A 72,089-nucleotide genomic window follows, 5' to 3' on the forward strand; every position below is an offset into this window, starting at 1 on the left:
AAAACCCCCACATCTACTGGCTTCTCTTGCTCAACTAGATGAGTGACCTTGTTATAAAAGGAAATTAAGTTGGTTAAGAGGGACTTTCCCCTTGCAAACCCATGCTGGCTATGACCAATGACTGTGTTGTCTCTCAAGTGTTTTTCAATAACTCCCAGAACAACATTCTCCATCATTTTATCAGGCACTGAAGTGAGACTGACAGGCCTGTAATTACCAGGGTTTTCCTTCTTACCCTTCTTGAAAATTGGGACAACATTTGCTAGCTTCCAGTTGACTGTGACTTCTCTGGACTCCCAAGACCATTGAAAAATAATGGAGAGAGGTCCCATGATAACATCGGCCAGCTCTTTCACTACCCTGGGATGAATTCCATCAGGCCCCATAGACTTATGTGCAACCAGCTGGAACAGCAATCTTGAATAAGTTCAGAGTTGGCTGGGAGTTTATCATTCCCTGAGTCACAGTCTTCCAACACAGTGCTCCAGGGGTCCCAGGGCCCATCATCAGTGTTGAAGACAGAGGCAAAGAAAGCATTAAACATCTCTGCATTGTCTACATCCCTATTTCTGAGTGAGGTGACCGACCTCATCAAGTAATGGAGCAGTGTTATCTCTGATCCTCCTTTTGCTGTTAACATATTTGAAAAATCCCTTTTTGTTGTCCTTCACAGTACTGACCAGCTTGAACTCTAATCGAGCTTGGGCTGCACAAATTTTCTCCCTACAGTGGCAAACAGCATCTCTGTAGTCCTCCCATGCAGTCTGTCCTTGCTTCCAATGTCCATACACTTTCCTTTCCTGCCTAAATTCTAGAAAAAGATCCCTGCTCAGGCAAACTGGCCTTCTGATCCACTTGCTTGACTTCTGACACTTTGGAATTACACTCTTTCCTTTGTAACCTAGCTTAGATTTTTAGGATGAAGATTGTCATGTCCTACAGTATCACATAGTCCAATGTCTAAAGAGCTGTTGGAAAAAAAAGAGGAATGGGTTCATGGTTCATGCCCCCTCTGGAAGAGGTGAACCTTTAATCCAAATTTCCTACATCTGGGAACTGCTTTGGTCAGCAGGGAAAAAAAAAAAAACAAACCAAAAAGAACAAATTAAACCTTATTTGCAAATGTTCTGAGTTCTAAATCCCTAGCTGACCGTATAATCAGATGTGACTCCTAGAATCATACACTCAGTCAGATATTCCCCCAGGCCATTTCTATTTGGTTTCTCACTAAATGTGTACAAGCATTTAAACTTTCCACAGAAATGTCTAGTTTTCTTATTTAATGAATGGAAAAATCCTCACAAAGGCATTCTAAATTGTCCTCAGGAGGCCATCAGGAGTCCCTAGCACTTTCCACTGCCTGTGCAATCAATGCACCTATTTTCTAGGCACAGGAACACCTAAATTAAGTGATTAATTTAGTAATCTAGATATAAATTATACAGTGAAACTAAAGAGTTTTGATTTCAGTGTAATGCACAAAAGGATATAAAAATGGTTAAAATAAGATAGATCTTCACTTTAATCCTTTAATTAAAAGACACTCTAAAAGGAAGTATCTGAGTGATGTAACTTCCTTTTCTGTATTTTTTGACACAAAAATTCTCCCAATAGTATGTATTACAACTTTTGCTGAAAGGTACAGAATAGTTGGTGTCCAGAAGCATTTTATATGTTTATTAGCTGCCAGTGAATCATGAAACCGCTCGCCAGATTCTCCTAGAAATCAAGATGCATGCTCTTGTAACTCTGTTTCATAAAACCATCTAATCTTAAACTGCAGGTTGCCCAGAGACAATTAAATTAATGAGAAATGAAAGTACACACCATCCCCTAAGAGATGCTTGTAATGTCATAGAATTGAGTTCTCATTTACATTGTTATTAAGTTGTTGGTTCACAGCATAAATGTGTATGAAACATTACAAGGAATCTGTTCTCAGGACATTACACTCTAAATTAAATATAACCTGATTTGTTATGTTCTGTAAGTCAGACAGGATGTTCATATGAAGTTAAATTAATGAAGCTTCTAGGATCAAAAATCCCCTTCAATTAATACAATATTGATCATTTGTTAAGTGGGTAGGTTAACATAGATTAACAGTAAAGCCTTTTAAAAATGTGAATGTAAAGGCATTTAAAATGCATGCGAAATATTCAGCAGAGTAGTTGGACTGCCCTAAGGATTAAGTCTGGTGCTTCAGGATTGTCTTCTGAATCAATTAAGAATTTTTTCTTTTCAGATTCATGATATTATCTTTGTTTCCCTGTAATCTAAAACAGATATAGTTTCAAGATAATAAAAAATGTCCCTAGTAGCTTTAGAGAGCAAAAGAATAGTCACAAGCATTTGCTCATTTCTGATGTTTCCTAGGACAACTTTAAATATTCGAAATCTCTTAGACACAGACACTCTACCCCTTAAATAAAACTGACAGTGTAATAAACAGTGAAACTAAGATGCAGAAGATAGATAAATAAATTCCATATAAGAAGGTAGGCTATTTGTGTTTAGTCTACATATATTCAGCCCTTTATATAGGAACAAATATGTAACTACCTGGAAAAAAGAACTAATTGGAATGAAACTGGCTAGAGATTCTTAAAAAAGCCCTCAAAACCCCATATTTGTGTGATGCTACATCAAAACCAGAAATCTATTCACTATATTGTAACCATACTGTGATTATACTGCTAATACTCATAATTTCTCATGCTATAGAATCATAGAATCATTTAGGTTGGAAAAGATGCTTAAGATCATTGGCTCCAACCATTAACCTAACACTGCCAAATCCACCACTAAACCACATCCCTAAATGCCACATCTACACATTTTTTAAATACCTCCAGGGATGGTGACTCCACCACTTCCCTGAGCAGCCTGTTCCAATGCTTGACAACCATTTCAGTGAAGAAATCTTTCCTAATATCCAATCTAAACCTTCCCTGGTGCAACCTGAGGCCATTTCCTTTTGTCCTATCGCTCGTTACCTAGAAGAAGAGACCAACACTCACCTCACTACAACCTCCTTTCAGGTAGTTGTAGGGAGCGATTAGTTCTCCCCTCAGCCTCCTTTTCTCCAGGCTAAACAACCCCAGTTCCCTCAGCCGCTCCTCATAAGACTTGTGCTCTAGACCCTTCACCACCTTTGTTGCCCTTCTTCGGATGTGCTCCAGCACCTCAATGTCTTTCCTGTATTGAGGGGCCCAAAACTGAACACAGGACTCGAGGTGCGGCCTCACCAGTGCTGAGTACGGGGGGACGATCACTTCCTGCTCCTGCTGGCCACACTATTTCTGATACAGGCCAGGATGCTATTGACCTTCTTGGCCACCTGGGCACACTGCCAGCTCATATTCAGCCGGCTGTCAACCAACACCCCTAGGTCCTTTTCCACCAGACAGCTTTCCGGTCACTCTTCCCCAAGCCTGTAGCATTGCACGGGGTTGTTGTGAGCCAAGTGCAGGACCTGACTCTTAGCCTTGTTGAATCTCATACAATTGGCCTTGGCCTATCAATCCAGCCTGTCCAGATCCCTCTGTGGAGCCTTCCTACCCTCAACCAGACCAACACTCCCACCCAACTTGGTGTCATCTCAAACTTGCTGAGGGTGCACTCAATCCCCTCGTCCAGATCATCTTGATAAAAGTATTAAACAGAACTGGCCCCAATACTGAGCCCTGGGGAACACCACTTGTGACCAGCCACCAACTGGATTTAACTCCATCCACCACAACAATTTGGGCTCGGCCATCCAGCAGGTTTTCACTCAGCAAAGAGTACACCTGTCCAAGCCATGAGCAGCCAGTTCTCCAGGAGAATATTATGGGAAATGGTGGCAAAGGCTTTACTAAAGTCCAGGTAGGCAACATCCACAGCCTTTTCCTCATCCACTAAGCTGGCCACCTTATCATGGAAGGAGATCAGGTTGGTCAAGCAGGACCTGCCTTTCATAAGCCCGTGCTGACTGGGCCTGATCACCTGGTTGTCCTGTAGATGGCCATGTGATACCATGTGATGGTGCTCCAGATGATCTGTTCCACAACCTTCCCCTGCACCAAGGCCAGACTGACAGGCCTGTAGTTCCCCAGATCCTCCTTCCAGCCCTTCTTGTAGATGGGTGTCACACTTGCTATCCTCCAATAAGCTGGGACCTCCCTGGTTAGCCAGGACTGCTGATTGATGGAAAGTGGTTTGGTGAGCACTTCCGTCAGCTCCCTCAGTACTCTTGGATGTATCCCATCCGGCCCCATAGACTTGTGTGTGTCTAAGTGGCGTAGCAGGTTGCTCACCATTTCCCCTTGGATTAGGGGGGCTCTTCATTCTGCTCCCTGTCTTCCAGCTCAGAGGGCTGGGCACCCAGAGAACAACTGGTCTTACTATTAAAGGCTGAGGCAAAGAAGGCATTAAGTACCTCAGCCTTTTCCTCATCCTTTGTTTTATCTTAAGTATTTGGCAAGTTTGGACTGCTGGCTAAAAAAGAATGTTCAAGGAAACAAGGTTATAGACTGAATTTAAGCAAATTGCCCAAATTGCCTTCACCATTCTACAGCCTAAGTCCTTCACTGAAGAGAACCCACACTCTGCAACTGTTTGCTGATGAAGGTCAGATGAGAAAATACCTCCAGAAAGGTAGTAAATACATTGATTCAAAAAGCGAGTGGACAGGGTACTTCAGGACATGGTTTAGTGGGCATGGTTGATGGTTGGACTCAATGATCTTGAAGGTCTTTTCCAACCTAAATGATGCTATGATTCTATGATTGTTACAAAAGGCATCTGTCCTGGTTTCAGCTGGGATAGAGTTGTCTTCCTAGTAGCTGGTACAGTGCTATGTTTTGAGTTCAGCATGAGAAGAATGTTGATAACACTGATGTTTTCAGTTGTTGCTCAGTAGTGTTTAGACCAAAGTCAAGGATTTTACAGCTTCTCATGCCCAGCCAGTGAGAAGGCTGGAGGGGCACAAGAAGTTGGCACAGGACACAGCCAGGGCACCTGACCCAAACTGGCCAACGGGGTATTCCATACCATGGGACGTCACATCTAATATATAAACTGGGGGGAGTGGGGGCGGGGGATCGTCGCTCAGGGACTAGCTGGGTGTCGATCGGTGGGTGGTGAGCAATTGCACTGCGCGTCATTTGTACATTCCAATCCTTTCATTATTGCTGTTGTCATTTTATTAGTGTTATCATTATCATTATTAGCTTCGTCTTTTCTGTTAAACCATTCTTATCTCAACCCACAAGTTTTACTTCTTTTCACCCCCCATCCCATTGGGTGGGTGGGTGGGGAGTGAGCGGCTGTGTGGTGCTTAGTTGCTGGCTGGGGTTAAACCACAACATTTCAGCAGACATCTGTTAAGTTGAAGTCCCCCATGAGAACAAGGGCTAGTGATTGTGAGACTTCTCCCAGCTGCTTATAGAATGCTCATATCTGACCAGGTTATTGGTCAGAATAAGGAATATTAACATAATTTACTGCATCATAAAACCCATTAATAAACTGCTGGTATTAAGTGTTTAAGTCAGTCAGTCATCACACAATTTATCTCTAAGGCTAAAAACAGCTTATGAAGTGGGACATGAGCCCAGGATTCCTTATTGTGCATGCTTCTTCATTCTTAAGTCATTCTCTGGCCCTGGTTTTGACTACTCCAACTAGCTCTGTCTAAAACAGACCTGCAAATCTGCTCTCCAATTCCTTGGCTGCGTCCTGTTTATCAGTACAAACTTATCTACAGCGTCCTACAGCTACAGACCTTCAGTGTTTCCTCATATCAGGTACCAAATAGCAAAGTTTACCGCCTCATGCTCTACATCATACTTGGTTACTTTGGACTGCAGATAGAGCAAAGACTGTCAGCTTTAACAAGTCTGTGTGGACACACTTTTTCTTTTTCATTCATTATTGCAGAAAGTGTACATAAAATGTCAATGGATCACAAAACAATTATGGTCATGTTCATAGAATGGAAGAAGAATGCTGTAACTGGGTATCCAGGTGTTATGAATTGGTTCATATCCATACAGTTTAGGATTACCTCACCTCTGAAACACTGAAGCTCGTGACTCTGCTCTGAAGTCTTGTGATTCTAAATCATAATTATAATTTAATTCAATGACTTTATGATGTACTTTTGCAGATGGGATATTCTATGATACTGTGAGTGTTTGAGGGTACCTAGCGTACCAGGGTATTTGACCACTCTCAAGTTGTTTTTTTTTTCTCCTAGTAACTAACTATAATTTCCCTTGCTGCAACTTGTATCCATTCCAGCTTGTGCTTGTCAACGTGCTCCTCCAAGATGAGTTGAGCTCCATCCTCTCTACAATATTGCATCACGTAACTGAAAACAGCAAAAACCCTCCCCTGTTCTTCCATAGCCATCTTCCCCATAGTCACCTCTTCTGAACAAGCCCAGCTCTCTCTGTCTCTCCTCATACTTCAAGAGCTCTGACTCCCAACCATCTATGTGACCTCCACTGAACTTGCTCTGGAACATCTGTATTTTTCAGGTACTAGAGAACCCAAAATAAGACACAGTTCTCCTGATGCTGTGTCCCAAAATGGCAGCCTTCAAGCTTCTGGTTACAGTTTTGTTGATATAACACTGTGCTGTTAACCTTCTTTACAGTAATGACATACTGTTGACTCATGGTCAATCTTTTCTTAAGAGCACAGGTTCTTTTCTGCATAGCTGCTTTCTACTCAGTCAGAACCCAGGTCTATCAAATTTGATAACTGCAAGCAGTGTGTTGAAATACAAATCCATAATTTCACCTATTCTTGTGATATCTTTGAACAACTTCAACTCTCGCTAGTTTACAAATGAAGGTCTACAGTGCCTAGCACCTCACTCCTAAGCAATTTAAGTGACTTATAATTTTTAGCTTTGTATTCAAGAATTTATAACATTTTTTCAAAGTAAATGCTTTGAATAATAAGTAAACTTGGTGAAAAATACCTTGTATTTTGACACCTAGTAAGAGATAATCATAGTAAATAATTTTATAATTTCAGTTATAAACTAAATAAATTTTCAAATGTAGAATGGAAGTAAGAAGTAGTTGCTGTGTTGGTTGTTTTTTTTTTAAATGTCGTTCCATGTTGTACTGGGTGGATCTGACTGCGATGCAGCTAATTTTCTTGAGAGCAACCTGTACAGTGCTGTATTTTGGATTTGTGGCTAAAAGAGTGTTGATAACACTCCAGTGTTTTGATTATTGCTGAACAGTGTTTGCACAGCATCAAGGCATTCTTTTTCCAACTCTTCCCCCTCAACAAGTAGGCTAGAGGTAAGCAAGAAGTTGGGAGGATTCACAAACAGGACACCTGACCCAAACTGGCCAAAGGGATATTTGCCATATAACATCATGCTCAGCAATAAAAGCTGGGGCAGAGGCAGAAGATGAGGGTTTTTTGGCTTCCAAGGTGGCCAATGTTTAGACACTGGCTGGGTATAAGTCTGCTTGTGAGAGATGGAGTGATTTCCCTTGCTTCAGTTGTGTTTTTTCTTTTTGGTGGGGTTTTGGGGGGGGGTTGTTTTGGCTTGGTTTGGTTTGGTTTGCCTTTCCTTCACCTATTAAATTGTCTTTGTCTAGACCCACAATTTTTCTCACTTTTGTTCTTCCAGCTCTCTCCCCTTGTCCCACTGAGGTGAGGGGACAGAGAGCAAGTGGTTGTGTGTGTGCTTGGCTGCTGGCTGAGGTGAACTCACCACACAGGTGTAACCAGACTCATAGTTTGGGGCTTGGTAGCGTGTGTTAATGATTGGACTTGATCTTAAGGGTCTTTTTCAACCTAAATGATTCTATGATTCAAAGAGAATGTGAGAAAGAAACAGAAAAGAACTTACTGATAAATTAATTTTTCACATATTTGAATAGCAGATTAACACTGCAAATAGAGAGATTACCTTAATGTTTCTGAAAATCTACATATCTTCCAGTTATTGGAAGTTCTGGATATGATAATAATCCATAATACTTTTATCTTTTTGTGCTTTCTATTATCTTTTTTCTACTAACGTCTAATGGTTAGACAATTTCTTGTTCATTGCAAGGTTAGAAATACCTGAATCAGCTTGCTTCTCAAGCTTTAATCTATCTTCTCTGAAGCCTGTCACTACAGTCAGATCATGTTGCATGGAAATGATCATGGAAACCTAGTAATGACTCTTGACATTACCACACACGACTGCCTAACATTACATGGTGAATGATGTTTTTATAGTTTGACAGACATCAGTAACTGCCAGCAAGTCTTGAGAAATTAACTTTTTGGAGGCTTGCAGATGCTTTATAAAGGAAACGCTGGCCACCACAAAAGAATTCTGTCATGAATTTACAGAATAGGAAGAATACAGTAGGAGATTACTTTCTATGCAGTTTACAATTGAAGCTGCCAGGGAGGCATCAAGAGTAGAGCTGCTCTGCAAAGGAAATTGAACCAGCAACCAAGGGTGAAAGCAGAACAGGAATGGGCAGTGTCCTCACCAGGAAGCGCACAGTCCCTCCATACCAGAACAAGGAAAAAAGAGCAGGTCCTGTGATGGTAACCATGCTGAGAAAAGAGTCCAGTGACTGCCAGACAAAAGTGAATTGACATGGCAGGCCCGATGTCAATCTAGGAAGTACAGCCAGTCAGTTAGCATCAGCAAAGGGCAGGACTGAGCATAAATCTCCCACAGAAACTGATGGATGGAACGTTTGCTAAAAAAAAAAACCCAAAACAACAACCCCAAAACCACCCAAAAAACTAAATTATTGTGATTTTGGCATAGGACAGTGCTCATGTGGTGAACCACATCCCTCAGTCAGGCAGTTGGTCCCTGTCTAGTGATGTCTTCAATTGGATCAGGTGAGTCTCTAAACTCCTATTCTGCTCAGTTCTTATAATCCAGCTGGGCCATGGTCGTAGGTGACCACTGCAACATACACAGTATCCATCCATATTGATTACCTTAACTACATAAAAAACATTTCTTAAATATCTTAACTGCATAAGAAAGACAGTTCTACATAACCTTTTTTGCATCTGCAGGAACAGTTTCTGTTGACTGTTTACAAGCATCTTATTTATGTAACAATGTATTGGGTCTGGCTGAGATGGAGTTAATGCTCCCCATAGCAGCCCTCATAGCACTGTGCTCTGCATCAGTAGCTAGAAAGGTGTTGATAACACACCAGTGTTTTGGCTACTGCTGAGCAGTGCTGGCACAGCATCAAGGCTGTCTCTCCAACATTTTTTGCCCCCCCCCAACGGCAGGCTGGGGCAGGGCGAGATCTCGGGAGGGGACATAACCAGGACAGCTGACCTAAACTAACCAAACAGATATTCCATACCATATGACGTCAGCTCAGATATAAAGCTAAGTAAAGGGAGACAGAAGGGGAGGCATTTTTGTCTTCTGGAGCAACAACTACGCGTTCTGAAGCCCTGCTTCCCAGGAAGTGGCTAGACATCGCCTGCTGATGGGAAGTAGAGAATAATATCATTTGTTTTTCTTTGCTTTCGCGCGCGACCTTGGCTTTCACTTTATTAAACTGTCCTTATCTTGACGCACGAGCCTTTTGTTATATTTTCTCCCCCCTGTCCAGCTGAGAAGGGGGAGTGATAGAGCGGCTTTGGTGGGCACCTGGCATCCAGCCAGGGTCAACCCACTACAAACAACTTAATCAGTTCAGCAGAAACAGCCATGGTCATTCTCTGAAAGGGACAAATCCTCCCCCCAGGAAGTTAATTAGCTATTGTAAGTATCCAATGTGATCTATGCACAACAAGAGTTCCCTGAAGGGAGCCTTCAGGACAGTTCAAAATTCCCACCTGGAAAGCTCCTGTAACAATACATCAATTACTTATTTGTGAACCTCACTAGGAGTTCAGGCAAGGACCTATATTCAGGTCCATCCATTGCCTCATACCAGTCCTTTATCTTATTATGCAGAGGAGTAGCGGAGGAGTTCCTGGATCCCCCCGAAGGGATCAATGACTGAAGTGCCCTGGGTGTGCAGCTGGAAGATATATTTTAGATGATACCAAACATGATACCCTTTTTTGCTCTCCATTGTAGCAATATCAATGTTGTATGAACAAAAAGTCAGTGAAGAATATGGACTCATATACTGCAAATAAAGTGTATGTATATGTACCTGATTAAGAAGTGTTAGGGATGCAAACAAATCTTGCAATTAATGTGTGGAGATAGTTTTCTAATTCAGTTACTGGGATCCTATGAAGTCAACTAAAGAGACAGCTCTAAAAAAAGGAAGGACGACTAATACTGATCTCTGCAGTGCTGCACAAAATTCTGAATTATTTTTTATGTATAAAGGCTACAATGGTAAAAGGTTTAATACATTTTTAACTGAAACTTACGGGTGTTATTCACAGAAAATTATTTTTGGTTGACAGAAACTTAAACCTTTTGAAGCACTATATTAGTGAAGACAGTGGCAGAGTAACTTTGTCAAGGAAAGAGGAAAAAGTAGAAGAGAACTTCATCTTCATCAGTAGCTTGTCTATGAAATGAATTAACTCTCTATAATCAACAGTTATTAACCTGTGCTGTCAGAGAAAACCTAAGCAATATAGAAATACTGGGGTTTTATCAGTATCTATAGTCATGTGCTGTTACATTTTGATTCACATCTGTCACAGTTTAAAAACTGCATTAAAGTAACATATTTTCATCTCACATTTGATTATCTGTAAATATAGCACACCTATATTTGATAACCTGTTCATGTAAAATCGAGCCACAGGCCTTGCTGGGATACATTTGACACTCTTTTTCAGCTGTTTTCCTTTGGTTTACAGCTCCATTTGCCTGTAACCCTTTGTATAAGAGGCTTTATGAACAAATCCATTGCACACTTAAAAGCACATCTAAAAGCATAATGTTAAATTCTGATCAGTTTGTAAAATGTCTTTCATAATATGCCTTTTTGATGCCCTTTTAGTAATGCAACAATGCAGAATTAGGTTTGAAATAATGTAACATTTATTATTTATGCATAATAAACATTAATAATACATTAATAACACACTCTTTATAACATGCTATAAACTATATGAAATGGAAACATATGCTTTTGGAAAATGCTTATTCCAGTTCATGTAAAGACTTACAGAGCCCTCGAAGACTGAAAACGTCAGTGTCTAAAAAGATCAAAAACATCTTTTCTACATAGGTGACTGAATTCTGGCCAAAAACAACCCCTGAATTGATAGGATAAGGCTTTCCCAAATGCTCTGTCCTTTTGGAGTCATGATTTGAATGTTTAAACATGTGCTTACTGTCATTTTAGACACAATCATATCCTGCCCAGACACCAACTGCTGCATGAGAATGACATGGATTTCCTTAAGGTCCTATGTCCTGTCTGCCAGGACAGTGGAGCTATCTCAGATACTTGATGGTTCAAATAGAAGTAGACTTCTAAGCTTAAGCACTTAAATTGCTCCCTTAAAACCGTAACTTGAGAATGGTTCGGCTTGAACAGAAATCCCATTAAATAATTTCCTTGCTTTTGTCACTACATCTGTCCATCATGTAACCCAAACTCTAGCTGATTGGCTACACTTTCTGCAGGGAAAATGTGGTTTTCCATTGCTTAAGCCTAAGGGCATTTATTAAATAGAATTCTTATTTCTTGGGGTAAGTGGTTTTAGTAGTACCACTGTATAAACTGTTGCTTTTTTTGTTATTATTTTTAAAAAAGGAAACAACTGTAATTACATTTTGTGCAGTTGTAGTGTTTGTATGTGTCCTGTGTGTTTTGATAACAGTTTAAGCTCCTGGGAGTATTCAGATGGCTTTCAGATTAAATAACTTATGTCTAGGCAGCTACTGGGGTGTGATGTGTGTATTGCCATATTTTAATTATATAGCTCAGAACTAGCCTGTTTCAGTTTTAGCTGCCAAACATTTTTTTCTAAATCTGGCCCAAGTTCTCTAGTTAGGAAAAAATGAAGGCCTTTCATTCAGTAGATGGAAATAATATTTTTTTTGTTGTTTTGGTTTTTAACTGGACAGATGTTACAAAGTTAAAATACTTACACTCTTAAAGACATTCTGACATCAGTATATGAAAAAAGCTCAGTTTACTATAAAAACAGTCCCAAGAAGCAAGATGTTTTGATCTCTACAGAACCAGCACTTCCTCTTCAGTAATTATATGTTGCAGGTTGATGTTAGAATGTCCATAACAAAATTAACATAATACCCTTTGATGGATGCATCAAATCACATTGTTACCAGAAGGTTTAAAATAAGGGCACAGATAGCACTAAGTCCTCTGTTAAATTATAGTGACTTACTTAACGGCCAGGAAAGAATACTTTTTTCTTTTCTTCTTTTCTCTTTTCTTATTTTTTCACCCCCCCCCCCCTTTTTTCCCCCCCTTGTATTACCTTGAAGCTTGAGGTCTTCATGTTTATAAATAATGGACAAAGATGTTACAGATTTCTTCTTTTTTTACTCACTTTCTATATGGAATGGACTTAAAATGACTCTGATAGCAGAGACAAAAACTCCAAATTATAACCACACAGGACTCTTCTAGTATTAACGTCCAGCAAAATTGGCAAAATTAGGGCTACTTGCCCCCATACTGTACAAGCTGGAGTCAGTACTTGCTGGTGGGCATGAGCTTTGACTTGTCCTGAGAGAATGAAGATGACTTGGAAAGTGGGGTGACTCAGAACTACTCGTGTGTTCTTTTTCTCACAGATGCACTAATACAGTTGCAGATTTAGCAATCTACCACTGATCATTGACCACTGTTATTAAATTGTACGTTGCACTGGTTTTGGCTGCAATCAAGTTAATTTTATTCATAGTAGCTCAGGCATCGTGCTCTGTTTTGGATTTGTGCTGAAAACAGTGTTGATAACACAGGGATGTTTTTGTTACTGCTGAGCAGGGCTTACACAGAGCCAAGGCCTTTTCTGCTTCTCACCCCACCCCACCAGCGAGTAGGCTGGGGGGGCACAAGGAGTTGGGAGGGGACACGGCTGGGACAGCTGACCCCAGCTGACCAAAGGGATATTCCAGATCATATGACGTTGTGCTCAGCATATAAATCTGGGGGAAGCAGAAGGAAGGGGGGACATTTGAAGTTACGGCATTTGTCTTCCCAAGTCACCATTAGGCGTGATGGAGCCCTCCTTTCCTGGAGATGGCTGAAAACCCTCCTGCCGATGGGAAGTGGTGAATGAATTCCTTGTTTTGCTTTGCTTGCACATGCAGCTTTTGCTTTACCTTTTAAACTGTCCGTATCTCCACCCAGGAGTTTTCTCACTTTTACCCTTCCAATTCTCTCCCCCATCCCATCAGAGGGGAAATAAGCAAACAGCTATGTGGGTTTTAGCTGCCTACCAGGGTATAAACAACAACAATTGTTAAAACAAGTAAAGTGTAAAAGACAGGCTTTATTGTACTCATGCAAATGTGCTTCTGGCACTGATATTGATAGCGATACTGGTGTGTAAACTGCTATAGCTAAATGAAGATTTTCCCTCAGTAACTCCACAAACTAATTCATGTGCATGTGTATGTGTGCATAATGCTTTCTTTTACAGCCAACATGAATTTATTCTAAAATTTTAAATTGCTCTGTAAATATACATGCATTTGTGTACAACAAACACTATCGTAAGTAGTCTTAATTTTTAAACAATTATTTGAGAATAACCAACCCAATGTGAAATTATTTGCCAAGTCATTTTTTACTAAGGGTATACCACATACTTTGGGTATGCAATTTTTATAATTTGAATTTAAAATGTTCAAATGCACATGCCTGCTACCTGTCTTCAGTGACTACAGAAACCATCCACAATATTCATGAACCTGTAGTGTCCCAGTGGCTCAGAAAAAAAAAAAATCTGAAGTCCTCTAAGACTTTGCCTGAATTAATTAGCAGCCATTAGATCAGACCACTTAATCTACAGTCAGAAGCTATTTTTTTTTCCCACTTGATTTAACTGAAAATGACATCATCATCAATCCATTTGATGGTTGCTAAGACTAAGGGTATTAAAAATGCAGAAAAGAAAGGGTTAAATTTGATGGGTAATCTAGACCACTGTCTTGGAAAATATTAGTGCTTAATATCACCTGAACTATTGTATTGGCATTCAGTAATTAGCCTAACATCATGTGTAAAAGTCAAGTTAAGAGGTACAGGTCTGACAAATCTCTAGACATTTGTTATTTAATTTATGTAAGAGTTTAAAAAATGAATCTCACATTTAGCTAATTGATTTTCAGGAAATATACATTGACTTTGATATGAAGAGGGGATTTTGGTATCCTACAATACTAAGGATTTTGAGCACAGCTTGGTTTTGTTTGGTCTCAGTATGTTCCTTGAGGATAATGAAATACTGTGTATAGCAGATTTTGAAATTAATAGCCACAAGATTCCTATGGATCTTTACTAAAATATGTAAGATTTTTTGCCCTGCTTTTGCAAAGTGTTAAAACAGGAGAAAATTTAAAAATTTACACCTTACCTTACCTTACACCCTAAAAAAGGAAAAAAGATTCAGCTGCAACCTCACGACTGATTAGAGCTGTACTATCCAGGGCATTCATTGGGAAGCAGGAAAAGCTGAATAACTGACTAGACATATTAAATAAGCAGGTTATTTATTTTGACTTTATGGGGGTCTCCCACCCACCCCTCATAGCTCTGTGTAGCAATGCAGCTCTCTGCACTACCTATCTTGTAAAAATCATTCTCTACTATGACAGGTAAGTAAGGCGATAGTTTCAAGTTTCAATTACTAAATTAAATGTTATTATGTTCAAATCCTCTGGGAGCTTTTAGTCTTATTAATATTTCAGCTGCCCTAATATAATTGCCAAAAACTTAATAGCAAGGTAGAATAAATCTAATAAAATATTTTACAGTACAAAAAAAAAGTGGAAAAAGAGAAGAAAAGGTACTAATATTAAAAACAGTGGGGCCCATGACAGATTAAAAACCTCAGCCCTGTAAAGATATAAGTCAATAAAACTATCCACTTCTGAAAATATGCCATTAATTTTTTATTATATTTTCTGAATACAGAACTTCCTTCTAATAAGACCAACTTTAGTCTAGACCGCTCAACCATGATTTTTTTTTGATACCATCATTTTGTAAGTGATTTAAAAATAATAAAGAAAACCCTTTCACACTAAGTTTGATTTCTGCCATAGCTCAAATAACTTTGAAATGCACAACCTGAAGCTTTCCTAGGTACTTTTGTAAACTTGTTTGATTTTCTTTTTATTATAGACAAGCATTTACAGTGAGAGATCAGCTAAATCCCCAAATGTAAATGCTCTTGGCTTTTGGCTTGCCAGTAAAAAATTCAGCATTGAAAATTACAGTTTAAAGTAGATATTCACCCTTGTGGGTTTTTTTTGACATGAAGAGCTCATTTTCTCTCCTTCAAATACCTTGCTTTATTCAAAAGCAAAAATCCTCCTATCTTAATATAACATCTGCTGACATACTAAATATATTTTACCTGCTTATATACAGTGTGGAAATATTTAGAAGAATGTTGATATTTAGTGTGGTGTTGGAAGTAATGATAAACAGTGTTTAAAACTCATGAAGCTCAAAGACACTACTTCAAGGATATAACTTCTTTAGTCATAAATTGTGTGAAAATGGATTACATTTCTATTCCACTTTATTAATGGATACTATTTACATCAGAAATAAAGAATTATTACATTTCAATTAAAAAATGCTATGGGTTATGTTTGCTGGATTCTTTATATTTTCATGAAATCTATTTTAGATCTTTGATATGTATTCTGGGTTTTATTCCTGAGCATGGCAGCTTAAGAATCTTTCTTTCTTTCTTTCTTTTTTCTTTCTTTCTTTTTTCTTTTTCTTCTTTCTTTTTTCCTTCTTTCTTTCTTTTTTCCTTTTTTCCTTCTTCCTTTCTTTTTCTTTTCTTCTTTCTTTCTTCCTTTCTTCCTTCTTCCTTTCTTCTTCTTTCTTTCTTCTTTCTTTCTTCTTCTTTCTTCCTTCTTTCTTTCTTTCTTTCTTCCTCCTCTTCTTCTGACTAGAAAGACTGATATTCATCCATATTCAGAGAAATCTTTAAATTTTCATTTACTTATAATGAAGAGTATACATTCATTCCAGTGAATTTTCCATTTTGGAATATGTATAGTGATTGCAAGAATAAAAGTATATCATTGTTCGTGAGAAATAATTGAGTTCTACTAAATACACCATACCAGATACTGGCTAACATTTACTAGAAAACTTACAAATTCTGCCTTAAAAATCTTGTTTACCCTTTCATTTTTATTGACTGCAAATGACTTTTTATTCTTTTTGTATTATTTTTTTCTTTTTGTTTTCCCACTTCACAACTAGTTTACTGGTCATATAAAGTATAGCTAATCTTGAAAGAAAGAGGAATTTTAAACAGTGAAATTGAATGTGTAAAAGCACTGTGTTCTAATTAAAGATTTGCAATTATGATTTATGTGCTTAGATCAAAACAAACATGCATCTTAAGCTTAGCTTTCACTGAAGCTGTATACTATGCAGATTTCAATAGGTGGCAGTCTACCACATTTTGGATGCATGAGTCCCAAAATTATTTAGAGTAATAGAAGCAAATATTCTATTTGATACTGGATTTTAGGCAGGATATTTTTTATCTTAAGTATTTGGCAAGTTTGGACTGCTGGTTAAAAAAGAATGTTCAAGGAAACAAGGTTATAGACTGAATTTAAGCAAATTGCCCAAATTGCCTTCACCATTCTACAGCCTAAGTCCTTCACTGAAGAGAACCCACACTCTGCAACTGTTTGCTGATGAAGGTCAGATGAGAAAATACCTCCAGAAAGGTAGTAAATACATTGATTTTTACAAAAGGCATCTGTCCTGGTTTCAGCTGGGATAGAGTTAATTGTCTTCCTAGTAGCTGGTACAGTGCTATGTTTTGAGTTCAGCATGAGAAGAATGTTGATAACACTGATGTTTTCAGTTGTTGCTAAGTAGTGTTTAGACCAAAGTCAAGGATTTTACAGCTTCTCATGCCCAGCCAGCGAGAAGGCTGGAGGGGCACAAGAAGTTGGCACAGGACACAGCCAGGGCACCTGACCCAAACTGGCCAACGGGGTATTCCATACCATGGGACGTCACGTCTAATATATAAACTGGGGGGAGTGGGGGCGGGGGATCGCCGCTCAGGGACTAGCTGGGTGTCGATCGGTGGGTGGTGAGCAATTGCACTGCGCGTCATTTGTACATTCCAATCCTTTCATTATTGCTGTTGTCATTTTATTAGTGTTATCATTATCATTATTAGCTTCGTCTTTTCTGTTCTATTAAACCATTCTTATCTCAACCCACAAGTTTTACTTCTTTTCCTGATTTTCTCCTCCATCCCACTGGGTGGGTGGGTGGGGAGTGAGCGGCTGCGTGGTGTTTAGTTGCTGGCTGGGGTTAAACCACGACAGCATCACATTTCTGCTTTGCAACTACAGAAGACAAACCACCCCCAAATCCTGTAGTTAGTTTTGTCACCAATGCCCTTTTTACAAATACTGTAATGTTAGGTATTTGGTTTTTTTGTCAAGCTTGCTAGTCAGATGTAGAGCAGGAAATGATGTAAGTGACCAATCCATATGTATGAGACAGACTTTTCTAATAATAAGTTTATGTTTTCATTTCAACCTTGAACAAATACTTAGATCAACCTCATCATTGTTATCTCTCCATAAATGATAGTTTCCTCTGCAATCAGCTCTTGAGTTAAGGGCAGGGGATCATATCGATTACTTCCTAGTAATAGTCCTTCAGAAAGAAATCAAACACCCTTCTGGAGTAGGATATTCTCTGTAATACAATAGATAGTCTTCAGCCTACTAGGGATTTATGTTCAACATGTAATAACAAACCCCTGAGTTAACAATTTCTCATTCTCTCACATTAGTTCTATTCATAGAAGGTTCTTCAGAAAAATGACCATAAGAACTCCATTTTACCATGAAGAATTAACCTACAGATTTTCTTATTTCAACAGTGTCACAATTTAAGATCAAATGAACACATGGAGATTAAATGGATTTGGACACTAAAATACTTTAATCACAGATACACAATTTTACAGATTTCATTACTTCGTTATTCAATGAGATAGATGGCACAATTCAGGAGAAAAGTTGGGTGGGTCAGCATAGCAGTTCCTGACATTAATTCCCTGTGCTATAGGAGAGATGAGGTAGTCCGGGAGAGACAGAGTGCTAGCGTGTCAGATCCAGCTGTGTGGGGTCCCTGGGCTTCTCTCTGGCTCCCTCAGGTTTGCTGCATGTTGAAGAGATGGTTCCACATGCTGGTGCAGGATCATGAGTCCCCAAGGGTCTCTCCGGTTCCCTGTGTTCCCCCAAATTCTTTACTTTTCTCAGCCCCAGGTCTGGGTAAAGAATATTTCCTAGGTGAGAGATCTGTTTAAATAGCAATGCTGCTTTCTGATTTGCTGTCAGTGTTGCTGGCACTCACAATCTGCTTGTTCAGGACAGTTCTAGATGTTTTTACACTCCTTGATGACCAATAAGCTGTTTGCATAGTTTGGCCATCCATTTCCCCAAGCAAATAAAAACTGTTCAAAGTTCATTCTCTTGTTTTGGTCAAGGGGGTGAGGGGTCATACTTTGCCTATTATCTACTGAAACAAAAAATTGGTTTAAAGTTCATGGGTGTATGCTAGCAGCTATGCTGAGTAGGCCTAACTCATACTAACTGCTACACAGAGAGCTGTAGACTGTTCTAGATCACTGGTAAAAAAGATGAGAAAAAGAACTTCATCCAATTACAGAAACAGGAAATAGGTCCTAATGGATTTCAGTCATGGTCCTGCTAACTGCTCACCAGTCACAATAACTGCAATAAACTATTATATTTCAATATATTAAATAGTTTTAGCAGTCTCTTCTCCATTCAGCTTTTATGAGACAACATGGAGTGCTGAGGCCAATTTTGGGCTTTCCAGTACAATAAGGATTTTGACATACTGAAGGAAGTCCAGCAAAGTGCCACCAAAGTGATCAGGGAGCTGAAGCACAGGAAAGGGTAAAGGACCTGGCTCTGCTCAGCCCGGAGAAGAGAAGGCCACAGGGAGACTTTACAGCTGTCTGCAACTACCTGATCAGAGAACATAGAGAAGACAGAGCTGAATTCTTCTTGGGGAAGCACAGTGACAGGACAAGAGACAACAGACACTGGTTGGAATTTGGGAAGTTCTGATTAGATATACATATCTATCTACCATGAAGGTGGTCAAATACTGGACAAGGTTGCTCAGAGAGGTTGTGGAATCTTCATCCCTGGAGGTGTTCAAGACTAGACTGGACGTGGCCTTGAGCAACCTGACCTAATTACACATGCTGTGAGCAGGGGTTTGGACTAGATCTGTGGAGGCCCCTTTCAACCTAAATTATTCTATAATTCAGCAGTGTAAACACAACTGCATATATGTATATTTATATATATTTATGAAATAGACATCAAATTTACCTGGAGATGTACATATAAACTCCACATAAATCATCTGTCACATACATATTTGCACGTTTATCCTTAAACTGAATTTCTCATGTTCACAAATGTTGGAAACACAGTTACCTGAATAACTTCTGCTTAGTTTTGTTGTGCATGGGGATTGTGATACACTCTTTTCATTTACATACTCTTATTGTTTTATGACTCATATTGTCAGATATGGACATACCAGAGCAAGTCCAAAGAAAGACCATGAGATTATTAAGGATTTGGAACATCTGACATATAAGGAGTGATTGAGAGAGCTGGGGCTGTTCAGCCAGGAGAAAAAGCTCAGAGGGAGATCTTATCAATGTGTATAAATACCTAAGGGGGGCAATAGAGAAGATAGACACAGAATCTTCTCAGTGGTATCCAGTGACAGGATGTATTGGGTTTACATGGCAAGGTTTTGGTAGTGGGGGGGCGGGGGCTGCAGGAGTGGCTTCTCTGAGAAGACACCAGAAGCTGCCCACATGTGGACAGAGCTGGTTTCAGTTGACTCCAAAATGAACCTGTTACTGGCCAAAGCTGAGCCAATCAGTAATGTTGGTAGCACTTCTATGATAACATAGTTAAGAAAGGGTAAAAAAAACTGTGCAGCAGCTGAGAGAGAGGAGTGAGAAAATGTGAGTGAAACAGTCCTGCAGACACCAAAGTCACTGAAGAAAGAGGGGGAGGAGGTGCTCCAGGCACCAGAGCAGAGATTCCCCTGAAACCTGTGGAAACCACAGTAGAGCAGATAACCACACTGCAGCCTGTGGAGGACCCCATGCTGGAGCAGGTGGATATGTCCTGAAGGAAGCTGCAGCCCACGGAGACCCCACACTGGAACAGGCTCCTAGCAGGAACTGTGGCTTGTGGAGAGGAGCACACGCTGGAGCAGGTTTTCTGGAAGGACCTGTGACGTGGGGAGGACCCATGCTGGAGCAGTCTGTTCCTGAAGGACTGCAGCCCAGGGAAAGGATCCATGCTCAAGCACTTTGTGAAGAACTGCAGTCTGTAGGAAGGACCCATGTTGGAGAAGTTAATGAAGGACGGTATCCCATGGGAGGGACCCCATACTGGATTAGGGGAAGAGTGTGAGGACGAAGGAGCAGCGGAGACTACACGTTATGAACTGACCACAAACCCCATTCCCCATCACCCTGTGCCACTCGGGGTGGAGGAGGTAGAAGAGTCAGGAGTAAAGTTGAGCCTGGGAAGAAGGGAGAGGTGGGGGGAAGGTGTTTTTAGTTTGTTTTGTTTATTATCCTACTCCGTTACAAGTAATTGGCAATAAGTTAAATTAATTTCCTGAAGTCAGGTCTGTTTTGCCAGTGATGGTAGCTGGTGAGTGATCTCCCTGTTCTTATCTTGACCCACAATCCTTTCATCATAGTTCCTCCTCCTGTCCTGTTGATGGAGGGGGAGTGATAGAGCAGTTTGGTGGGCACCTGGTGGTCAGCCAAGGACACACAGGACAAGAGTCAATGGGCAGAAAATTTCATGCTAGCATAAGAAAAATTTTTTTTACTGTGAAGGTGGTCAAACTGTGGAGCAGGTTTCCCAGAGAGGTTGCAGAGTCTCCATCCCTGGAAATATTAAAAACTCAGATGGACACTTCCCAGAGCAATCTGCTGTGGCTGACCCTGCTGCATGGACTAGATGATCTCAGGAGTTCCCTTCTGACTTCAGCTATCCTATGATTCTGTGAAAAACTTTCAAGTTGGCTTTTTTTTTATTGCTGATTTATAGCTATTTAAGGTTTTGTAATATAGGTGAAAAAATATTTTCAGTCACAGCAATATTTTTTCTGGTGTGAAGTGTAATTTTCTTTCAAAATATCTGTGCAGAGAAGAGTTTTCATGTTGATTTCCTACATTAGAAAAAAACGGATGTTCTAGGGGAATTTTTTTATTCTCTAAAAAACCCAAACGAATATTCTGATGGGAATGGCCATCATGTCAGAAATGTAACCCATTAATTGGGAAAATAAAGAAGCAAATATGTATTCAGGACTAAGAAACCTAATTCTTTTTCTTAACCTATATTTCTGCTAAGGTGGAAATGCATTTCTTCAGAGAAACGATATTTATATATTCATGTATTTCTTTATATAAACATATATACTAATTGTAATTTTACAATTATATAAACTTCTCTGTCAGAGAAAAGTATGAAAAATTCATAAATGTATTCAATCACATGGTTGGTAAAGGTTCAGTGTGACTATCCTCACGCCTAACAGTAAACACTACTGAGCTAACATCTATATTCCCATATTTAGTGCTTTTAATGACTTAACAGAAAAGAGTATTTGAGAAATCTCAGGATACAGTTATTTGTGACCTGTGAAAGAAAATAATTGTCACTATTTCAAAAGTGAAATAACAGTCATTTTTATGAACTTATTCTTCAGAGACTTTGAGAATCCAACAGCACTAACTTAAGACTTTGAATAAACATTGACATTTTCTGTGTATCTAAATCAACCCTAAAGTAAAGAGAAAAATTCAGTTCCACCTGTGGAGTTATATTTTCATTCCAGAAAGTAAGTCTGATTTTATTTATTAATTTATTATTTTAGACAGTGCTTTTCTTCTTTCCTTATTGCTATATAAACAACAAAATCTTCCATGCTCTTCAGAGAAACTCATATTGCTGACATTTTTGATTGAAATTTAAATACTAAATTAAACTGCTGCTTTTTATACTTTTGTGTGCATGTGTGTGTACGCGTGTGCTATTTTGTGCAAGGATTACCAACAATATTTTACATCTGTTTTATGTGCATTGCCTATGCCATAGAAAGTGCACTAAGAAAATTTCCTTGCAGACACTAGTCAGTCTTTAAATTTATCTCATGGCCATAAGAATGCTATTACATATTTTACAATGGACAATTGAGAAAGTGACAGATGATTCAGAAACATGTTCAAGAAACATAATAATTGACAAGTACCGAGTAACTTCTTTGAATTTTCAGCATATCCTTAAATACAAATAATAATTGCCACATAAGGCTCTATATTATCTCATTTAACTGTATATTATGCTATTTATGATTTCCTGCCTAATTTAGCTGAGTAACCGGCTTTTATAAATTGTGACAATGTGTTCCAAAAGTAAACATCCTGTAGTGAAAAAGTTTTTCAGGCTAAATAATCTTTATGTGTATTATGTAATAGTTTCATTTTAATTTCATTCTTTTGTTTCCCTGTTAGTAGCTCCTGAATAACTTCTCAATCATACAGAGTCCTAGGGTATATTTCCAAATAAGGGATTATTAAAGAGAAGTGGATAGCTGTTGTTATCTCCTGTTGTGCTTCATAGAATTAAATAATATAGATTGATTGAGCATCTTGAATCTTGGATTTGTAGCTACACTTTTTAGAAAAGTTAATGCAAACCTGTGTTCCATTTGTTTTGTCAGCTGACATAATGCTGTCATTTTCCCATCTACGCCCGGGTTTATTCAATTTTTCTAAAACAGGGTCTGGGTTTCTTTACTCGATATTAAACTACATGCTGATTAGGGCTCAGGACTGTTTTCCAGTCATTCAGATGTTTATCTGTGAAACAGAATTTATACTAGCAGTACTTGCTCTTTTTGATGAACTTACTTAGATAAAATCTTTAAGTGTGGGGGCAATTGACTATTTTGTGTTTCTACACTAGCAGAATGGAGAGTATCTTAATTGGGGGGGGCATTTGTCTAAAATCTCTCAAAGCAAACCTACCTGTCAATGCACTGAAATTGAGCCTATAAACACAAATATCAACCTTCAGCAACTGTGTCTTCATTTCATAGGGTACTGTCTCATAAAGAAGCCAAGTTAGCACTGCAAACAGCTTTCTTCAAGAAAAAAACCAACCTTCCAGATGATTCACTTGAAAGACCTCTACCAACAGGCAATATGAATGACTGTACCATGACTGTACCAGGTTTGGCTTCATTGCAGTCCTTCTAAATTATCCCAGGGAACTTTACTCTGCTCAAGTACTCCTCAAGTATTCCCAGATACCATCATCATGTGCCCCAATACATTCAATGCATATTAGTTTTTTCCGTACACATGCAATAAAGTGTTTTCCATGAAAACAACATGATGGTGGGATGCAGCGCAATCATTGTATTATTTCATAACTTTGAAATAAAAGAAATGCACACAAAAATGTCTGAAGGTCAGAGAAGCACCACATGTAGTCCAGAAAAGGACTAGCATCAAGTGTTATGGAGGGTGGATGTGGCCTGTCTGCCAAAAGAGAAACAGTTTTAGCAGTGTGGATATTAGTCACTGCATTGCTTTGCCTAGAGTTAAAGGATCAGTAAATACTAAGCCCACACTACTGTAAATAGCCTACTTCCAGTGACAAAATAAATGTGTGCCAGCTAGGCATATCCATAGATGTATATGTGTAACTATATCCATACACCGTCAAATTGTCTCATATACTTAAGATGGACTCTGAAAAACACCATACAAAAAACTGTGTAAACCAGGCTTCTTTCATCCAGGTAAATAATCTGCATAATTATATCCAAGCATCACTATAACATCAAGACAGAAATGGGTAACAGGAAAGGGAATCCACAAATACAAGATTTTCAGAAAAAGCAAACAGAAAAGGCAGGTGCTTGAGAACTATGCACAGCAGGAACAATGGTTATCTCTATCAGGAAACAATATGTCCAAGTCAGCAGATTTGAAGAAATCTATAGACTAAATAGTAAATATCTGTATCTAAGAGATGCACTGAAGACAGACGTCAGATAAGAAACTAAGCCATTTTGTCAGATACTGATTCATGTGATATCTATATATTCATGAATGCAAGCAGCCAGTGAATCCAGTATAAAGAATAGATCCAGAAAATTTAAACACAACAGGAGGTTCAAAATAAATTTGGAAGACTGAATTGAAGCAGCAGGAGGCAATAAGTATACCTACTAAGCACAGCAGAAAACAGTACCGAACAACAAAACTTAAATAAAGCTTATAAAAATTGTAATAAAACATCTTTAAACAGATGTTCAGAAAACCTATGGAGAGTTAAAAAGGAAAAAAAAAAAACAACAGCAGCCTCTGAAAGACACAAATGTAAATGTTAGTGTATAAAAATCCTGGCCATCAGGAAAAATGATAATATAGCTTGAATGTTTCACAGAGGAATTGCTAATAGAAACTGCATCTCATAGAACCCCAGCTTAAAAGAAAACTGTTTCACAAATAAGAATTTTAAAAACACTGTAGATTTGTCATAATTATTGAAGTAAGAATAACTACTTAAAAACAGAATCTTTAAAGATTTTTTTGCTAATTTCAAAATGGCTTTTCAAATATTATTAATGTTTATAATCTTTCATCAAAATAATGAAAATAAGTTGATAAAACTTCACACAGGTAACAATTCTCTATATTACCGTGATTTATATTTACATGTCTAAATATCTAAATCTAGATGAAAAAATTGCCCTCCCTATCATCTTGTTGATTGTGTAGTGAGTACATTCAGCAACTCATTCCTGAAAATTCAATTAAGAAAAAAGATAAATAGCATAACAGAACCATAAAAGATGTGCTTGGGATACAATCTATATCCTCCCTTCTTCCACACAATTCAACATACACTCCATATAACGAACACTGATAAAAATGGTATAATTGGTTTCTACAGACTCCCTAAAATTGTATATTGAAGCATGTGGGGGTTTTTATAAATCTTTGTCATGGATGGAGTGACACACTTCACTCGTAAGAGAGAAGCAGCAATGTGTTTATTGATATAAAACAGCAATTTGACAAAGTTTGATAGTAAACACGACAGTGGTTTAACAAGACTCGATGGCAGGGTACACTGGATTATTTACTCCATAGAGGACAGGGTCAGCCAAAACTGTCAGGGAGATCTTCCAGTTGAGTCATGAGGTTCAGAAAGGACCCCCTTGCATTCTAAACTCCTTCTCAGAGGGGAGTTTAGGTGTGGCTGGATCCAGACGTAGTCCCAGACTTGGTCAACGGTTTATGTCTAAAGGATTATATATGCACAATCAAGCCTTTATATCACTTAGCTGAGATTTCAAGGTTTCAGCGTTTTTATTCCCAATTCACTTCCTGAGCATCTGATGCAATAAGGACTCTCCCAACCTTGAGGAGTAACCTTGAGATGTGTCCCTACTTAAGGGGAGATCCTGGTGTGCAGCCTGCTGTCATGCAGGAGAGCTCAGTGGGCCCTGGGCTGTCCACTATTTATGGAGTAAGATGATTGACTCATAGTCATATTTGCATATCAGCCATACTTTGACTGGCGCATGCTCAACTAGCCTTGGCTATTGTGTTGTTATCTGTCTCCCCCCAAATCCACCTTGAGGGGGATGCAGCCATCACAACCAGACTCATCCATTAAAACTGCCACTGGTGGTTGTTACTTGAGCAGGGTTACAGGAACTAAAGGTCAGGTTGGGGGGGCGGTGCAGAGCACACAGTCACAATCTTGAACTGGTGTTTAGACAGTATAGACTATCTACTTAGATATGGTACATTATCCTAATTCTAATTTAATTACTTTCTAGTTTAGTGATGGATATATCACTAAAATGAAATTTTTTGGGGGGTGCCTTTATCAATAATAATTAGTGCTCTTTTCCTCCCCAGAAAGGCTTTACATTGTTTTTTTCCCATCGTATTGGGTTTAGATGGCAAGGTTTTGGTAGCAGGTGGGCTACAGGGGTGACTTCTGTGAGAAGCTGCTAGAAGCTTCTCTATGTCCAATAGAGCCTATGCCAGCCAGCACCAAGACAAACCTGCTGCCAGCCAGGGCTGAGACAATCAGCAACAGTGGTAGTGCCTCTGGGAGAACAGATTTAAGAAGGGGGGAAAAAAACCTGCTGCAACACAGCAGCTGGAGAGAGGAGTGAGAACATGTGAGAGAAACAGCCCTGAAGACCCCTAGGTCAGTGAAGAAGGAGGGGGAGGAGGTGCTCCAGGTGCCAGAGCAGAGATTCCCCTGCAGCCCGTGGGGAAGACCATGGTGAGGCAGGCTGTCCCCCTGCAGCCCAGGGAGGTCCACGGTGGAGCAGATATCCACCTGCAGCTCAGGGAGGACCCCACACTGGAGCAGATGGATGCCCAAAGGAGGCTATGACCCTGTGGGAAGCCCACGCTGGAGCAGGCTCCTGGCAGGACCTGTGGCCCTGTGGAGAGAGGAGCCCACAGTGGAGCAGGCTTGCTGGCAGGACTTGTGACCCTGCGGGGGACCCACGCTGGAGCAGTCTGTGCCTGAAGGACTGCAGCCCGTGGAAAGACCCACACTGGAGCAGTTCACAAAGAACTGCAGCCTGTGGGAAGGATGCACGTTGGAGAAGTTTGTGGAAAACTGTCTCCTGTGGGAGGGACCCCACGTTGGAGCAGGGGAAGAGAGTGAGGAGGAAGGAGTGGCAGAGAAAAGGTGTGACAAGTGACCCCAACCCCCCTTCTCCATCACCCTGTGCCACTCAGGGGGAGGACGTAGAGAATTTGGGAGTGAAGTTGAGCCCAGGAAGAAGGGAGGGGTGGGGGAAAGGTGTTTAAGATTTGGTTTTATTTCTCATTCTCTGACTCTGACTTTTTTGATTGGCAATAGATTAAATTAATTTCCCCAAGACAGGTCTGTTTTGCCTGTGATGGTAACTGGTGAGTGATCTCTCCCTGTCCTTATCTCAACCCATGAGCCTTTCATTATATTTTCTCTCCCCTGTCCAGCTGAGGATGGGGAGTGATAAAGCATCTTTGGTGGGCACCTGGCATCCAGCCAGGGTCAACCCACGACACCCATCGTCATGGCAAAACTGAGAAAATACGTGATGGGTTGTAAAGTTGAGAAATTAATAAATAGGAAAGTTTAGATTCAAATTGTATTCACTTTAAAATTCCTTCAAAATCTAAGAAGCCATCTCAGTGGTGTTTCAACTTGTCTGAGTTTCTGTATTACTATCCTGAGAGAGGATAATAGAAGCAATTGAATAAGGAATAGATATTTTCACTGTGACTCTAGAGTACAAAATACCTACATGATATTTAATCCTCTCTCTCCCACATACTTTTTCATCCACTTTCTCCTTGTATGCCTGTATTGGCAACCATCAAAAATGTCTACTGTCTTGTAAATGACTGGCTGCTGAAGGGAAGGTTTACTTCATGATTTTCAGTGCCTTTAAAATTCTAGTGATGCCCTGAAATTTCAGAAACTAGAATTCTGCTTTCAAATGAGTAGCCAGCATGGATGGGTTATGCTGCTCACTAACTAGCCTCCTGAAAGCAAAGAAAGCTAGTGCTAGTAGGTTATACTATTCAGACGGGAGGTGATTGTTTCATCCAAAAAATACAAAGGCAGGCCCTGGGAAAAAGAGCATGGCCCATGAGTTTAGAATTCCATAGTAAGTGGACAATATCAGGACATCTCTAAAAGGACCTCATGGCCAGTTTCTGTACTAAACAAGACTTACATGTTAATAGGATACATAGGGATGCTTGAAGTTTAAGAAATTTCAGCAGATAAATCTCAACATCTTTCTAAAATCATTTAGGCATAAAGACTTTAGATATGATTAAAAAGTCAGAGAAATGAGACATGTTTAAGTCTTTAGAAGTGTTCAAAACACTGGAATACAGCAAGAGAATCTGAAGAAAAGTCATTAACAAAATAACATCTGACTTGAAAGCTGAACAAAAAGTAAAAGACAAAATAGTCGCAAAGACATTGCTTACAGTTCTTGCTATTTGCTGTGTCCAGAGAGAACTGAATGAACATGGACATTTTTGGCAACGATAGGTTTGTCATCATTTGGAAAAAAATACAGAGAAGACTTGAAATACACAGCATACTTTTATAAGATCTTTACACAGCTAGTCTTTTGCCAAACATCGAGACTCTAAAACTACTAGAAAACCATTACTTTGCTTCATTGCAGCCATATACATAGCATAAAACAAACAAAAAAACCCACGTTAACAGTAATGTTCTTAGTTTTATAATTCCAGAAAAGCCCCTATTCAATCCTACCAGATTTACAATGTTGCTTTCACTTGTGTCAAATGTAATGACACTTTGGGGGCCAAAATATCTTTTGGAATGTACCTAACCTCAGCCGATATAAACATTTCCATTCCTGTGTGGTCTTTTACTATCTTAGTTGTTATTTTCCACTTGTCTTGCTCAACATAAATATGTTTCAAATACAATTGAACATAGTACTTTTACCTTTTTATTGGCTTGTGACAAGTACCCAAAACAGAACTCAAAAGTAAAGAATATCTTCCTGAAAATTATGTCAGCTATTGCCATGCTGCCAGAAAATTGCAGGAAACTAAAAATATAAAAGAAATTATGATGATGATCTTAAGCATTTACCAATTATTCATCTTCTTCCAGTTCTTCCAGACCAAGAGATTTGGTTGTTTGGGGTTTTTTTAGACCATCTGACTAGTGATCAGGTGTTCACTATAAAGGTCTAAGGCTAGAGAAACAAAGCCAGACTCCTATTACTGACACCAGTCAGGTTATTGAAGGGATTGAATCTTTAGACGTTTTTGGAAGGTGTTTCATATTTTGTTTAATCCTTATGTTCATAAAATAAAGCTCTAGAGAGCTGGCAATGCAATTTCTTCTGAAATGTGGAAGCAGGTGTTTTTTTTCTTGGCAACTTCTTTTTAAAAGTGGTATAAAAAGTGAGCCAGAGACCATCTTCTGAAATAGAGATTAGTTTAAAAGCCTTGACTTGGAAATCAAAGTAGAGAAAGCAACTGAGATGTTATAGCCCCTTTTCCTTCCACTATGTTTTTTTGAAGGGATGGGAGGAAATTATTGCTGTTCATATTCTATGATATGGTCTACTTATTCTCTATTCAAACCATGTGATGCACTTTTGCCCCCGCTTTGAGAATCTATAGATGCAGATATACAGCTTCAATTACTGTATCTGTGTTGGTTTTGGCTGGGATAGAGTTAATTTTATTCATAGTAGCTCAGGCATCGTGCTCTGTTTTGGATTTGTGCTGAAAACAGTGTTGATAACACAAGGATGTTTTTGTTACTGCTGAGCAGGGCTTACACAGAGTCAAGGTCTTTTCTGCTCCTCACCCCACCCCACCAGCGAGGAGGCTGGGGGGGCACGAGGAGTTGGGAGGGGACACAGCTGGGACAGCTGACCCCAACTGACCCAAGGGATATTCCAGACCATATGATGTCATGCTCATTATATAAAGCTGGGGGAAGGAGAAAGAAGAGGGGACATTGGTGGTTATGGTGCTTGTCTCCCCAGGTAATGGTTACACGTGATGGAGCCCTGCTTTCCTGGAGATGGCTGAACACCTGCCTGCTGATGGGAAGTAGTGAATGAATTCCTTGTTTTGCTTTGCTTGCATGTGGCTTTTGCTTTACCTATTAAACTGTCTTTATCTCAATCTATGAGTTTTCTCACTTTTACCCTTCTGATTCTCTCCCCCATCCCACTGTGGGGGAGTGAGCGAGCGGCTGTGTGGGGCTGAGCTGCCGGCTTGGGTTAGTATTAGATACCACCAGAGCCACCTTCTTGAGTATGTCTGCAGAGCCTCAGAATGCAAGATCTAGACTAATGAACTCTAACTAACTAACACTAACTCAAACTCGAACTAACTCACACTCTTTGATGTGTTCCTGTACATTTGACAATGCATCTGATAAGCTCAATTTATTTAATAAGATCACTTAAAAAATAAACTATTATAAAGACACATTGCAATAAAGTACAGTATGACGTAAAGTTCCATACAAAAGTTACCTCTTAACTGAACAGGTATTTTATTCTCTTGATTAGCAGTAGATTACCTTCAATACAGCAAAATATGAATAGAATATCTGCTTGCAGTGGACTTTGAAAGAGGCAAAAATAAAAATAAGGAGGTGTGGGAGAGTTGCCTACCTTCCAGAGTTTACATTCACATAAACCCAAAATTATGAGCACAGCTAAGTGTAATTTAGCTTTAGGAATGGAAATAAACCAAGGGTTCCGTTGACTACAGTGTCTCATCCAAGATGCCTGACTACAAGTACAGCAACCTATCATATTACAATCTTGACAAACAGTCTGAATTCAAGGAATTTAAAAGTCTTAGTCAGTCATGGATGTTATCTTCAGAAAGCTGTCCTCCCAGAAAACTTTTTTTTTTCTCAGTATAAACATGTACTTTTATCTGGAGATAGCTTGATAGTTTGAACATTTTTAATATTTACATTTTAGTTTTCTATGTCTGTTATTTATTTTTTTTTTAAATGAGTGTAGCAATTTATGAAGCCTTCTAAAAAGTCAAAGATATTTCATCATGTTCTTCCTAAATGTATATAAATATTTCATGTAGAGCCCAACTTAACCTGGACTGTATTTATTCTAGTGAAGCAAAATCAAAGTAAAATTGTGATTCATAAAATATGACTGATTCGTTGGATGCAGTTGGTCAGGTACAGTACTAAGTTTAATTTAAAAAAAAAAAAAATAGGGCACCATTTTTCCTTCCAGTGATACAAATTTAATTTAATCTTCTTAAAACTCTTTTATCTGAAAAATTATTTTCCTCCTGATTTTATACTTTTCTGATGAAGTCTCTCATTTTTAGATCAAAGAGGATATAAATTGTTTATCTTTTCATTCAACAGTAAAAGCAACTCAAGTTTATGAGTATGTGGTAGGTTGACCCTGACCAACAGTCAAGCACCCACACAGCTTGCCACTCACTACCCTCTCCCATGGGACATGGATAAACTAGAAGGAAAGTGAGAAGTTTCATGGATTGAGATGTTTAATAAGTGGGGGAAAAAAGCTGTGCATGCAAGCAAAGCAAAATAAGGAATTTATTCACTACTTGCCATCAGCATGCAGATATCCAGCCACTTCCAGGAAAACGTGAATAATGTTTACTTAAGAAGACAAACATCATAATCACAAATGTCCCTCTTCTTCCTCCTTTCCTTGAACTTTTATTGCTGAGCACAACATCATATGTTATGGAATAACCCTTTGGCCAGTTCTGGTCAGCTGTTCCAGCTGTGTCCATTCCCAGCTTCTTGTCTACTCTCAGCAAATCACTAAGGGGGCAGAGTGAGAGCAGAGTGAGCAAAACAGAGAGCCTCAATGCTGCGCAACCACTGTTCAGTAATATCCAAAACACTGGTGTGTTATCAATATTGCTTTAGTCACAAATCCATGCTGCTATGAAGAAAATAAACTCCATCCCAGCCAGATTCATCACAAAGTAGTATTTCTCTCTTTTTTTTTTTTTAAGCAGGGTACACTTCAAAATCCACTAATAGCCAGTTTATCATCACTACTAGTATTAACACACAAGGTTATCAAAGTTGAGATTCCTATTGAAGTAAGTAATAATTGACCAGCTTGTCCAACAAGGTGGTACTAAGCCAGTTAGTAAATCATATTTCCAGTGCCTTTTCAGCATTCTATTAACTGACTATCACCACAACGATATAATAAAAAATACCAGGTCCAAGCCACATGAAGAATGAGGTTTTTTGTGCAGTTCATAATGTGATAATCTTTTTGATTACTAAAAGGTACAGCAGAATCCCTGGAAAAAAAAAGTAGTCTTGCTGAGGATGTTACATTTCCATGGTAATATAAATATAAATTTCTTTATAATAATTATTATTATTACTTTATTTTATTTATTTATTGTTATTATCTAATAACAATAATAATAATAATTTTAAACCAAATTTCAGAATAGCAAAGTCAAGGAACATTTCAGTGAGCCTAAGAGATATTTTATATAAACTAAAGGAACAGACAGTGAAGAATTTTGGAGAGGAGACAGTATAATGAATGTACATGTATCATAGTCCATAAATAGAAGGCTGTTGGAAAACTAGAAATTGTCCTTAATCATCAATAAATTTTAGAGATTTTTGTAAGTGACATTTATTGCTTTACATGGAAGTTCTTTAATTGTCTGATTTTACCAGCACCAGTTCTAGGCAACTGAAATAACCCAGGATTATCAGTTAAAAACAAGGAACTGCAATCCAAGCCACTAAGAGAATGTGAGTTTTACTCTAAGGAAGAAACATGTGAAAGAGCACTGAGAGATATCATGCTCGTAGAGTTAAGGAAGGTCAATATCACAATGAGCCTGGAAACTGATATAATATTTGATTTACAATTTTGGAAAATGAGGAGTAGAATGGAGATGTTGACTTTTCAACCTCACCAAAGCAAGTGCCAGAACAGCGATGGGGACATAGATTATCTAATTTACAGCATTCTGCTCTTGCCATTAAGCTGTTTAACAGCATTATTTCAACTAATGGAAAACCATTAACTTTTTGGAGTATCATTTAATGTTAGAAGAGCTGATCACTACAGAACAATTGAGTTTCTACACCATATTTTTTATGGCTCTTAATTAGGAATATGTCCTCAAATAAACTCATAAAACCGATGTCTCTTCTGCTTTAAGTTCCTTAGGTCATAGACTCTTAAAGTGCTAATAAATCTCTGCTAGTTGACATCATCTCCTGACTCTTCAAGTTAAAATTTCCTCCCAAGTTATTATATTGCCTTCTTTGTTTCTGCATTAGGGGGCATCTTGTTACTTTACACATTATCATTGCAAATCCATTGACCTTCACAGTGCTAAAGTTATAGGGTTTCCAATGATTGAATATACTACAGTACAAAATGCACTTTCAAATAAACATTTGAATGTCAGTATGTAGGCTAATATAAATAATAATAATTTAAAAATAGTACTATACTTTTATTGTTTAATTTCAATGCAATTACTGTGCACCTTTTCACTTTCAATAATTACACTTTTTAAGTTGTACTTTAGGGATGTCTTAGGAAGGCTTTGCTTCTTTGACCTCTTCCGAAACACAGGAAGTATCTAAATTCAGATTTCTTTTGGAAGAATTAGCTAATGAATAGTATATCTGAATTGGGGCGTAACACAAATTTGTAGCTATAATTTTCCCAAGGAAGAATGTCCTCTCTCTACCTCATTTGATCTCATTTATCTCAAGAGTTAGAAACATGATAATATTAAGGTAGAACAAAATGAAGAGCAGCATTTTAGGAAAACTAGAGAAGCATTTAAGAATAGATGCATTCAGTAGATGCTCTAAATAAATATACATATGTTCAATACATAATCAAGGTTTTAAAAGATCAATTGTACAGACACAATAAAAAAAAAAAGCAGGGTATTATAGAATAAATTATCCCTATAGCATCTTTGAAGTAACTTTCAGGCTATCATCAAATATGTCAGTTTTATGCTATTTAGGTGTTGACAGTAGAAATGATGAATAGAATTGCTTTTCTTGTAAGAAAATCCTGTCAGAGCTCAGAGGATCAAAATAAGGTAACCTTCCCAGGGATGGGATCTGCATGGCATGCTGCATGCTTATTGGAGGTCCATTTGATGCTGTATGACTTAGGGTTCCCAGCATCTGAAGGGAAGTCGTATTATCCATATTATCCTTTCTTTCTTTCTTTATAGTGTCAGCTCTAGTGAACTACATTTTAAATGATACTTTAGTCTGAGTGCCTTTCTTGCTGGGATCATAATAACCAGCATCTCCAGTACAAAACACATGCCTGAAGAATGGTATAAGATTAGCAGCATGGCCAAGTATAATATCAGGAATCCAGTCGTATGGTCAGCCTCAGGAAAAATGTCAGGAAGGAATGGGAATTATGCACGCCCTGTCCTACACACTGAGACTTATGGATGTTCTTGAAAGAAAAAGAAGAGTTTATGACAGAGTGGGATGGAAGACACATTAGCGATCTAGCACTGAGAGCTAAGGAATTGCAAGCATAGGGGAGATGCTTACCCTTCTCCTGCGCCGGTTTGTGGACCACTGTTCTGACAGCTGATTGAAAGTGACAACATGGTGGGGAGAAGGGGGGGAGAGAAGTCAGTGCTGTCCTGGCAGCAGATGAAGATAACCAAATTTATTGGACTATTTGGGTAAGGTGGCCAGGCAACTCTTTGTCACAACAGCAACAACATCATGTCCTAGTAGATAATGGTGCTTAGTGAACCTAATTGACCCTGTCAAGCAGAAGTCATAAAGTAGTAGCCTTGAATGACTATTCTTGCAGTAACTGGAGGAGACATGACTCATTCTAGTGGAAGGGAACCTCAGTTTGAATAGAGGGGGTTGGAACCCCTACCTTTTGCTATTGCTCCTATTACACCTGCCATAATTGGGATTGACTTTTTTTGATCACTGTAGATTGATTGATATGGAAGGAAGGCTTCAGGTCTATGGAATGGGCAGTGAAGTTTGAGCAGATGAAAACTCAGAAGAGAACTAGAGCATTCCCCAGGACTCTACTGACTCCAACATTGTGGGATGTGCTTAGATATACCTTGCAGATATATCTGGCATTCTTTTGGCAACCCAAGTAATTTTCTGAGAACAGTGTCGAAGTGACCAAGGGGCCAGTGATGAAGTCCAAAGATTAATTGATTTTCTGGAGAAATGAGGGGTGATCTCAAAAATGCATTCACCATACAACAGTCCTGTTTGACCTGAAAGGAAGCCTGCTGTAGAGCAGTGGATTAAAATAGACTTTAAAGCTTTGAATGATGTCCTACAGTCCCAGATATTTTACAGCTCTTGTATGAGCTAGAAGTCAAAGAATATACTTGGTATGCTACAGGTGATACTGCAAACGGTTTCTTTTCAATCCTGCTGGCTGAAGAATTCATACCCCAACTTGCCTTCACATGAAATGGTGCACAATACACATGGAACCAGATGCCCCAGGGTGAAGCACAGACCTACCATCTGCCATGGCATCATCCATCAAACTTTAACACAACAGATCTAAAGAGAATTTTCCAAAACATTGATGATGTATAGACTGCAGGAGCAACTCCAGGAGAAGTATTAAGTAAAGGGTAAGTGGTAATAATTACCTTTCTGAATACCGGATTTGCCCTTAAGTGCTTCAAGTAAAAGGGCACACTTGAGAAATACAGTTTTTAGGTGTGCAATGGCAAGATGAGTAGAGCCATACACGAGCTGACCAAAATGTTTGGATAAGTGCTATGGGCCCCCAGCACAGTTAACAGGAAACACAGTCTTCTTGGGCTTCACTGGATTTTGGCTTATGCACATTGCTGGTTACAGTAAATTGATTAAACCCTTATTTTGGGTGGCCCCCGAAAAAAGTAATTTTAAGTGGGAAGAGGAACAGCACCAAGCTTTTGAGTAGATCAAACAGTATTAAAACTAGTAAGAAACCAGGAGCAGTGGAAGAAAACAAGTAAGAAGCATGGAGATGTGGCAGAAAGAAAACATTATGCACAAGGCTCCAAATTCCTGTGCTGCCTTTGGCCTCATCAAAACTGTTCTGGTACAATGGGGATTCCACAGACATCTCAAATGGCATTAGAAACCTGTGTGTGGGCTATAGAATTAAGCCCTATTGGTCATCATGAGAGCTATGCCTAGCTGACATGTAATGAAGTTTATGTATCTTAATCTTAAAGTAACTATCTTTCTCCATTTTTTATTTAGTTGTCCCCACATGTATATGTAGTACCATTTTAGATCTCCTAGGACAACCTGCTTGAAATCTAGTCGCTGCTCCAGAAATATGTGATTTTTCCTATAGATCTTATGCCATAATTGCAAAGCCAACACAGACTTCTCAGATGCCAAAGGAGGTCTCATAGGATACTAGATGCACATGTTTTCACACTGATACTCTTGAGGTCTATAATGTAAATGTTAGCATCTGAAATGCTCACTTTAAGTTGTTGGGGTTTTTTATACTCAGCGGTGGAAAAAACCAAACAACAAACAAGCATTCCAAGCACATAAGTCATCTCATTCTAAAGCTGATATTTAAAAAGAATAGCACTCTGTTCAGTCAAATGAAGTATTTGCTTCCCTCTGCTGTCTATGTAGGAAGATCAGGGCATTCAAATACAGACATAATATTTGAAAACATTTAAATCAAGTGAGATTAATTTCTCAGTGATTCCCAAAGTTGATATATCCACTTCAGGCTTTCTCATTATTGCGTGAAGAAAAAAAGAAACTGATAGAGTGAGATTCATCACATCCAGTTTAAATACCTATTTTAGACTAAAATGTATTGTACCCAGCAAGTCCCCTCCTCAGTTTGGCATAAGGTATTCCCAAATGTAGGTAAGAGAAGTCATACTTTGGGGCTGGGTGCAGGCCTAATTGTGAGACACTGAAGCCTCTGGAAATGCCTTGGAATTTATTTCTGATGTCCATGAAATACATAAGGAGAACAGTTCTGAGTTCAATGCCTGTACCCCTGGCTACAGTAAAGGATTCCTTGATCTCCAGGACCTTACACTTCCCTTCTGCTCCTCAGGAACCCCTGTGCTTTGGGGCAGTCAGACACTTGGTTTACTCCTCCTGCACCCTCACTTCAAAAATGAGTTTTCTATTCTTTTTTTTTCCCCAATCCAAACATCTTTTAAAATATTTTTAGACTGATTTAGTAGGCTGTGGGATACTGAGTTGCATGCAAGACAGGGATGAGATCTTGGATTTCATTATAAGTGTTAGTTGTGTGGGAGAGGGTTTTTTTTGAGGGGGTGTTGTTTTTGTTTTTATTTTTCCCTGTGGCTTATATTGAAGTTATATTAAATTCAGTTTTGTGAAATCTTCAAACTTAGGTCCACTGAGAGAGCTGTTACTATTTGGATTCATCTTGTACTTTCAATTTTTAATAAAACATTTTTTTACAACTAATTCATCTTTGGAATGTGAAGTTTGTCCCATTCCATCTCTGAGGAGGAAAAAAAGCCCTGCATTAACCTCATAAAATTAGTAAGATTATGAAATATGAAGCAAATAAACCATTTTAATCATTTGATCAGAAGAGTAAGGAGAAGAGTCTTCCCTTTTTGACTCTAAGCTGTAAAAGCTAAATGGTGAAAACTCATAAAAGGAGAGTTAAGAGACCAGTGGAGAGGCTGAAGTAAGCTGAGAGGTAACATACGAGAAAAATCAATCAATCCAAAAAGCCTAAGAATATTGTTTTATACTTTTTCCTACTTCTCTCATGTTTGTGGGAGCAACTCTGAACTTTCACTTTTCTCCTAATCCTTTAAGACTGCAAGTTGTATATGCTGAAGAACATCTATGTCTAAACTTGAAGTGGAGGTGTGAGATAGCATGAAAATTTGTGGCAAGCATTACTGGAGGAATATAAATTCGCTGCCTATTTTAAAGCTAAGTACCATCTTCCCTCTGCCCTTTATGTCTAACATTATTTTGAATACCTCAAGTGAAGTCCTCTCCTAGTCGAATAAATGATAAATCTCCTATTGACTTTAATCAGGTCAGAATTTCAGTTATATAATCTTTCCTATTAGAAATTGGACAGGATGCCCATTATCTCTTCCCCCTAACAGTTTTTTTTCAGAGTATTCTTTAAGGGTGCTCTACAGCCTCTAAGAATACTAAGAGTTTTAATAAGAAATGATCTAATTTATGTTTCAAGGGCAATGTCAAACTGTACAGTCTCACAGCTGCAAATATTGAAGACAAAATAAAGCCTTTACTTTGAACACTTACTTTAATATTCAAAAGCGTGAAAACATTCCCTTTGCCTCCCATCACTTCCTCCTTTGCATCCCTTTTTTATTCAAAGCTTCTAAGCATGGCACATGAGAGAAAATATAAAAACTTTTGATTCTTTTAAAGAAAAAAATTGAAAACAAAAATACAAAGATGTCCATTTACACATCCTGAGAAAAAATGACCATAGCTGTATTGATTTTGACCCACTATGAGAAAAATTGATCCCTTTACAGGAAATATGACAGCAATTTAGAAAGATGAAATCATTAAGTCTATGTAAGTGAACAGCAATGGATCTATGATATTTGGCCTCAGCTGGTAAAAATATCAACTTGTTTCAATGAATGTACAGAAAGATCTGCTCTTCAAGGTATAAACCAAACTAAACACAGTTATTCTTGTACCCACAGTGGTGAATGATTCTCATTATTCCTTTTAAATGGAATCTGATTTGACAGACCAAGCCTAGCTGAGGGCTTGCTCACCTGCCTAAAACCTTAAATGGTACAGGCCCCAGATCAAAAAAGCTTCATTTATACCTTGCACTCTTACTCTTTCGACCCATGCAAGTATACTGAAACTCTTTTAATACTTTTCTGAAGAACATGTATATCATGAGACTTTATTTTTGCCTGCATTTAACTTGAGAAATTTTATTCCCCTTTTTTCCAACTATAAATTCACTGGAATTACCCTTTTCCACTATTTTTTCATAAATTTCTATTTCTGCTACACAGTAGTACTACAAACAGAGTGCAACAGATAGGTACTTCTTCATACACTCAAAACCTCATAATGAACAACAATATACATATTACATGCAAAACTAAGAATTTATTGTTAGTGTAATATAAATCTGAACAGTCTAACTGAAGAATTACTGTTAGTTTAAATCTAATTGTTGCAGAGGAAAATAAAACAATACTGAAAAAATGTTGTAATAATACTAGTTAAAATGGTTACGCACACACTTTCTAGTATGTACAACCTGGTGTTATGCTCCTCACTTTGATATTTCCCTGTGTCCTAATTCTGAAGCCCCACTTTTCCTCATGGAGAAATAGGGATGGTTACAACAAGCCATCAGTGTCCAGAGACTTCACCAGGAGGAAATAGATTTTCTAAAAAGTAGCTGTCTAAATATGAGATTACTGTCCTTATATTAAATGGAGATCAACTGGTACTTTCAGAACATGTTTCTTATGAAAAAAACATGCTGCTTCATCTTTCCTTCAGGTATTCAACTATGATATATTGCTGTCTGGAGCTGACAATTTCTCTCAACTAAATAGAGAACCTAAAGTAGTCATATCAGACTTGGATGTCTAAGTTTAAAATTCATTTGCCTACGTTCCATTTTATGCACACTTAGGTATTAGAGACTCCTGTAGGGTCTCACAGTTGTGTTATGGCACCTTGCAGAGTGTTCTTCTGGAGGAGTGTCGTGGTTTAACCCCAGCCAGCAACTAAACACCACGCAGCCGCTCACTCACTCCCCCCCACCCAGTGGGATGGGGGAGAAAATCGGGAGAAGAAGCAAAACCCGTGGGTTGAGATAAGAATGGTTTAATAGAACAGAAAAGAAGAAACTAATAATGATAATGATAACACTAATAAAATGACAACAGCAATAATGAAAGGATTGGAATGTACAAATGATACGCAGTGCAATTGCTCACCACCCGCCGACCGACACCCAGCCAGTCCCCCGAGCGGCGAATCCCTGCCCCCCACTTCCCCGTTTCTGTACTGGATGGGACGTCACATGGTATGGAATACACCGTTGGCCAGTTTGGGTCAGGTGCCCTGGCTGTGTCCTGTGCCAACTTCTTGTGCCCCTCCAGCTTTCTCACTGGCTGGGCATGAGAAGCTGAAAAATCCTTGACATTAGTCTAAACACTACTGAGCAACAACTGAAAACATCAGTGTTATCAACATTCTTCGCTCTGAACTCAAAACATAGCACTGTACCAGCTACTAGGAAGACAGTTAACTCTATCCCAGCTGAAACCAGGACAAGGAGAGACAGGACACCCCAGTGACATTCAAGTAGAGTTCCATCTGACACCCTAAAGAAAAGAGCAATTGAATCTCACCAAGTATGGCTACATCGTAAGAGGCAGATATATTAAAAAATACTTGAGTTCCTTTAAGTAAGAGCTTACTCTTGTAGATTTTACTATGGTCTTACTGATGCAGGAACTGATGTTCATAGAATAATTAAGATTGGAAGGGACCTCAGAAGGCATCAAAGCGGGTCAAACTCTGAACAGGTTGTGCAGGGCTTTGTCCAAAAAGGTCTTCAGAAACTCCAGCAATGGAGACAGGCAATTTCTTTGGACAGCCTGTTGCACTGCCTGGCTTTTCCTTTCCTTATACCCAGCCTGAACCTCACTTCTTTCGATTTATACCTAATGTCTCTCATTCTTCTGCTATGCATGCACTAGCTCCATCTCCTTGCTAACCACCCCATAAGCACCCCAGGGCTGCTGTTAGATCCTCCCACAAGCCATCTCTTCTCCAGTCTGAACAAGGCTCCAGTCCATCAGCCTCTCTTCACAGACCAAGTGCTCCAGCCCTGACCATCCTGGTGAATTTGCCCTATACTAGCCTATGTCATTGCCAGGGCCAGGGTAAAGGTGGGTGTCTTCATTCCTAAAGGCAGGACTCTGCATTTGTTCCTACTGCATTTCATGAGGTCCCAGCTGATACACTTCTCCAGTCAGAGTACCTCTGAACGGTATCACTGCCTTCTGGCATATCAACTTGATCCCCTAGTTTGGTGTCATCTGAGAACTTGATGAGAGCAAACTGTATCATGTCCTCCAAGTCATTCATAAAGATGTTAAACAGGACCTGAAAGAAATCCAGAGTGTCTGTGTGTGTATACATTATATGTGCGCATTTTCAGGAACTATCTATTTAATAAATTATACTCACACCCATTGGAAACTGGAAATAAGATTGCATTATGTTGGCTTTTTTATTAACTTGCACCAACTGCATTTTCATCATCTAAGTTTGCCATAGTTAATGCTCTGTTAGGTACTTGAGTTTCTAGTTCCATTAACATAAAGAATTCCCAGAGGTATACAATTGCTATTAACCTCCTCTGCATATTTCTATTTCTTTCTCCAGTTGTCTCACTGACTTCTGTAATAGAAAGCTCACAATAAAGGAGGTTTAAGAGGATACCTTTAATGGTCTAGGGTGGTGTTTATGTCTGCAAGCTACAGCAAGCCACTGCCTTACCACACTGACACAGCAGAAGAAAGAATTCTTGCATTTTTCATCTTCTAAACAGATTTCAGTATGTTAAATATAGAAACTTTAAGCTGTATTAGATCAAAAACATTTCAATTATATTCTCTAGCACAAAAGTAATTAAAATCATTTTTGAATGTGTAATAAAAAGGAAAGGAAGTCTATATATTGACTCCAGTGACTGTATTCTCCTCAACACTGAATAGGGATTAATTTGAAAATATTGTAACATCACAAAAAACCCACCATGTCATTTTCATTATTTCCAAGGTGCTTCTCCAAAGCTTATACAGTTGAACTATGTTATATTTTGCATCTTCTTGTAAAAAAAAAACCAACAAAACAACAACCAACAAACCCACTTATGTTTATCTTGGAAAACAGAGTTCTATGTACAAAAGACAAACATGAATTTCTATGTATTTTTACTCTTTTTGCTTCAGTTAATTCAGCTGTGCACTCTTTACTTGTGTCTAACTGCCAAGAAGTAAATGAATAATTATACAGAGGTATAAGTCTTTGGGATCAGTTCAGGTTCAGATGCAGCTATCTAAGTTTAAGTTTGTGGTCCTTTCCTCTTCCTTCTGTCCATTTTCTATTTCCAAAACCTGTGAGATTTTTGGGGGGACAGGAAGTTTGTTTGATTTGTTTTTCCTCCATTGATATCAAGGCTTTACAGGCTGAAGTTAAAAAATATGGATACTGTCATGCAGGGAAGGAGAAATGAAGGAGACAGAAGAGATGGAAGAAGAACATATGTTTCTATGTGATTGCTTTGGAAAGAGAACAGATTCCTCCTAGAGCCCCTTTACAGAATAAAATTTCATTTTAAGGTACATTTGAAGAAACTATACAGGATGTAGACAGATCTGCAGCTACAGTGCAGTAACATTTTCCCAGGACCAGAAGATAGTGAGGTTTCTCAGCTCATGATTAGTCACAGGAACTCAAAGTTGTCTGACATGTGGATAGACATGAGATGGATCACTGAAGGGAGTATGGGCGGCCCCAAATTTACACATTTCCATGTAAGCAGCTGTATTTGGTTATATAAATCTCATCCATATGGCATGCTTACTTTTGTTTCATTTTCCATTGGGATCATTTTAGATTACAGTAGCTGTTTAAACAGTTGAGATGCATTGGCTTAATGGGCACTTTGGGGAAAATACTGAAAGTAGATAAATGCATTAGACAGCAGGAGTCTAAGCACAGATAAGGAAAGGCCTAAGCTAGGGAGTAGAGAGGGTTAGAAAATGGTGAGAGGGAGAGGGGAGTCAGAAATACAAAACTGTCATATTGAAGAACATGCTGTATGTTTTCAGATTTCTTGGACTGAAGAGCAAGGACAGGCCTGCAAAATGCTACCTTGTATTTTAAAGCAGATGATTTAAAATACTGAGAAGACCTCTTCTGGGACAGGAAAACGCTGGAACATACATGTTATAGATGTCATCATATGTAGTCATCTAGTTATGTAGTCAACCCATGCCTAGGTTATTGTCTTCCTCCAAAAACCAGTCAGGCTCTTAAGTGCTATTAAACTAATCAACAGAGGTCTGGGTAAAAACATAGATTTACAGAGACAAAGTGGTGACAAACTAGTAACTTTACCATGTACATAAAAGTTTAAGACTGAATCAAGTCAGATTCTGCAGTTCTGCATTCTTATGGTGCTGAGAAAAATTTTGGGGTATAGCAAACATTAAGAAATCCTCAATGATACCAATTAAGTGAATGATGTAAACTGCCACAGAACCTGCACTGTGAACATGCTAGTAGTCTCCAATTCCATTTTAGGTTTACTGACATTACCTGGACCCAGAAAATACTTCACTATTTTGCCCCAATTTGCCTTTTGCTTCCAATTCTATCTAAACAGTATTGGATGTGCCTTCTTTCTCAAGAAGTGTGTCTGATCCGTCTTGCTGCCTTTATAAATTGTCTTTCCCATCAGGCTTCAGGAAAAAGAAAAAAAGTTTTATAACTGTAGCCATAGCCAAATAAAATCATAATAGGTGACATCATCTTTTTCTTGGCAGATGAGAGACATGCACTAGAAGATTCACGCAAATGCCGACTGAACTGTGTGCTGAGGATAACTTTAGCTTCAATATGTGGTTTTATTATACCTCATAGTCCTACTAGATATCTCTACCTATTTTTCCTGTCACCTGACAGATATGCAATAACCCTGAGAAACATACTGATATTGGGAAAAAGAATAACCTCTCTGTGGGACAATCTGTGGTAGATTATTTTGAATATTAGACATGCAAGAGTTAATAATCCAAAACTAAGTGAATCATCTTAGGCTTTCTTCATACCCTGTGTTGGGAAAGAAGCACTTTTAGAAGTTGATTCAGTTAACAGATGTTAAGAGTGGGGCCACCTCCTCCAGCTGCTCTGGCCCAGGAGCTGTCCTGCACGATCGCTGGAGCACAGCCCCATGCCTGGGGACGCGGGTCTCTGCCCAGGCTGAGGGAGGTGGCTGCTGCTTTCCCATTTGCAGGTTCAACCAGCAGCAAAGCTGAACAGATATTCCAGAGACACACACACAGACACACACACACAGAAGACACTGACACGGCTGGTCACACAGCCGGCCACAGAGAAGGCGCTGCCTTCGGCAGCGCCCACGTACAGGACTGACACCAGACACGGGCCCAGCCGGCCACGTCCCCTCCTCCTCTTGGGCCGGCGGGGGCAGAAGGTCACTGCTGCAGCACACACACCGCACTCGCCGGGTTCACGAGCACACGCGCCTTCACGGATCCCCCCAGCACCATCATGGCCCCTCTGCCCGCCCGGCATCCCTGCCCAGGTCCCGCCCCCCCTTACCCGCCCCAAGGGTCCCCGACTCACCAGCTGGTCCAGCTGGGTGCTCGCTGCAAACACGCAGCACTCGCATGCTCGTCCCACAGGCAGCCCACACTCGCCCGTCCCCCCAGATACCGGCACAGATCCTCTGCCCGCCTGGTACCCCTTCCCAAACCCGGGTGCCCTACTCGCTGGCTGGTCCAGCTTGGAGTTTGCCAGTGTATACACACACCCCTGCCATGCACGCCCAGTTTGGGGGAGACACAGAGGCTTGCCGACACCAGGCTGTGAACTCTGGTCCTGCTCCAGCTGCTGTTGCTGAGCCACTCACTCGCCTCACTCATCCCTGTCCCCCCAGGAGCTGGTTTTGGGAGCACACATTTTTGCTGCCTCAGTAGCTGACATCCAATACCTCCACTGGCTCCAGTAGCTGATGCTGAGGCCCAGCTGGCTCCAGTAGCTGACACAACAGGCTAGGGGTGCCCACACCCCCAGTCTGACTCTAGCAGCTGGCACCCAGTCCCCTCACGCTGGTCCCACCAGCAGCTGGCACTGAGACCCTGCAGCACTCACACACACACGGGATAGACAGTGAGATTACAGATTTAATACAGAAAATTAAATTTAATTTAGAAATTTAATACGGAAAAAGATTTAAGAAGATATGAGAAGACAGGACAGACTGTGATGATCAGGTGCAGGTGTCGTGGTTTAACCCCAGCCAGCAACTAAACACCACGCAGCCGCTCACTCACTCCCCCCCACCCAGTGGGATGGGGGAGAAAATCGGGAAAAGAAGCAAAACCCATGGGTTGAGATAAGAACGGTTTAATAGAACAGAAAAGAAGAAACTAATAATGATAATGATAACACTAATAAAATGACAACAGCAATAATGAAAGGATTGGAATGTACAAATGATGCGCAGTGCAATTGCTCACCACCTGCCGACCGACACCCAGCCAGTCCCCGAGCGGCAAATCCCTCCCCCCACTTCCCCGTTCCTATACTGGATGGGACGTCCCATGGTATGGAATACCCCGTTGGCCAGTTTGGGTCAGCTGCCCTGGCTGTGTCCTGTGCCAACTTCTTGTGCCCCTCCAGCTTTCTCGCTGGCTGGGCATGAGAAGCTGAAAAATCCTTGACTTTAGACTAAATGCTATTTAGCAACAACTGAAAACATCAGTGTTATCAACATTCTTCGCATACTGAACTCAAAACATAGCACTGTACCAGCTACTAGGAAGACAGTTAACTCTATCCCAGCTGAAACCAGGACAGCAGGTCTCAGCCAGACAAGCATACTGACCAGCTCTGATTAACAAGCCATCAGCCCTAGTTTATACCCTTTTCTGTCTATTCCTCCTTTGTTCCTCCCTGCTCCCCTTTCCCCTGCATGTCGCCTCCTCAGTTTTCACACTCCCAACAGCCCCCTCCAACATGCTGGACCTTCAGGTTTGCATCTTTATCAGTTGCAAAGTCCCTGTTTGCCTGCAGTTTCCTGATAGCCTATCTACTGGTGTGACTGACCAGGTTTCTTTCTGGTTGCTGTCTTTATTAATGTTAACTGGACAGGTTTTATGACCATCTGGTTTCTCCCTCCCTTTCTTTATTCTTCCAACTGAAAAAATAAACATTTTCACACCCTACATACTCTTGATGCCACTGATGAAGTTTGTTCTTATTATGACCTTCCTTATCATTTCTTGGTCAGGTCTGTCTCTGCATGTTCTGGTTTATGGCTCCTTTGACCAGGTACCCTTAGAGGTGCAGACACTCTCCTTCTACACACCCTTACAGATTCATTTGATTCAAGACATTTTACACAGGATATGATAAATTGCTCTTTAATCACATCTATTCTTGAGAGGGCTATCTGAAGTAATAGCTGAGTGCTCTGAAGACAGTAATGGACATGGAGTGTGCTGCAGACCTTCCCCAGATTGGTAGGAGTGACAGTATAAGGAGTGCCTGTGTCCTGTCACAGAGCAGTCCTGGTGCTAAGGACATCAATAAAAGAGTGTGAAAAGCCAGTCCAAGCACTGGAGCCCTGTGCCGTTAGCTCACTCACTGCCTCTGTTCTGCACTGCTCCAAATCTCTCTCTCTAGGACAAATTTCTTATAGAAGGGGATAGCTGTAAATAGTGTGATTATGAGTCAGTCTGTTCTACTTCATCTTGGAGACAGGCATTGGTCTTTGTCTCTCTTTCACCTAGCGCAAGAGCCATAATTACTATGTCCAGCTAAATAATGCTTTTTCCTGGGTTAAAACTGTTTATGGAAGGTGAAAAGCCAGGTGTAGAGAAGGTCAGTGCAGTTGCCTACTGAAAATGATAAGAGAGAAATCAGTAGAGAACTACATGAAGAGAGGGGCTTTGCCCTCCAATGTAGCAAAGGCAGGATGATAGGAATTCTCCAGATTCAGGAATATCCCAGGATGTCAAAATAGGTCTTCAAATAGTTCTGTTAAGACTCAAAGAGCTTGTATCTGGGGCTTTCTTGTAAAGAAAGAAGAGATAAGACTGCAAATTGTGTACTTTTCAAGAAAATCTGAGCAAGATCTTATTGACAGAATAGGTCTGTGTCAGATACCTTTCTCCAATTTCCATGCCTCACTCTCACAGTGACAATACTTGTGTGTTTTGCTCACCATTTAAGCAGAATAGCATTCCCAGTAACTGGTATTAATGATGTGAAATATTGAGCTGTCTGTCTGCTGGAGTACTGACCCTGGAAAAATTATTTTGGGATGTTAATTGAAACACAGATCATGTACTGAACACCATAACTTTATGAGGCTTTCCTAGAGATACTAAACTTTAACAGGTTTTTAGTTCTACATGATAGTGGCTACTCCCTTTTATACATACCATGTCGCATTATTTCATAGGCTTTGTATTATTTCTAAGTGATGAGATTCAGGGAACAAACCAATGTCTTAGGACTTTAAGCCAAATGGAGCTGCAACAGCTATGATGATTGAGTCATTTGTGGACTATTGGTGTAAATTTTGTGTGAAAGAGAAAAAGACAAGTCATCTTACTTGATTTATGATCTTTACATTGTAAGTGTTTATAGCTGTGGTTATTATAATAAATTGTCTTCATAGACAAATAGGCACCTTTTGGATGTAATTTATGTAAGCTTTTTTAGAAAACCTTCAAAATGAGATAAATTTCTGCCTAGAATTAAAGTACATTTATTTCTCTTCCTTGACTAAAAGGGAACACTAGGGTGACCAGTTTAGGTGTAAGCGAGTCTCCTGTTTGGATATTAAGGTATGGAAAGCAGTACAAAGAACATGGAGGGGGAAAAAAAAAAACAACAAAACCTAGCACACAAGGAGATGCTTCTTGAGAATTTATATTTGTATAAAAAGTTGTTCTTCATTCAGCCTATCCATCACCTCCCTGATATTGTAAACCCTTATTGTATTTCTACAAGTCACAGTGGTTTTGGTGTATTCATATAAAACAGCTATTTCATCCTCGTGATTATTTTAACTGCCTTTACATTTTTCCTAACTAAAACAACTCCTTTGTTTTCTTCTGGAAATGCAAAGATCAGAAGGTGTGGGCACACCAAAGTTTTATACAGAGGCAAAATTACTCACTCTGTCTTATTCTTAATATATGATATAAATCCATATATCTAATGTAAGATCTTAATTTTTTTCAGGTTCCTAATAAGTGAGAGATTTATCTGAATGGCTGTTCAGGATACACTAAAATGATCCATTGATCAGTATCAATGATCCTCTATTCCTGTATAAGAAATATCAGTGTATTATTACAATGTAATACAGTATACATTGCAGAGATTATATTAGATATAAATTTAAATTAAGTGCTCAGTCTAATTATTTAAGACATCAACAAAACAATATTGCATTAATAATTCATAAGAAGTAGTGCTTCAGTTTGCCTGACTGAAAATAATTATGCTTCTAGAAACATCTGATTACTTATAGTTCACAGAATATGCTTTCATAATGGTAAATGATACCTTATTACAAATTTTTTCAATTGTTTGAATGTTTAAGTTCTTAAAACATTATATTTCAATAAAATAAAATAAACATTTCAAACTTTTGAACTTTTCTATTGGCAATGTCAAAGTACTTGCTTAAATATATATTCTAATTGTCACAGTATGTGAAACTATTCTACTTAAGTACAAGATAGGTCTATGATGGATAAGCATAATAAGTGTCAAGTTTTAGCAGAAGCATGTGAGTTTTAACTAAACTTGCATTTTATGTGCTTATTTATTATTAGACCTTACACTACTGAAATGAACTATGCATGTGATAGGTGGCTCACTTAAATAACCCAACAAAAACCAAACTAGTTTTCCTAAAATAAATTAGACTCTGGACCTTACATACATACAAAATTATTTAAGTTATGGAGATACAAGTCCTGCAAAATACAAAAGATTGACTACTATACTCTGTCAGAAAAGAAAGTGTACTGAGACTTAGAAAATCTTTTCTGTGTTCAGTGTATCTAAGTTGTAAATGAAACACTTTCTTCTTATCTCTTGACCGGTAGGGTCATTAAAACAGTGAAACATGTTGCCTTCCTAGCAACAGCCTTCAAAAAGTTTAAAACCATGTTCACAGAAGTGCAGGAAAGATTCAGCAAAGGAATTTATTCTTTAAGATTTCTATGTAATACGATATGCAATTAATAAGATAAAGAAGAAATCACATCAGTATCATATTTTCTGTGTGTGGACATTGATAGCTTCTCAGTGAAGGAACGGTGGTTCCTATTTATTTCACTGAACTTTTAACATTTAACTTAGGATGCCTAAGTTGCATGGGAATTTGCCCCAAGCTCCCCCTTTTGTTGATGGTAAAGTAAAAGCCTTTCCAAAAGGTAAATAAGCTAGCTGAATATCCCAGTAGTCCACTCAAAATGCCTGTCTTTTTCCAGTGAATATACAGGGATGCTACCACTGTGTTTATATTACTGGGGATGCTACCACTGTGTTTATATTACTGGGGGGGGGGGGGGGACGGACGACCAAGAACCAGGGCCCTGAGATCAAATATTTGTTAGATTTAGGGCAGACTTTCCTTAAAGCCTTTCAGAGATTTGTCTTACAGAGAGTATAGCACAAAAAGCAGGTAAACTCACATCTGAATTGCATGGATAGTCAGACATCCAATGCAAGATGGTAAAGATGTACCCCAAAATTGCATCTATACTAGTAAATAAAATAGAATTGTACATGGTCTGTTTTCCAGTGTTGGTGACAAATGATGTGACATAGCTTGTGCTCATGCTTCTGAATTTTCTTCTCCCCCAAATCAGGATGGCTTTTTTTATTCTTGCTGTTGTTATCTACCCTTTGACCATGCTTTCTGTGAGCAGTGCTCAGGCATTGGACAGTGGAAGTCTGTCTGTCACAGAAGTCTGTCATAGGAGACAAAGAAGCTGGCAACCATGTGGACAGTGAAACTGCATGGATGACTGCAGAAATGTACCTGACTTCACATCCTGGTCCTCTTTAACTTACAGAAGTAGTCTAAGGTGAAAGCATTAGTACAAAACTCCAAACTGTATGTATTTAAGTTTAAAGGACCACACATGAATGAGGCATCCAAGCTCCCATTAGTAGTCTCAATGTAGCCTGGGGACCTGATCAGAGCTGTGTATGTTAGGGCAAGCTGAATAGCTCTCTACTGCAGTGATAATACTTACTTGGTCTCCATTGACTGCAGTTGGAGCTTAGATGCCTCTCTAATATGTTGACATGCCTAATTCTGTGTCTCTAAAGATGGTTAATCTGCTTTGGAAACCAAACAGGCCAGTTCCAGGCCAATTGGAATGGACTGGCTTATGTCTTTTCCAGTTGGAGTAAATCACTTGGAGAGTGTTTGATGCATCTATGTTACATACTACCCAGTTCAAGTATTATTTTTTTGTGTGTAATGGTATAAAGTCCTTCAACATTTTCATAACAACACTGCTCTACAGCAAGCGAATAGCATGTAGCATTTTGGAGGCCTACTGGGATAATTTTGGGATATATCCTAGATAATGAGAATAAAACTTGTTCCAGTGCATTTAAATACTAAAACGGATGCTGAAACAAATAATCTTTCCAATTCTGTCCCCAATTCTCAGTGGCAGGAGCCAGCTGGCAAATTTCCAAACAGAAGTTAACTGGCATTCGTGCAGTGAAAATAATCAGATATCTCAAATGAAGTAGGGAGTGAGATAAACGGATAGTGTAAACACACACTGATCTTCAGGTAAGGGCCCAAAGTTACTTAGATAGGATGAATCTGGAACAAAGTGTCTGAGCATAATACATATATATTATGAACAAAACATATATGTATATGTAAAAAAATTACAAATACTTGATTAACAAATAAGGAGTGCCATATAGATATCTTTCTGTTCTTCATTTCTAGGGACAGGCAAAAACTAAGGCAAGTGATATGCAAATTAAAGGAGCTTGAGTTGCTTGTTTCTGCCCCCACATGGAGGCATTTAGTATTTTATTAGTAGAGATTATTGTAAAACATGAGCTTTGTTTTTGGTTTCTCCATATGTGAGCAGAAAGAAAACAGAATGAGTAACAATGGAGCTCTTTGCAGTGGCACCTGTCAATTCTTTTCTGTCACAATTTATCCTCAGCTGCATCTTTAATATACCTTGAAGATACCTTTGTACTTCTTTTTTTTTGGTACAGAAAGGACTTAAGGGATTCAGAGATACTGGTCCCAAATTTTCTAAAATTAATTTCAATTTAGTGCAGTATAATTATATCAAATGATTTCTACACCATACTGAAACCATTTGAATCAAATTGCATTTTACAACATTGGAAAATTATTCATAATACTGTTATGAAAAGAAGCTCTTACTCATCTGTGCTGTAATTTGATTTCTTTATTCTTCCATATCTGTAGATGAAAAATGTGTCCTGTATTTATGTCTTCAATAAGCCTTTAAAGAAAAACTGTACTCTGGTGTCAGTAAGCTATAATTTCCATAATTTATATGTAGACATGTGCATATAACCAGTTTCTGAACTCCAAAATGTTCCCAGAAAGGATCTCACACTCTTTAATTTTTCTCAAGAATTACAGAAGTACATTTCCTTTTCAATAGCTATTGCGACCTACAATATTGCCATACCCCCCCTCAAATACACCCCCCCCCCAATAATTTTCCAACAGCATATTCCCTTTCCTCCCAAAAAGTAGAATAATCTAAATCAAAATTGTTTGGAGAAAGACATCATCTTCATGCAAATTTTAGCCAGGATTTTTTGAGTCAAGGAATTAATTTCAATACTAAAATTGAAAATCTGATGATGTGGAAGAAGAATTTTAAAAGTAAACATAACTTAGGTGCTTAGATATCTTCCAAGACCATTGCCAAGGTGGAACGTAGGTACCTGAAACTCAGTCTAGAGTGCTGTCAAAGTAAGGTTGATTTGATACTTAGACCTGAGAGCTGGGGAAATTTTTTTTCTTGTATAGCTATAATACTTCATGTGTCCTGCAGAAGTATTGTTTCTCCTGTGGAAATATCAAAAGTAAAAGCTGAGAAAGAGAGAATGAAAAGAACCCACATCACAGTGAAACACCCATAACAGCATAAAGCCTTATAAAATATAGCAGCTGACCAGTTCAGGGTAGGGAAATAGTGGGGGAAAAAAAATTGAGTATGGTAAATCGATGATCCTTGTGGGTCCCTTCCAACTCAGGATATTCTATTCTATTCTATTCTATTCTGACTGTTACTGCTGATTACTCTTTTAATTTTTTTTTTTTTTTTTTGTACTACTATAGATCCAGTTTCTGGGTGAACAAGTTTTTTACATCTTTTCTTAATTGACATTTCCATGACAATGTTTCCCTTCATTATGAAGGATTCCTAGGTTAAACTGATTAGAAAAAGCAAAAGCAATAATCTTTGGGTTCAGATCTGGATTTCAAAACATGCTGACCAGTTCAGGTCTACTTCCATTACGTTTTTACATGTGACTTCTGATAGGCCTGTAGTTTCGAGGGCCTCTATTCCATTGTTCACTTATCTGTGATGCTTAGGGATATTTGGGATTACAGGATGGGCGGAAGTAACCTAGAACCTCTGAGAGATATGCGGTCTTTTTGAATGACAGACACAAACTAAACAGTTTGCTCTAGGGCATCTCAGATATTTACTAGATACTTATGTATTGAGCCTCAAATGCACTCTGAAGGAAATATACTTTGAACTATTTCCTTGAAGTTCAGAATACTAAATTTCAGAATTTTCTCCTATTTTTTTCACAATTGGAGATTTTGTAAGGCATGTAAAACTCCAATTAGAGAAGCTGCAGTGAGACATTTAAGCCTTATTCCTGAAAAAATGGATCTTATAACTATTTTCAGACACATCTGGAAAGCAAAATGGTTTCCTGAAAATCTCTAAAGAAGAACTGTAACAATGTTTAGAGCTGTCATTTGCTATGTGGTTTTCTTTCTGTTGCCAACAATAGTGTTTTAGAAGCTGTAGTGAAAATTGGCTTACTCCTTTTCTAAAAATTAAAACTTTTATGAGACTATTAAAAGAATTTTTAAAAAGTAAGTTAATAATGAAACATGATTATGAAGTGTAAATAAGGGAACAGTGTCATAAATATTAGCTTCTACATCGATCCCACCCATTTATAGCTTGCTCCCCATCCAAGACATCAAGATGTATTTCAGTTGTGGCCAATATTAAATAAAATTTTACCTTTCTTAATTTTCCTCTTTACTTCAGAATTCAGTTTATTGCCTATATTTCAAGCATATGCAGTAAATTAGCAAAGCCTTTAAAAAATAGTTTATTTCACTTTAGAGCACTGTGAATTTTGCTGTGAACTGCCTATGTATGTCCTTTTCAAGTGAAAAAGTAAATAAAGTTTACTAAATAATGAAAAGATATTATTTTAGTATTTGGTTGTGTGCATGTCGTTTCTCTGTTGCATCCTATCTCCATATTGGTGTAGATTTTTTCTGTTAGTGTACTTTTTTTTCTTGTACAAGAGCTTTTACAAACAAAGCAGGAATGCTCTGGGATTTCTTTCTCCTCAATGTTAAGTAAGGGCCTTGTTTATAGTTGGTAGACTGAAGAAATATATGATGGTTAAATATGAGAGATTTTTCTGTAGCTCCATGGTTCAACTAAGCAAATACAAACAGTTTTATTAATAGTATTACATTTTATTAATAGCTTTATCAATAGTTTGTTATTTAAGAAATTATTCAGAAATATCACTTATACTTGTAAAACATCAATATTGTTGATCCACCTGGTATTCACCTTCTCTATCGTAGTCACATATAATTAGTCATGTAAGTTTTATCTAGTTACTTAAGGATCAGCTCCATTGTGCACAGAAAACAAATGGCACATCCAGGGACCTTTGTGGTGTGGTAGAATATCTGAGGCATCCCTATGAAATGGTCAATTAGGCCACAGGACTTATGGGAGAGTTGTGCACTTCTGAAGTGAAGCTGATGTGAATGGTCTAGGGCAAAGACTCAAGGAGTAACTGATATCTTTGTATAGGGAACTGATTCTAGCTTTGAGAAAAGCAACTCATGCACCAAAATGTAAGTCTCTGGTGTCATTTTGTGCACCCTGAAGTATTCTTATCAACTTCAAATTGCTATTTCAGAAAGTATGAGTGTCCCACAGATCATATTTCAAATGTGCAGGTGCTGCATATGTATCTTAAAAAATCCTAAGATATCTTAAATGTCACTAGATGCTTATGTTTAGTCACTAGAGTCTCCCTAACAGACACTTCCAGGAAGTTTTCAATATGAATAATGTTACATATTGATTATGAACAACTATTTCCTCTGAAGCTTCCTGTCTTTTAGAAAATGTGCCTTTGCTGATTAGCCCATATTTAGACATCTATATACTATCAAAGGTTTTTGTTATGTCAGAGTAATGCCTTGAATTGAGAACACTGAATATTGTCATTCAAAAAAACACATTTCCACTAAAGCTAAAATAATTTGATACTTGCAGGGCAGGAAACCCATAGTTCAATAGCCATGCATAAATCAAGATACGTAGTCTTATGAAAGGTGCTAATGATCACTAATTCAATTTTCAGGAAATCCTCTGTCCTCATTTACCCCGTTTACAAAGCAAGGCATTATACTACTGGGTCTAGATTTTAATAGAATAACATCATATCTTGTTATTTCGTTGTGAGCACTCAGCATCTTTCAACCTCAGGCATTTCAGTTCCACGTGTGGCCAAAGTAGAAACTTATACAACTTATAATTTATAAGTGCATTAATCAAGATACAGTTAATATTAGCTTACCTTGATCCCAGATAGAAGCATATCAAAATAGCGTAGGCAGCAACATGTGTAATCGTTCTGTAACACTGTGATGGCACAGGCAAACACAATATATAGGCATTTTACATATGTATGTAAGCAAAGCAATGACCAAAAGGGCAAATGAAGACACTGGATTTGCTCTTCGGAGGTGTGGGAAAAATGTAAACAATAACCTAAGTAGCAGAATTTGCAAGTTGAAGAACAAAGAACAAGATAAGCACAAGGGACTGCAAATGAGCAGAACATCCTTGAACTTACGCTATGGAAATTAAAAACAAGACATGCATCAGGAGCTGACGAGATCCCCTGTTTTTTGGGAGGTAGGGTGAGAAGCATTGAACACAAAGGGTGATGGAGGAAAGAGGAAAGAAGAGGCCCACTTCAGTGTTGACTTCTGTCACAGAAGAGATCTCAAGACTGATCACCTCCCTTGGCAACTAATGGCTGCCAAGGGCACCAGCCATTAGCGCTACCTGTATTATATCAGAAACAAGGTACTGTGTGCTCACAGCTAGTGTAGGATATGAGCGTTAAAGATGCAAAATTTCTGCATGTAGTAGTGTTAAGTAGTGATAATGTGGCAGAATTACTTGAAGTTTTGTTTTAAAAATTGAAACTGTCCTGATTGGCAAGTATTCTGAATACACACATCACAGACTGTAATTCCTGATGTATGTAGATGTATCTAGATACATATGACTTCACGTATATGTATGCACATTTGCACTGCATGTGACTCTATTAATTTTACAAGATTACATTCATCCCTTTCCAAGCCACTAATGAAGTACTATCACAACAAATCAGTTAACATTACAATTATTTTCTATTTTATAATACTTATACCTAAACTTGTATAATAATAATAAATAAATAAATATATACATAAACATAGTAGAGTTCAGGTAGACTACTTCCATAGCTTATTTTTATAAAACGTATAATTGAGAGCATCCAGGGAAATCTGAAATCAAAAAAATATTGTTTGTATTCAGACAAAGGAGCCATTCCCTACAATCAAAACCCTGAAAAGTTTTAAAAATAATATAATTTTTGTTTTAAAAATTGTTTAAATACTTTTATTTTTAATTTGAGAATGACTTTGTGTGAGACAGATACTATTATTAATAACATTTTTAGTATTTTTCAGCTTTTACAAAACAGTATTTTTAGCTATTTAAAGCAAGTATTCTCTTTTTTACTCTAAGATTAAAAAAAAAACCCTAAGGAATGTTAGGAAATGTTCCAGTAATCAGCAAATTTATTTAGAGTTATTAAGTACAATGGATTTATGCATATGTAACCCCACTGAACTCAGTAGACCTGCTTATACAGGCAAAGTGAAGGAGATACATATATATTTCAAGACTCACAGATTTAAGTAAGACATCTCATATACGCAATCCCACTCTTCATAACCTATAACCTTATAAACTTATAACCTTAAAATTTATGAGTTCATCTTCCCATATATGGATATTTAACAAACACACTGATTGGAAATATTATAGTTTAAACTTTTACATTCTTTAGTCATCATACCTACCTGATTAAACTTTTCCTGAGTAAGAAGAGAAAAATGCTATATGACTAACATTACCTATTAGAAGAATAACTCACAGATTTGATATTTTATAATTATGTTATATATTATAATTATATTATCTATATATTATTATAATTTATCTTTTCCTATATTTCTAAGTGACCTTTGCTTTATTTTTTATACTTTAATCCTTCCTTGTGACACATGTCCCTAATATCAATATATAAAGGTCTCAGAAATGCTCAAAGTATTTATAGGAAGACTTTCTAAAAAGTCTAAAAGAGATGATTAGCACTAATCTGGAAATATATATTGTTTTCTTCAGTGTGATTACTGATAGGTCATATGAAATCTTAATTATTTTTAACAGCTTGGGTGACCTTTAGAAATTCACATACTTCTGGTAGGTCAACCCATACTGAACCATTCCTGCCTCTCTGTCAAAATTTGCTTATTGATTGCTGAGATCACTATAGCAATTTTTTTTCTAAAGTTGTGATATCAGTTCAACCAAACTTTTTTTACAGCTTGTCTGTCAAAATCTCTGTATGTAGATGTTGTAATCTGAATGTGTTAGATTAATGCAAAATAGTCAGTCCAAACACCCTCTTTATTCAAATAAATTTAAAAGTGCCTTATTATGTCACATTTTGGGTTCTAATGCATGTCTTTCATAAGTCATTTGGGCAAATGAAATAATACACTTTTTGTCTTTTTAAATAAGCCAACAACCACCAAAGGAAATAGGAACATGAGATGCCTTTTATACTATCATATTGAATATCACAATATTCTAAATTCAGTGTCCTTCACAAGTATCATACAGAATTGCTACCTTTCTGCCTGCAAAGTCAGGTTAATTTGGACAAATGGATGAAAGCTAATCAGAGAGTATCCCAGCCAGACATTCAGCAGAAATTTGTGTGCATCCTTGCCTGAAGACAGAAATAAATTGAATCAGTAAGTGAGTTTCATGAATCAGAAATCAAAGAACTGTGTGTCATCAAGACACTTTTTCAGAGTACGATATTTCCATCCCAACAGGATACGCACAACTTCGCTTCAATAAAAATGCTTACTCAAAAGGAATTGCATGTATCTATCTATCTATTGATATGAAAATATATACATGCATAAAAAAAAAAAATTTGAAATCTTTCCTTTGATGCACATCTTTCGGACATGCAAAATATCCCCCTCGTCTGTAAAGTTTATTTTTATTAATGGACTTACCTGACTCAATGAATTAATATTAGTAACAGCAGATGTAGCTCAAATTGGTTGCTGCTAGGAGGGAGAAAAACTGTTCTATTATACACTAAATAAGATTACAAAGCCAAAACAGGAAGGTCATCTAACACAAGAAATTGCACCAACCTTAGAAACTAAGAATCGGTTCTCATAAACATCAGCAGACTATTTTCTAGGATTATCTTCTAGAATTTTAGTACATCGAAAATTACAGATTTGCCAGGATAGAACATATTTAAGCTGAAGAAATACTTAAAGAAACTACCTAGTTGTCAGTGCTTAATAGTTGCAATTAGTCAATTAAAAATTATTATTATTATTGTTATTATTATTATTATTATTTCAACTACTATTATCGCAAAAAGGAATATTACATTGTAAGTATGCAATGGCTTGGAAATATGTATGCACCTTTAATTAAGCAGATGTTAATCACAGATTTTTAGGTGACATGGAGGCTGCTGAGTATACACAACGTATTTGGAGGCTATAGTGTGTTGCATCTTTGTTTAAATAATAGTAGTTGATGTGAGAATTGAGCACATCTCTAAAAAAGACAAAGTGAAAAATAAAAGCAAAATACTAGTAACAAAGTAATATTATAAATATGATCAACTACCACCATTCCACCCATTCAGATGAAGTCACCATATCTGTGAGTATTCATCACAGTATGAACAATGGGCTAGGTCAGTGAATAAATCCAGTGACCACTGGGTTGAAACCAATGGAGATATCACATAAGATCTTGAAAGTGGGTATTCTGTGTTTGTTTGTTTGATTAAAGTCGAAATGACAAAACCTCCACATATCAGAAAAACTGTTATGATATCTTGTTTCTTTCAGGCCAAATCCCCTTAATTCTGAGACAAAAAAGATATTGATTTGCCCTTTGTCCCTCTGTGCATAGTCCATTCAAGACTAGGTAAGTGTCATTAGTATGAAGAGAGTAGACCATAAACTCTGTAAACAGAACACCAAATATATCAGGGATCCAAAACAGAACTCCTGACAGGTACGTGTTAGACTAAACCACCCTCACCAGCTTGGCAATATTTCTTATTAGTTCCTGGAAAGCAAATAGAGAATTATAATTCATATGGTTAGATAGACGGTCTACTGTGAGTTCTGGTTGCCTTACAGAAATTCATCTCAGGGCCAATATTAAATTCTTAAATGCAGCTGACCATGGCCCAGCCACATATTGTTTTCTAAGCACAGTTAGTCACTCTTCGTCACTGGTAAATGTAGCCAAATAGGTGAAAAGACAAACAAAACCATATAAGCAAAATACACATTTAAAAAAAAAAAAAACAAAACAAAACCCAAAGGATGAGTTTCATTCTTATTTGAATTGTTCTAGTTTTGCACACTCAAGTAATAAAAATTCCACCTAAATGGGGGCCATTTAACTTGGAAAGCACATATGCTGCTAAAAACTCAGCTGGATTCAAAGTACACCCAGCAATCCAGAAAAAAAAAAAGTCACTTTCTTTGAATTTCAGCTAAAAATATCTTCAATTAAATAGAGAAAATTTTAAAAAAAGAACTGCTAAGGATTGCTTTTATTACATTATTACAGGATTATGGAACCACAGTTACAGAATTACACTTTTTTGAGTGCAAAATATAGTAGTTTTAGAGAAATATTCTCATTATTGCAAATATACACTTGGCTTCAGGAAAATATTGGAATGCTCTTTAAAATTACAGATTTTCATGGATAAGCTTGCTTATATACGTATTTTGCTTTGTAAGTATTTCATGTCATTATGTATCGGTGCATAGTACTCCTCTTTATGGTACCTAATGAGTCATCATAACTGGACTATTTCCTATTATTTCCATTTTATTTTAAAATTATTAAATACAGGATCAAATTAATACTGTTAGATATGTTATATTTTCCAATTCAAAGGTACCCTTGTTTATGTTGAAATGATGCAAATAATATACCATTTCTTTGAGATGTTTATAGACACATCTACTTAAGAGCCTTCAAAAGTGGACGCCTACAAAGATGGGAATATGAGGGATGAGGTTTCACTCCACATTAAGGCATCTACATTTAGGTGTCCATATTTTAGTGTCTAAATTGGAGGCTATCAAGATTTAACAAAGTTTTAAGCAATTTATTGCAATGTCTACTTACTGAAATCGCTATTTGTTCTCTACATTAATTCAACAAAGTAGAGGGCTTTGGGGATTTAGAAACTCTCAATCTAATGCTACTTTTATACCTCTCAGTCAAAGCTTTGTTAGGGACAGCCAGTAATCATAAAAACGTTTCATCATATTGTTCAACATTTCAGTATCTACATATTTGAAGAAATAGACTGGGCTTAATATTAATATGGTATTGAACACAATACTGAAAAAATGTATAATTTAGTCCCCAAAATCTCAGTAAACATTCTAAAGTGTTTATATAGGTAATACAGGACTAAAGGCCATAGGGGTATTTATCTTTAACAGTGCATAGAATATTAAACAAAAATTCTAGCTTCAGATCTAGTGATTCCAGATACAATACTGCTTTTGAAGAACATACATGAAAGTTCACTTTTCCAGAAGAAAAACCTTAGTATAATCAATAGTGAATCAGACCTTGAAAGTTCTACCTCACTTTCAAACTCATACAAGGTTAAAATGAATAATAATAAAGATCATAATGATTAGTGCCTAGGAGCCAGCTTCATTTAAGTACCCTACTTCTAAAAATACCCCACTAATAGAGAATGAGTCATAATGACATAACCTCAGGTACTTCATAGCTACATCTTTTTGATATTTTGAATCAGGGTGATCTAGTTATCTATAGCAAGAAAACATCTATGGTCTTTGTAATTTGATTTTGAGATGGTAGCTTGGTAGCTATATGGACAGTTATTAACATCTTACATCAGTGGAAGAAGTGCAATATTACATAAATCTGTCATTTGCTACTGCAGTGTATTTCTGAAAGAGTTAACATGTAGATTTTCTCCCAGGAAGAGTGCCTACAGAAACTATTCTTGTCTGGAGACACCACAGGTATCTTCAAATGGTAGTTGAAAAAGTTTGGGTTGTCAATGGTGTTAGTAATACAAACTATTAATAGGAAAACAAAGCAAATATAAGTTCCTAAAAGACTATCAAAAAGTGGTAGGATTCACCACTTAAACATTTTGCTGAATAAAAGCATTGCTGGTATGCCTAACAGTTAAGTACTTTTTGTTCTTCTGCTAGATAAAAGGGTGGGGGCAGAACCAAAACCAAACACCCCTCCCCAGCCTTTGGTTGTAACTAATTGTCTTCTAGGAATTTTCCTTTTACATTTCACAATGTTTAGATATGAGGATTTTTTTTCAAAAAAAAGGCTGATTCTCAGAAAGGAAATATGCAAAGTGTAAGTTAACTATAATTTTGAATAAATTTCAAAGTAGGTGTCCCAAGCTGAGACAATGGTTAGTTTTTTGTTTGCTTGATTGTTTGGGGTTTTTTTAAACAAATAAATAAAACAGCAGAGTTTTCTTTAAATGGTAGGTTTGCTTACAGTATACCATGATGAACAGCAAAATTCTTTGGTTCATTAGACAAATAGTGAAAATGAAAGTTAAAGATAAGGCATAAGGTCAGTTCATTTGGGAAATAACAGAAAATGAAATTAAATGCAAGGTAGATTAGACAGCATGGAGAAGGGGGAAAAGCTGCTGAAAGGAAGGTTAAGTATTTGCATATTACCTGACTGCTTTTAGAAAGAAAGGTGTATACCACTTCACAAATAATATCAATTACCTCACAGAGTCAAAAAGACATACTAAAAATACGTGCAATATGTTTTCTTATTTTTTTTAGCTTACAAAAACAGCTACTTTTTCCAAGTATGATGTAAAGGCAGACATAGGATGTTATAATTTCTACTGAGGATACTGATTTCTATTACTATGATAACCTCTCTGTAATTGCTAGGCTCATCTAGCATTTTCTACGAATACAACATGTAATGAGTGTTCTAAATGAGGCATTACTTATAACATTAAAAGTTGCACAATTTCTGAAGGCAAAGCAGCTTTGTGGGTTAAATAGATAAGACATCCATTTTAAAGCCCGACAAGAAGCCAAAGGCTTCTACATTTCTTGCTTGTACTTTGTTTTTATTTGTATGTCCTATGATTTGTGCCAAAAGGAGTATACAATAGGTATCACTTACCTGTAATTGCTCAATTTCTTTTCCCCAAAATGGATTGCATTAAGACTAATCACAGAAATTTTTCAAGGCAACCGGTATCACCTCTAAGGCCTACAGGCACCACATTTCTGTCTATGCCATTAAAAAGGTCTCCTTGAAATCATATTTTGAAAACTGATGACTTTTTTTTCAGTTTCAATGAATTAAAGGAATATAAATTAAATGCCTCTTTGCAGAACTTCCAGGACTCTGTAAGCAAGCATCAAAAACCAAAACAACAACAACAACAACGAAACCACCGTTTACATGATTCATTAGAACTAAGGTCAGTCATGATTGAGACACATTTGTTCCCCAGTGAATGAGGTAAAAGGAGCAAGTCTGTATTGTTGCACAGATACAGTCAGATATTATATAGGATACATCTTTTCCACCTTTTGCTAAGTTAGTGATGATGAACTAAACACTGCATATAGTTATCTAATGGGGCTGGTTAATATCACAAGGATGCTGGTAAGAATGTATTCTCCAATAGCTTCATTCCTGCTTTAGTGGGTAGATGGTCACCAGTCGATCAGGTATATACCCTTCTATACATTTGTTGCCTCTTTGACAACTAGACATTTTAGTGTTCATTACAAGAATCTGGGCCTGGTGGTGCAGCTATTTTTTACCTACCTTATGTTCACCTATCCAGATCATTTCTTTTGAAATCCTCAGATGTCAGAGGGGCTGGGGGAGGCTAGGTTTAGTTTCTGAGTAATGTCCAATTCAGTGCTATAAGTCTGGTCACGTAACTGTCACAATGACAGATGTACTTGTAGCACACTGCATTCTCAGCTTAGCTGCATTCAATGCATGAGAATTACCAGACTTTGGGAGTTTGGTTGCGTTACTGAACTATCACGACTAGATTAATGAGCAGCGCAGTTTATTAGAGCAACAGTACAGGTTCTTTTGGATTGCTGGTGATAAATACACTGTCTGCAAAACACGTGCAAATATAGAATACAGCACACAAGATCAAAAAAGAAAGCAACTCTCTATATAGAGAGATTTCTAAGTTTTGCAGGGAAGCACTCGGTACAGCTGAGTGTTCAAATCTCACCCAGTAGGCATCCCTATGGGGGGGAAGAGAGACTCAGCCTGTCGACTCATCCCAGAAGTCAGCAATGTCCTCCCGACTTGTCAGTGATGGTATCTTCCCTAACAGTCTTCCTCTTTTGGGGTCTTTTTATAGTATTTTTCTTTTTAGGTGGAGCTTGAGTGACTTTAGTCATACATACCTTTAATTTGATTGGTATGAAGTTCTCTCGCTTTGCTTTTAAAGGTATATACTAAAAAAACCTCAGAGCACATGTTCCATGGGGGAGAGGTTACACCTCGGAGGTGGGTAACTTTTTGGATGGAGGTGTGTTTTGGTATTATAATGATATTATAATGAACAAAGTTCACCTAAAGGACATGATATTTTATGTCAGTACCCCAGTACTGGACACCTGTGATATAAATCAAAAGTAGGGCATTAGGTTGACAGAACCCCCATTATTTTACCTCCTTGCTTCAGTGGATTCAATGCAGGGACCAACCGTTCTTGTTCCTATCATTCCAGTTCCCTATCCCTGTGATCACAGGCCTGGCTGCGGCGACTCCACTCCGCTCCATCCTCCATGTTACTTTTCAGAGTTAGCACAACAAGGTCCCTTGGTGTTGTCAACATCTAAAAGTTGCAGGTTATGTTGCTTAGGGAACTACCATGGAACCGATTCTTTACGTGTCCACTGCACTCCACCCTGGAGTTTCACCTTCCCTTAAGGGGGTGGGGTGTCATATTGATAAGTCGCCTCCAGCAATCTTTCCACAGCAGGGTTTTGGTAGCAGGAGAGGGGCTGCAGGGCCGGCTCCAGCTGGAAGCTGCTGGAAGCTTCCCCGGCTCCAAGCCGGACCTGCCTCTGGCCCAGGCCGAGCCCGTTAGCAATGGCGGTAGCACCTCTGGGAGAACAGATTCCAGAGGGGAAACCTGCTGGGAGTCGGGGGATCGGGATGGGAGAGGAACCCCTGTGCAGATCCTGAGGGCAGGGAGGAAGGAGGGGATGCCCCTGCAGCCCGTGGGGAGACCAGGCGGCAGGCTGTCCCCCCCCAGCCCACGGAGGGGAGCGGGGGAGCGGAGGCCCCCCAAGATGGCTGCCACTCCATGGGAAAGCCTGCGCTGGAGCAGCCTGGGACTGAAGGACTGCGACCCGTGGGAGGGACTCACATTGGAGAAGTTCATAGAGAACTGTCTCCCGCGGGAGGGACCCCCCGGCGGAGCAGGGGAGGAGTGCGGAGTCCTCCTCCCCCTGAGGAGGAAGGAGCGGCAGAGACAAGGTATGACGGACTGACCCCAACCCCCATTCCCCGTCCCCCTGCGCCGCCGGGGGGAGGAGGGAGAGAGAACCGGGAGTGGGGCTGAGCCGGGACGGAGGGAGGGCTGGGGGGAAGGTGTACTAAGGTGTGGGTTTTACTCATTATCCTGCTTTGACTTGACTGGTAGTAAATTAAATAGATTTTGTGCTTTCCCCAATTTGATTCTGTTTTTTAGCTCCTGACCTCTGCTGGAGAGGTGGAAGGGCTTTAGAAGGAGTAGATGGATTTGATGGGTCACATCTGGTTGTGCTGCTGGGGTTAAAAGAATTTGGCTTTCCCAATCATAGGACCCTCCTTGAAGACTAAAACTGTGAAGAAGGGATGGGATGCCCTTCCTCAAGTCAGAAAAAAGCAACTTCATGTACAGGTTCTTATACTTGGTGAAAAGCTTTAAACTAGGACAATGGGACAGGGAGATGATGACCCCCAAATGAGTGAGAAAGTGACAAGAAAAGGGTTCAGGGTGATGTGTTCAAGAGATCTTGTAATCTACAAACAGGGCTGAAGGGTGCCACCTCATGCATATGCACACAAATAAGGAGGTGTCTGCAAGAAAGAGTTATGGGGGAAATCCTCATGCTTTCAGCTGAGTGTTTTTGAAATGACCATATTCAGCATGGGGAATGAACAGGAAGAATTAGAGGTTTGGGTCCAGTTGCAGGACTATAATCTCATTGATATCAGTTATGGTGGGATAGCCCAAAAGACTGGAGTGCTGTGATAGATGGATACAGGCACTTCACTGTGGGGAAGCTAAGAAGTCAAGGAGGAGTTTAACTTTATGTGAGATCAGTGGGAATGCACAGAGCTCTGCCTAGGGGTGGGTGACAAGCCATCTGAGAGCTTATGGATCAGGGTTAGAGGATAGACCAATGAGGATGGTACTGCAGCAGGTGTCTGCTAGAGAATGCCTGATGAAGAATTAGATAAGGCCTTCTTTAAATAACAGGAAGAAGCCTTATGTTTGTTCACCTCATGGGAGACTTAAAACCTGATATTTGTTGAAACAGTAATGCAGCAGAGCAAAAGCAATCTAGAAGGTTTTGGAGTGCATTGATGGCTACTTGCTAATACAGATGACCAAGGAGCTGAGAAGGGGAAGTGCTGTGCTGGATCTGATACTTGCAAACAAGGATAAAATGGTGGGGAATATGAAGGTTGGGGACTGCTGTGGCTAGAGCAAATGTGTTAGGAAGCCTGCGTGAATGAGCAATTTATTGATTGTCAACTTACATTATTATAATTAAGCTTGAGTGGAACACAAGCAATCTAAGCATGAGAGAAAGGGAAAAGTGGGAAGCTCAGTTGCTGTATAGGCAAGGTACAACACCGTTAACAATTAATCTTACCCACTGATGAGCAACATTTGTGGAAATTGCTGACCTCTCATGTTCTACCTCATGACATAAGGACTTCTCCTTTTTCCAGGCAGTATCCCTGGACCAGCCAATGAAGGCTACCACAAGTTAGTATTGGGGAACCTTGTTTATAGGATTGCACCTTTTCTGTTTAGTCATATGCTTGACGGGTTGACATAGCTACATCCTTTACATAAAAAGCTGGATGTGTCTCAAAAAAGTTGGTGATCCGCAAATAGTTATATGTGATTGATCACAGGTTTCTTTGTGTGACTTGTTCCATGCAGCTGTGCATGTTATGTAAGTGCTTTCCATTGTCCCATGCCATACCTGAGGTCAGGAGCATCTTGCCGCACATGGTCATAATGGGCTGAGTGCAGTGAAGGGCCATGAAGATGATTAAGACCTTGGAGCATCTTTTACGTGAAGAGAGGCTGACAGAGGTAGGACTGCCCAGCCTGGGGAAGTAAAGACTCAGGGGATCTTATCAATGTATAAAAATACCTGCTGAAGATGGAAGCAGACTCTTCTCAGTGGTGGCCAGTGATAGAACAAGAGTTAATAAGCACAAACTCAAATACAGCAAATCCCATTTAAGCTTAAGAAAGAAATGTTTTTGCTGTGAGGATGTCAAACAAAGGAGAAAGTTAGCTAGCAAGGTTGTGAAGTGTCCATATTTGGAGGTATGGAAAAGGTGTATTTTGGACCTGTTTGATATTCTAAATTCCTCCTCAAACCAATTAAGTGTGTGGTTAACAAAGTCTATTGTATCATGAAACAGCTGTAGTCATAAAATACCAAGAAAATTACAGACTCCACGTATAGAAATATATCTCATGAACTGGAGAAGTGAATAAGAATAAATTGAATTTTTGTCTAATGATTGGAATAGTCATCTCAGTGCCTTAATATTTTAGGTTTTGCAGGCCAAAATGCAACCAAGAATGAAAATCATGGATTCCTATTCTAGAGTACAAAAACGAGTTTTTCCTCTGACAAACTAGTTTTCAATTCTAGGCAATCAAGAGCAGTCCAAAGCTGCTTATGCATTTCCTGAGAAAAGTATCATTAAAAACCAGTGAATTTATCAATGAACCAAATTGGGAAATGATGTAAGGTCCATTTTTGTTTAAAAACAAACAAGCAAACAAAACCAGAAATGCTGAATTGGTAGGTGTGTAACTTGATAGATGCAGAAGGGGCATTTTGGAGAATAGCTGTTTAGTATGACAGGGAATAAAAAGGGAAGAGCCATCATCTGAGAAAATAAGGACTCTTCAGTGTTTAAGGTTATTCGGCAAATGAGACGTGCAAGATCCTTAACCAAATTGATCAAGAGAAAAATTGAGCCTTAAATGTTTCATATAAAACTCTTATTCTCAAGCTTTCTATTATATTAAAATTCAGTGTGGTTGAAAGATTTTTCCCATTTGTATGAGCCTTAATTTTGCATTTTTATGCTATTTGAATATATAAGTAATATATTCTTAGAATCTAGTATCTCTGAGTTAATTTCGCTGCCCGAGGTCCAGCTTTTCTTTCCCTGTAACTAAGTTGATTTAAAATATGAAACATGTATCAGCTGATGCAGATTTGCTTTTTACTTCTTTAATCAGCATTATTTACAATGCAAGCTGTCATCTGGCTGAAGAGATAATGATTTGACTTCATTATGTTGAACACTATAGAAATTCTTCAGCTTAAAAATATATTATCTGCTATAGAAAGTTATGCAATCTTTGATTTACATTAACTTCTCAGAAAATATATGTAATTATAATGATCCTGATTAATGGGGAAAAACAAATCAAGAAAGTATCTACTCTTCCCTTATTAGGCAGTTCTGACACTGAAAATCGTTATAATTACAATTTACACAACCTTAATAATTCTAACTCTGCAATATATTCAGCTTAGCAAAAGTAAAAGACAGTTTTTGACAGTGGATACAGAAAATGTGAGATTCAGTCCCAATATTTATTAAAAGTAAACCAAACCCTGTAAAGCATAAATGAGCATAAGTTAAACATGAAAGAAAAAATATAATCACAATCTTTTCATTGCAAGCAAAGCATCTCTAAAAAGCTGGGCTTTGCAGCTTGTAAAAACATTCTTCTGGTTAACATGACAACCAAAAAGTGAAAAATTCTTCACCAGTAAGCCCGCAGAACAAGCAGCTCATATGCAATAGGTAGACTATGTAATCAATATTAAAAGCTATACAAGGAAGTGATTTTGTTTTATGAATAACAGTGTTTTGTTGTAAACTATTCTCTTTTTTTCTTGTGTGGTCCAGTGCAGAGGTGAGAAAAGAACTTAGCAAGGAATTCAGACATGCTGAATTGTTGGCCTTGAAATTCTGTGCAATTATTTTGGACAGAATATACATTTCAAATTAGTAAAATGTGCACCTGAGAAGTTTCAGTCTTGCTTTTAAGTACATCTATTGTCTTTCTTCTACTCTTTTTAACTGGAAGTAATTGTTCATAAAAAGAGATGTACTGACTTCCCGAGAAAGTGAATACTTAAACAGTACAGGCAACAGCCAAATTTGTTTCCAGTCTCCTGTAAGACATAATACAGTCCTCTAGAGACAGAAGACTGGGCTTATTGCTTTTTAATATTCCTCTAAAAATATTTTTCCACCAGAAATTAATACTGTAGAGAAGAGGAGGAAAAAATGTTCTGAGGGCAACTGTGGATTAAAGATATTGAAAAACAGGGACTCTGGTAATTATTCAAGATCACATACACCATTTGATTCAATCCCACAACAGAAAATACTAGGTACACATTCTTAACTCACAGGGTCTCTTGCAAACTGCTAAGCAAATCAGTGAAGTTTTGCTGTATCTAAAAATTGAACCACAACTTTCTTCTAAACAATGTGCTCAAAAAATTTGTTTCCTTGTTTGTGCTTCTCTTCAAGAGCCAACTTTACCTCAAACTATATGTGCATAAAATTGCTTCATAAAATGTGAGGTAAGTATCTGTCAAGACAACTGTATGTGGAAATTACAATAATCAAAACAGAGCTTATTCTTCAAGTCATAAGAATTCACAAGAATTATAACCCAATGGGCACATTTTTTTTCCAAGGTTAATGACTTCATTGGCAAATAAAATAATAAAAAATTACACGATTAGTCTCTGTGTTCATACACCCATGCTCAAAGATGCATATTACATATTAATATAGATAAACAAAAATTTCTAAGTCTGTATAAAATCTATTATTAATATACATGTAAATATATTCTGTGATTAGCTTCCCATAAAAAAAACGACCAACAACAACAAAACCCCCAAAACAGTTTCTCGTACAGTTAGAGGTCAAATAATCGATATATTGATTTCGATATTATCTAATTGTTCTGTTAAAAGATATTAAAAAAATGCAAAATTATTATGTAATGATAGCGACAACAATATCATTAACCTTTTTTTCCTTTGGATGTTATGCCAGCCAAAGTCAGGGAAGTTTGTGGATAGAAAATGAATTTTATGCCTCACTTCAGGAAAGTAATTGGGTATGCTAAAGATACAGTAGTCTGTGGAATCCTTTGTAGAAATGTGCTAGGTTATGAATATGTGAAGAAGGGAAATGAGTTAATGGTAAAGAACATTTATCTATGACCTTTCTCTTTCATTGCCCTTTATTAGAAATACCCCAACTCAGTAAAGAAGCATATGTATTTTTCTCGTATCTTAGAATTATATACTTTCCTTATCCTCTACACTATATTATCCTCAACAGAAACTAAACTAGAAATTCCTGCCTACCTGGTGTACGAGATATGGGTTTAAAAATTAATATCACTCTACATGGAGTTGATAAATTGAAGTGATGTCTTTAGCTATGAAATGTAAGTATTCATTTTATAACACATGTTGAAAGCAGACAGGTTGGTTTGTTTTTTTAAAAACATAAACTTGAGAGATTTTATTGACTCCCAACCCAGTCATACATCTTTCCTTTAAAACAGCAGACATGAGAATGACAACAGCTTTAGAACCTCCACAGTGCTAGTGCTATAATATACCATTTTTGCAGATTCCTGCTGTTCCTCTTTTCTTCCACAAAAGGAACAGTAAAGAAAATAAAACTGTTTATTGTTTCTTTCTTTCACAAAGTATCGATTTCTGAGTGTATTGTTGCATAAAAATTTTTGTTGAGAATGGAATTTAAATTGAATAGAACTGGTCTATCAAAGAGATAGCTGGAAATAATTGGCAGGCATGGTTTAACTCAGAATTGAATTCAGTCTTGGATAGCACTGCAAATTTATTTATCTGAAGAGTTACTTGTACAGTATATAGTCTTTTTTATGGAAACTTCATGAAGCAAGAAGAAAGGAAATGAAACAACAAAAATCCCTGTAATAGCTTTCAACTTCTTAAGGTTCTATAAATATTTGTCTTTGGAATTCTGTGTGATGGAAAATGTTTAACAAAACTGATTCAAAACAAGCTTTCCTTTCTGAAACAAAACTAGAAGCAAAATGGAATTATTTAGTAAGACTCCGTGTTTAATTCATTTTTCGTAGTATCTCACAATTATGAAATTTTTTCTATATATACAGAATAAATACAGAAAAGGATTTATCGTGTGTGTTTTGAACTTAAGTAGATTTGTATTACAAAGATATACTATTATTGTCTTCATTCTCACTGTTCTGATTGTTCTGAACAAAAAAACAACAAAATAACAAAAATAACAAAAAAAAAACAACCAAAAAAAAAAAGCAACAACACCCCACCACCACCACCAAAAGATGACCAAGAACTGAAAACTGCAGTAGAGGAAGTTATTAAATTGGAAGTATGGTGCTGTAGCAATAAAATCACCAAAATTTTGGAATGTGACAACATAAAGTATGCCAAAGTGCTTTTCATATTTTAAATCTATATAAATATATGCATATATGAATCATATTACCAAGTATTAGTACTCTAAATCAAAAACTTAGGAATTTTCTCAGCCATATCCTCCTCAAAAATAAAATATTAAAAATGCTCTAGCTAGTTCCTGACTTCCTTTAATTCCCTTGCCTACCATTTCTTCATCTGCTTATGCTTCAATTGGCACAATTACAATATGTAATTATAATATAATTGCTAGTTTCCTTAAGATTTTAGTAATGCCTATAAGTATGTTTCCATTGGATTTTAATTCTTGTGACTTAAGCTCCAAAGGTTCAGGAACCGTGTGTTGCAATGTGTGTTGAATATCAGGACCAAAACACCTTCAGCTGTCAAAATACTTTCTTCTGAATTCTCCAAGGCACTCAGGGACTAACTGTAACTGATGAAAGTGCACATGTTCTAGAGGGGAACTTAGAAGACAGGGAAGTGTTGAGTTTCCAATTTGTGAGTCTGGACACTACTGGTATAGCATATGTACATATATATACCCACACACATATATAAAGTATAGCTTAATAGACCACCTAATAAGACTATGTGAAGAAGATTCACAAAACTGTTGTCTAAATATTTCTAGTTAATAGTTTTGTAAAAATTACACATCCAGGAATTTAAAATATTATAGTTGCTTTTAAAAAACATTCATTAAACTTATTTCTTCCTTTGACTTTTTGGTTTCTAGTGTTTTGGGTGTTTTTTTCTGGGGAAAAAAAAACCCAAACCAACAACAAAAAACCCCACCAAAACCCAAACACCACCACCACCAAAAGCCCAAAACCCACCAGGAGGATAATTATTGAAGGTGAGCAAAATGAAAAATGTTTGTGTGACATGAAAAGTACCTTAATAAAATACACATTTTAATATTAAAAAGATTCTCATTTAGATTAGAATTGCCACAATATGTTGCTTGGTAAGTAAATTTCAAATAACAAAGCCTTGGGTCAGCTATTTGCTAAGTTTTCTTGAAGGAGAGTTGTCTTACAGTTTTACTTACACCCTTTACCCTTAGTGAAAGCTAAGCAGTATTTTTACTATAAGGATTTTCATATTGAAAATCACTGGGTGATATTAAATTGTACAGTTGTATCAGCTCTCTTCACCCTTTAAAAAGTACTGGGAAAATCAAACATGCAATTAGTCCTCAAAAGAAACAAAGCAGAAAGCCGATGAGTTTTCTTTAAAATCTTTCAAACTAGTGGGTTTACAGCTCTTCATGATATGACTTAGGATTTACTTTTTTGCCATTATGTTAGGAATTTGCCTAGCATTTGCCTCTTTGCTGTTATGCTTATGTTTCCAGTGCTCCTCTGGAGACTAAAGCTGATGACACCAGTTTTCCTCAAGCAGAAGTGGTGGTGGAGAGTGTGTTCCAATAAATCACCATCATCCCAAATTCTTCACTAGCTGATCCTGGCATTGGGGGTCACTTTCTCCAGTTTGGGGTACAGTTGGTGTTACTTTTATCTTTCCTTATTATGATAAGTTTCCTGTTCCCTGGTTCCCAGCTGAAGTGTGGAAGTGCCACTACAGCCCACCACCCAGTGACACCAATGACTGCTTGTTGGGCAGTGACTGCTGGGGTCTCTGAGGCCGTCTCTTTCCCCCCTTCTCTGAAGCGGGAATAACTGACAAGGTTGGGGAAAAGGGCTGTCCCAGTCCACGCCAGCCGGCTCTAACACTGGTATGAGCATCCCACTGTGAGCCAAAATTGAAGGGAATTTCCTGGCACCCTGGCTCAGACATGTTTAGGGAAAGATGGCAGCCATGAGGGGCAGGAGACATGCAGAGGACACATGGAAGGAGAAATTG

Source organism: Harpia harpyja, chromosome 4, assembly GCF_026419915.1.
Source record: "Harpia harpyja isolate bHarHar1 chromosome 4, bHarHar1 primary haplotype, whole genome shotgun sequence".
NCBI lineage: Eukaryota > Metazoa > Chordata > Aves > Accipitriformes > Accipitridae > Harpia > Harpia harpyja.